The 51713-nt window shown below is 40.5% G+C and overlaps 4 protein-coding genes across 5 annotated transcripts; 2 read left to right on the top strand and 2 right to left on the bottom strand.

The window, feature by feature from the left end:
- The first annotated feature begins 6269 nt into the window (after positions 1-6269).
- On the top strand, positions 6270-14042 carry LOC141652919 (uncharacterized). The gene is made up of 23 exons (XM_074460536.1): positions 6270-6754; positions 7638-7717; positions 8010-8096; positions 8176-8226; positions 8320-8437; positions 8627-8683; positions 8819-8883; positions 9192-9275; positions 9536-9586; positions 9690-9752; positions 9844-9890; positions 10193-10262; positions 10581-10643; positions 10781-10870; positions 10995-11033; positions 11438-11587; positions 11674-11751; positions 12065-12150; positions 12862-12910; positions 12994-13074; positions 13225-13318; positions 13530-13689; positions 13728-14042. The coding sequence occupies exons 1-22, from the start codon at positions 6637-6639 to the stop codon at positions 13592-13594; spliced, it is 1686 nt and encodes a 561-aa protein (XP_074316637.1). The 5' UTR covers positions 6270-6636; the 3' UTR covers positions 13595-13689; positions 13728-14042.
- Positions 14043-17001: 2959 nt separating this feature from the next.
- On the top strand, positions 17002-20369 carry LOC141652057 (putative E3 ubiquitin-protein ligase XBAT35). The gene is made up of 9 exons (XM_074459712.1): positions 17002-17157; positions 17386-17500; positions 17978-18058; positions 18149-18237; positions 18407-18498; positions 18759-18840; positions 18931-19033; positions 19174-19259; positions 19856-20369. Exons 1-9 carry the CDS (start codon positions 17056-17058, stop codon positions 20354-20356), a joined length of 1251 nt encoding a protein of 416 aa, XP_074315813.1. The 5' UTR covers positions 17002-17055; the 3' UTR covers positions 20357-20369.
- Positions 20370-21123: 754 nt separating this feature from the next.
- On the bottom strand, positions 21124-27975 carry LOC141652920 (putative lysine-specific demethylase JMJ16). Its single transcript, XM_074460537.1, has 9 exons — positions 27852-27975; positions 26726-27022; positions 25419-25490; positions 24827-24904; positions 24233-24724; positions 23927-24139; positions 23352-23513; positions 22609-22977; positions 21124-21937 (listed from the first exon to the last, which is right to left on the bottom strand). Exons 2-9 carry the CDS (start codon positions 26996-26998, stop codon positions 21245-21247), a joined length of 2352 nt encoding a protein of 783 aa, XP_074316638.1. The 5' UTR covers positions 26999-27022; positions 27852-27975; the 3' UTR covers positions 21124-21244.
- Positions 27976-31848: 3873 nt separating this feature from the next.
- Positions 31849-37449, bottom strand: LOC141652921 (uncharacterized). Of its 2 annotated transcripts, XR_012547273.1 has the most exons (8): positions 37159-37449; positions 35702-35782; positions 34870-34962; positions 34527-34646; positions 33566-33637; positions 32674-32751; positions 32282-32571; positions 31849-32235 (listed from the first exon to the last, which is right to left on the bottom strand). XR_012547273.1 is itself a non-coding variant. In XM_074460538.1 (7 exons), the coding sequence occupies exons 1-7, from the start codon at positions 37399-37401 to the stop codon at positions 32380-32382; spliced, it is 879 nt and encodes a 292-aa protein (XP_074316639.1). In that variant the 5' UTR covers positions 37402-37449; the 3' UTR covers positions 31849-32379. The 2 variants fall into 2 exon arrangements, 1 of the variants encoding a protein (XP_074316639.1); XM_074460538.1 differs by having other exon boundaries at positions 31849-32571.
- Between the last annotated feature and the right edge of the window lie 14264 nt (positions 37450-51713).

Below are 51713 nucleotides of genomic sequence, written 5' to 3' on the forward strand. Positions count from 1 at the left end.
TCACCTTCTCGGCCTCGAACAACGAATCCGAATACGAGGCGGTGATAACCGGAGTCGAGCTAGCTAGGGCTGCCGGAGCAGAACACATTGTGTTGAAGACAGACTCACTGTTGGTTACTAACCAAATCAGAGGGGAGTTTGAGGCTCGGGACGACGGAATGGTAAGGTACCTAGAGAGGGTAAAGGCCGACATAGCAAAATTAAAATCTTTCCAAATCCAATGCGTTCCCAGATCCGAGAACAACCGAGCCGACGCTCTCTCCAAACTTGCCAGCTCAACCATCAAGAATGTCAGCCGAACCGTGCTGGTAGATATCAGGAATGCGAAGAGCATCACTGAGACCGTCGGCATGATCGGCAACATAGAGACCGAGACAACGTGGATGACTCCGATAATGAAGTACAAACTTACAGGTGAATTACCGGAGGACCGCAATCCCTCGGCCAAAATAAAAAGGATCGCCGCCAGGTACTCAGTGTTCGAAGAGGAACTGTACAGAAGATCCGTAATAAGACCACTCTTGAAGTGTGTCGGTCCGCCCCGACGCAGAATCGCGCATCGACAGAGATTCACGAAGGCATCTGTGGACACCACGGGGGCAAGAACACTAGCCCACAAAGCTCTCCGAGCCTGGCTACTCGGCCCACCATGCTTCAAGATTCCAGAACAAAGACCAAGAAGTGCACGAACTGTCAGATGCATGCCCCGGTAATACACGCTCCCTCCAGGGACTTACAACCGGTGCTTAGTCCCCTTCCTTTCGCACAGTGGGGGATGGACATGCTAGGGCCGTTCCCAACGGCTTCCGGAGGAAGGAAGTTCCTAATCGTCGCCGTTGATTACTTCACCAAATGGGTTGAAGCTGTAGCAGTCCCAGCAAAGACCACAGCGGCCGTCAGAAAGGTGATTTGGGAAAATGTTATAACCCGCTTCGGGTTACCCCAAGTTATAGTATTTGATCACGGCCGAGAGTTTTGGAGCGACCTGATAATGAACTGGCTAGAAGAGCTTGGCATCAAGTTTGCATACTCCTCCGTCTGCCATCCACAGAGCAACGGGCAGGCGGAAGCAGCCAACAAAACAATCCTCAACGGTTTGAAGAAGACGGTCGAAGACCTAAAGGGAAGGTGGGCTGACGAACTACCCGGCGTCCTGTGGTCCCTTCGGACCACGGAGAAAGAAGCAACGGGGTACACCCCCTTTCACCTAGTCTACGGCTCCGAAGCAGTTCTACCAATTGAAGCAACGGTGCCAACATTCAGAACGGCTACCTTTAACCCGGTTGACAACGAGGAAGGCTTGAAAGCCTCCCTAGACCTGGTCGAAGAAAGCCGAGACACAGCACGCCTCAACTTGGCCGTATACCAAAACCGGATGAGGAGAGCCTACAACCGAAGAGTCCACAAAAGGGACTTGAAAGTGGGAGACCTAGTCCTAAGAAAGTCGGCCGCCACCAACAAAGGAAATATTCACGGAAAACTGACGGCCAACTGGGAGGGTCCCTACAAAGTGGTCGAAGAGATGAGGCCGGGTACATACCGGCTGACAGACATGGAAGGCGTGCCTTTGATGAGCCATTGGAACACCGATAACTTAAGGAAGTACTTTGTGTAGCGGCGGAGGTGTCCAAACCCATTGTGGACACCCCAGCGCACGATCATAGCAAACAAATGAAACACCCAAGTTTTCCATCAAAGTGCTTGTCCCCTCCATAATTGCCACCAGGCAATCACCCAAAGAGAAGAAACGTATACTCAGTGCAGTTGAGACGCAAATCTAGCGGTCAATATGCCTACAGTTACGAATGCTATCGAGCCATAACCCCGATTACCTCGGCCTTAGCCGAGAGCGACGGGGACACAATGACCGGTACGCTAGAAGAATTGCTATCGAGCCATAACCCCGATTACCTCGGTCTTAGCCGAGAGCGACGGGGACACAATGACCGATACGCTAGAAGAATTGCTATCGAGCCATAACCCCGATTACCTCGGCCTTAGCCGAGAGCGACGGGGACACAATGACCGATACGCTAGAAGAATTGCTATCGAGCCATAACCCCGATTACCTCGGCCTTAGCCGAGAGCGACGGGGACACAATGACCGATACGCTAGAAGAAATGCTAAAGACGTTACGCAGTTGAGATGTGCATTCTAACTGACTCGGCCATGCCGACGGCAAAAACGAAGACACTCAATTGATAACGCAAGAGGATAAGTAAAGGTTCGTGATCAAAGTCCCGGCCAAGCCAAGGACCAAAAAGATAAAACTTTATTGAACGACGGCCGTCCCCTTAAGGATAGCCTAAACTCTACCTACCAAAGCTTTACAAAAAGCTATAAAACAAAAAAGCAAAAGGTTACAGACTTGGGATTTGAAGCGCCAAAAGATGGCAGGGAGAGAAGGCTCAATAGTTGGCCCCCGAACAGCTAAAGCTATCCGAGATGCCGGGTGAGTCTGGTGACGACCGCCCGTCTCCCTATGCCTGTTGCTGCCCTTCACCGGTAGCAGCAGCGTTTCCGGTGACCGGCTCTGAAGAAGGCTTGACATTTCCAAGCGCCTTTAGCCTCTCATCCTCCTTCACCTTTGCATCATAGGCCGCCTTGGCCTCAGCTATCTGAACCGCCTTCGTCGCCTCCGCCTTCTCTGCAGCCGCTACTTCCGCAGCATCAGCCATCTCATCCAGGAGCTGCTCAAATCGATCCCAAGGGAAGGTGCCATCGGGGACAAGCTTCCTGATTGCCTCCCTGGTCGCCTCCTCAGCCTGGTCCCGGAATTGGACGCACATTTTAGGGAGGAGTTCATCTTGAAGCATTTCAATATCCTTCTCTTTTTGAGCAAGGATAGCCTGTGTGTCCCTGAGCGCCTCCGCCTGCTTCTGGAACCGACCCTCCCACTCGTCCCTCTTGGCAACCACAGCGTCGTAGGCACCCTTATACCTGTCCCGCTCCTCCATCATCTTGGCCGTGGCGCCATCAGCTTCCTCAACTTTGGCCCTCTCGGCCCCTAGCAGCTTCTCAACTTCCTCCACGCGCTTCTTGGCAGTAAAGAGATCCAGTTTAGCCTTCGCGGCTTCCCCCTTTGCGGCAGAGAGATCCAGTTTAAGCTTTGCGATCAGCGGCGCAGCTTGGGCCATGGTTTTCTCCTGCTCCGTGATGTAGGAGCCGGCCTGTTGAGTCCACCTCCCCAGCCTCTTATACAATTTCACACCCTCTGCCACAAGCTCGGAGGCAGGAATCCGCTGAGCCGAGGAGTCAACGATGACATTTCTGTCACCCACCTTCTCAACAACCTTCTCAGGCTGCTTCTCTGGTTGCCGTTCAGTGATAGCGGCGGCAGCCGAAGGAGGATCTACAAAAAATTTACACAGAGCATCCATGTCACCATGCATTGACACATCAGAAAGCCTATCATCAGGAATGTCCAACGAACCGGCTAAATCCGAACCACAAGTTAAATCCGTACCAGTTCGGACCCTCTTAGTTGAAGGGCTGGCTGGGGCAGGCTTCTCCCCGGCAACGGTGGAAGTAGGCGGCGACCCTTTTCTTTTCTTTTGAGGAGAAAGATCCTTAGCAACAGTCACCTCCCCCTCAATGATGTCGATAACCTCCACATGAGCCTTCTGCACCACTGGAGTCGAAGAGGGAGAAGACACTGACGCCGTCGTCAACTTGGACGCTGCCTTCTTTGACCTCTTCGGCACACCTCCGAGAACCCGTGCTTGGGCCGTCTCCTGATCCAACGCCCTCGTCTGCTTTTCCATAAGCTCGTTGGGAGAAACTCTACGATCGCGAAAGTCAGCCGTAGGACGCCGCTGGACAACTTTCCCGTCCTTATCAAGCCCTAACCTCCCCAAGTCCTTCTCAGACAGCTCCTGACCAAACCGATCTGCAAGGCATCAAGCAAGAGTTACATAAAAGAAGTAAAACAAAGCTCTAAAACGGAACATAACAAGCAAGGTTGGGCCTCACACCGACCCCACTCACCCCAGTTGAGGGCCGGTATGAGGCCGACGCGGCATAGCGGACTCATCTCGAAGAATAACCGAGTCGGGGGAGCCATCCTTCTCAAAGCATCAAACAATTTGCATTGCCCGCTCCTCATCCGCGGTAAGAGGGACCGACGAAGCATCCATCTTGACCTTACCCCGGGAGATACATTTCTCATACTCTTCCCGGGTCTCACACCGCAAGTGAACGGGGCTCTGGAAAGACCGAGGCAATGGATAGTCCGCCGGCACTCGGACGTACACCCATCGCTGTTGTCAGTCTTTGCAAGAGGTAAGCTTGTTCACGGAGACATACCCTGGCTCCATCTGCACGCTGTACCACCCCACCTTACCGGCGATTGACGGCCGAAGACTATGAAGTCGGCGGAATAAGTTAACCGTAGGGGTCTCCCCTTTATAGAGACAGAGCCACACAAAGCCGACTATCGTCCTCATGGCCAACGGATGCAGCTGGGCCACGGCGAGGTTCATAGCTTTGATAATGGCCATGACGTGTTCATTCAAGGGAAACCGGAGCCCGAACTCCAAATGCCTGAGGTACACGCCGATATGACCCGGGGGAGGACAACAAACTGCCTGACCCTCCTCAGGGGTAACAATTTCATACCCCTCACCAAAGGCGAAATGACCTCCGAAAAGGGTCCCGCCGGAGCAGCTTGCAAATTTATTGGTCGGACCGGTCAAGGCGGTCGTGCGAGCCTCACCGTGATCCGGGATAGTCGTCCTCTCGCCATCAACGGGAGTCCTCTCATCATCATCATTAGCATCATTAGCATCATCAGCATCATCCTCATCCTCCAACTCCTCCAAGAGGGGCAGGTCAACTACGGGAGAAGAAGACCTAGGACCCCCAAACCTTAGCGGGATGGCATCTAGTATCCCCTCCTCGTCAAGACGCGACGGGGAACCCCTCGGCGCAGAAGTACTACACCCGGCGTCAGCAGAAGACATGTTCGCAACAATTACTAACAAAATAAGAGATGAAGAAGTTTGTTTGTTTACCTCGAAGAAAAACACTCGCCGGATCAAAGACTCCGAGGATTAGAAGAAAAGGAAGCCCTCGAAAAATTAGAAAGATGAAGATTTTAGAGAAAAATTTGAGAAAATGAAATTAATGGCCAAAAACACGGAATTATGCCCTATTTATAGGGAAAAGCCCATGAAGAGGAACCAATCAGGACACAGCCCATGAAACGTCAGCCAATCAGCGAACAGACACGTGTCGGACATGCGACCACGGGATGTCTATCGTTGCAACAGTTGAACGTCAATCAATGCAACAGTGACCAAGCGTCTTCAGCACGCCCATTCGTATCTCTCCGCCCATTCACCTTCCTCAACAAATTCCCAAGCATCTGTTCTCCCGGCCACTCACAACCAAGCTAAGTAGCGGCCGGGGCAATCAAACACAACGGCACTCTCAACCATGGTCACGGCCAGCGTCACTTTCTTTCCACACCGGATGCCCTTTACACATCCATGTGGAGGGGGATATGGTGCTGACCTAAGAAAGACCAGGCCGAGGTAAAAGAAGCCGCCGAGAAGAAGCCGTCTGTAAAATTTTTCACATTACTTACGCTTGAGAATATACGCTCAACATACATCAGAGCTCATACCACAAGATAGACTACGCTGGGGCAAATTGATGGGGCATATCTCGCATCCGACCAAGTCAACATATTGAGCAAGGTCAAGGATACCCACAAAGAAAGTCAACGACTTAGATAGTCTAGCCGATGCAACCCATCGGCCACACATCGGGGTCTCGGCGACAACCACCAGGGACACATATCCGCGTACTCATATCCAAGACCCTACGGGCCCGCCATAGGTCCATCGGCCGAGGGTACAACGGTCTTTCCACCTGATAGCCACTTGGCCACTCGCCACCACGCGACAAAAAAGCCTATAAATACTCCTCAACCTTCATCGGAGGAAATGATCCAACTAATCCACAACTAAACCTAAATACACTATTCATCTCAGAATATCTTCCCTCTCTCTACAATATACATTTAGCCAAGAACACAACTTAATCCTTTGAGTTTCTCGACGAGCGTCGGAGTTTGAATAAAGACGCTTTGGCAAAAAGCCAAGCCTCGCCTGCTTCATTGTTGAGAGGCCGAGAGGAGCGATTAAGACCAAAGGAGAACCTGCCAAGACATCATTCAAATTCTACGCCAGAATTATAATCGCTTTAATTACACCCTTAATGAGCCAGGTTTATACAACTACCCAAAATAACCAAACCCAAACCCAACCATCCGCCCATTTGTCACCTCTATTTACGAGTTACGCCCGTATTAGCGACTTTCCACTCTTCTTCCCTCAGGTACAACAAACTCTAATCTTCTGTGTTGCGGCAGAATCAACAAATTTTTACCAGAAATTGAAGAGAAAACGGTGACTTTGACTTTTAACAGTTTTCACCTTTTCACAAATACACACGAACTCATTTCATTTCTTATGTTATTTTGTTAACTTCCCTCTTCAACACAAAAAACCTGCTTCTTTCTCCCCCTTTTTTACATTAAAAAACCTCCCAACATTTCTTAGCCGCCATTGTTATACTTCTTCAAAAGCTCAAATAAATTACCAAAAAAATAGTTAATTTAAATTTAAAAAATGAAGTATGTGTTAGTAACAGGAGGAGTTGTGAGTGGATTAGGAAAGGGAGTTACTGCAAGTAGTATTGGTGTTGTTCTTAAAGCTTGTGGTCTTCGTGTTACTTCTATTAAGATTGGTGAGCATCTTTATTATTTACATTTCTTCTTCTTCATTATTATTATTAATTTTTTTTAATGTTATTATTGTTAAATTTTTCTGGGTTTTGCTTAATGTTTAATGGGTATTGCTCAAGTTTTAATCTTTTTGATTGTTTAGTTTGTTTTGTAGGGTTTTTTTGAGTGTTTTTGAATAGTGTTGATTGTATTTTTTATTTATTTATTTGTAATTAGAGGGGTTTTGGTATTTGTTGGTACAAATTCTCGTGTGAGACGGTCTTAAAGTTTGCTAGATTTATCAATGATGAGTATCTCAATTGGTTGCCATGTTGTTGCAAATGCATGTGTGGTTGATGTAGTGCGAGGTTATTTGGTTGAAAACCCGATTCTTCATTGGTGGATAATCCCATGGGTCATTTGTTTACCTTTGTTTTTGGCAAAAAGACTAAGAAGGAAGAGGGGACCAATTGTGGTTGCTGATATTGTCATCAAGTGGATAATAATGGATGTGGAAGATTAAATTACCCATTAAAAACAGTTCTAATATAGAAAGGTAAACAAATGAAAGAGAAACCCAAAAATGGAATAGGTAAACAAATGACCGGGATAGAGGGAGTGGTTTTTGTATTAATAAGGTTTCAATTAAGTCTCATTAGAGTATGTAATATGTGAAAAATGGGTTGGTTTTCTTCAGGATGTAATCTTGTTTCATTATCCTAGTTATTGCATGTGGATGGATTGCAGTCAGAAGTATGTTGATTTTTCTGCCTTTTGTGATTAGTTAAGGTTGACGAAATGCGCCTTTTTGTGGAAAAGAATACTTGTTGAGTTTTCTTGCATTTGTTGTATGTTGGAAGCTATTGGATATATTTGTTTATTTCAAAAGTTAATTGTGTATTGCAGATCCTTACTTAAACACTGATGCCGGCACTATGTCTCCTTTTGAGCATGGAGAAGTTTTTGTACTAGATGATGGTGGAGAGGTTTACTTCCGTCTCTATCTACTTCTTGTCTTGTTTTGGGATTGTACACTAGAACACTACAAAACATGATAGTAGTGACCATATATGATAGTCACATTTAGTTAGTATACCCGGTCTTTGGCTTCCGTGTGTTTTTTAAGCAAGTAGCAGACATCTGATGATACCTTTCCGCTTTATTGTAGTTTTTTCATCATTTATATCTGCCTTGATATTGATAGGTTATACTGGTATAAATCAATATTAGTCCTTTAGCATTTTGATTTGATGCTATTCTGTTTTTGGTTACATGAAGGTGGACTTAGATTTGGGTAATTATGAGCGCTTCATAGACGTGAAACTTACAAGAGACAACAACATTACTACTGGGAAGATATATCAGGTGAATTATAAGTAAACCTTAAATTTAAGTTTCGTGGCTACAATTTTTGTTCTTTACTAACTCATTTACTTTATTTCAGTCTGTTCTTAATAGGGAGCGTAAAGGTGATTATCTCGGGAAAACAGTACAGGTGATTCTATATTCCATAGCTCTAGCTCTAGTGCCTTGATGTGATGAATTTTATTTTGGACTCGGCCTCTTCCTCATCCATTTACATTTGCAGGTTGTTCCACACATAACTGATGCCATTAAAGAGTGGATTCAGTCAGTTGCAGCAATCGCTGTTGATGGAAAAGAGGGGCCTGCTGATGTTTGTGTTATAGAATTGGGAGGGACTGTTGGTAAAGGAGCTGCAGTTTTAGATATCTGTGTGCTTTTCTCTTACTTCGTCGATCCTACTTTTATTGTCCACATTTGACTTTGGTGATCAAACAAAGTTGACTTAACCACTACCAAAGTCACGAGTACAATAAATTTAGGATAGAGGTAGTATGTTACATGAACTAAATGTGACGTTTTCAAATGTGAAGGTGACATTGAGTCTATGCCGTTCATTGAGGCTCTACGTCAATTATCTTTCACAGTTGGTATGTTTAAACTTCTGCAATGCTTCTTAATCAGAAAGTGTTGAGTTCTTTCAACTTGTCTTTGGTTTCCACTCTCCCCAGAAAAGATATAGACCATCCAAAAGACAGTTGACTGTTTTGTGCATCTTTATACAGGGAAAGAGAACTTCTGTCTTATCCACGTGAGCCTCATACCTGTTCTGGGAGTCGTGGGAGAGCAGGTACAAAAAACATTCTCCTTTCAACTCTATCAATTTATTTTCTTTCTTAATGGATTTGTTGGGGACTTGGGGATCAATTTTATATGCTGCCCAGTTTCTCCCTTTTTCATTGTCTTCGCACCTTAGACTAATATTTCCATATGACGATTCATGTTAGCCGAACTCAAATAATTTTTAACTATTGTTGTTTTTGTTGCTTTTTTTTTTTTTTTTTGCAAGTGTACTTGTACAATTACCCATTTTTCTTTTTTAGACGTAATGTTGATTTCTCATCCTTCATGATTTTGCATCATGTAATTTACATGCAGAAAACGAAGCCTACTCAACATAGTGTTCGAGAACTCAGAGCCTTAGGCTTAACTCCTCATTTGCTTGCATGTCGATCTGCACAGGTTAGTAATTTTTGATAATCACCCAATCAACCCTAAGTAACTTTGCAGCTGTGATTTTGATGGATGTCAATTGTCAAGCTGTAATAACTAATAAGTGAATACTTAAGTACTAGAGAGGTCATCTTTTTTTTAAAAAAAGTATTAGAGAGGTCACACCCTTACATGGAGTAAAATACACAGCAAGTAACGGAGTCCATGTACTGCTGATCTATATTTGTGTTTGGGACTGTTGAATGACCAATGCCATTTGCTGAATGCAGCCTTTACTAGACAACACTAAGGAGAAGCTTTCACAGTTTTGTCATGTTCCGGTAAATGGCTGCAAGATTCTTCAATGCTTTGTTTTTTTAGGAAATTTTCACCACAGTTATTGTTATGGCTTCTTGCCTGACAATCCCTTATGACTATCTGCAGGCAGAAAATATTCTTAACATCCATGATGTTCCCAACATATGGCATGTTCCACTTCTTTTGCGGGTGGGTCAATTGCTCATAGAAAATATTCGACAATGTTGGTCATATTGCGGTTGTTCTCATACTATATACCGTCATTTTTTGCTCATTGCAGAACCAAAATGCTCATCATGCTATATTGAGACAGCTAGATTTATTGAAGTAAGTATTACTTTCTGACATGTAGTTTGTATCAGCTCCAATGCAAATGTGTCTGTTGTTCTAAAGGATGATTTATGTCAGCCGACCCCAAGTCATTTTGGGATTAAGGCTCTGATGTTGTTGTTGTTGTTGTTGTTGTTGTTGTTGCTTTGTCCTTGTGAAAGCTCTGTTTAGAATAATATTATACGTCTTTTGTCTCCTATTCTAAACCTTTATTCTACTGGGGAAGTTAGATTTGTTTTGGAGTTCCAAGATTGGCTTCTGATCATCTCTTACTATCCTGTTTGACCATGGTATTTCAGTGTTGCTGCATCTCCTGATTTGCAAGAGTGGACCAACCGTGCAACGACTTACGATAATCTTACCAACTCTGTTAGTATTTAAGTGCCTTAATCTTGTCTAATTCTTCCACCATTTCAAATTTATTGTCCACATTCGACTATTGTGATTCACCTATTTAAACATTAACCCTTTATTTATTGTTTCAAATATATGGAAAGATACATTGTGAAATTTACCAAAACAACTAGTTTTCGTATTGAAAAGTTATACATTGTATATTCTGAGAAAATACCGTTAAAAACTAACATCCTTGACCACAAACATCAAATGTTGACAATACAAGTGGGATGGAGGAAATATGTCTGACGCCCCTCGCTTAAGTAATTGACAAAAGTCTTATGCTGGCAGGTTAGGATTGCTATGGTTGGGAAGTATGTTGGTTTCCAAGACTCCTACTTGTCTGTGGTAAAGGTGAGTCTTTTCTTGCTGCTAGTTCCGTTGGAGCTTCTACTATCTTTGACTTGCCGAACATTTTGTTCCTCGTTTATTGTCGTCATTAATATTCTTTATTTGAAGAAACATTGATACAGTGATGAACCTTTTTGCAGGCCCTTTTGCATGCTTGCATAGCATGTTCCCTAAAGCCTTCAATTGATTGGATTGCAGCTTCTGACCTAGAAGAGGAAAGTGCTAAATTGGTATCAACCATCTCTTTCTAGATCATGTTTTATCTTTTGGTTTTTTTTAAGGAATTCGTGGACTGTATTGCTGTTAGATTACGCACGTCCATAAATTTTTCTAATTATTGTTTTTCTTTTGCAGACACCAGAAGCCCATGCATCTGCTTGGCAGACTTTGAAGGTGAGCCATACTTATTGACTTTGACTTATTGTTGACTTTTTTGCATCTGCCCGCTTTCCCTCTACCATAAACATTGCCATCTTTTGTGCACGATGCCGTAGTAAAACTTGCCATGGCTGCCACTCTAATTTTTGTATGTACCGATTGGTTTCTGATTGTTCTTGGGAAAGTCTTCCTATTTGAAGATTATCCCTCATATACAATCTTTATCATGACATTTTTCCGCTGCTTTTGCGTCTTTCCATTCATTTTCAGCTTCCTTGTGTTATTGGCCCCAAATTGTAATATCTTACATTTTCTACTTGTGCTTTCCTTGGCGATAAAGACCATTGGGCTGCTCCTTGTGTTATTTATATATTTTACTTTCACATGTCAAGAACGCTTAAAAATCTGTATGTGTGCAGAACGCTTCATGTGTACTGGTTCCTGGTGGATTCGGTGATCGTGGAATAGGAGGAATGATATTAGCCGCAAAATATGCCAGAGAGAATAATGTACCATACTTGGGTATCTGCTTAGGAATGCAGATATCCGTGATTGAATTTGCCAGATCTGTAAGAACCTGTAGAATACCTAATTTCTTGCCTTTTCGTTACCATTATTGTTGTATACGAGTTTCACTGACCGACTATATGTGTAGATTCTGGGTTGGCAAAATGCTAATAGCGAAGAGTTTGATGATAAGGCTGCGAATCCCGTGATCATATTTATGCCTGAGGTATGTTTTATTGCTTATTAGAAAATGAGTGAATGTGTGGTATTTTCTTTACTTTTCTTTGGTTCAGGATTTTGAAGCAATAAAGCAAAATGAATCACTAAACTAGTTGTGTTTTATTAATCGCGAAATACGTCACTGAATGTAATTTTTGATGCAATTTTCATAATGTGTCATCCGAAAAAAACCTCTTTATGTTAACAGCGCAGGGTTATGCCTGCGTACATCCCCCGTCATTTCGGGGAGTCCTTAAGCCTTTACAGAATGTGTGATTATTAATATATTCCTCTAAACTATCAGTTATTTGTGCCTTCAGGGATCCCGAACGCACATGGGAAACACAATGAGATTAGGCTCACGAAGAACGTTATTCCAGACACCAGATTGTGTAATTTCTAAGTTGTAAGCTAGACACGTCTTTCCTTCTTACACGTCTTGATACACATTCACTCTTCTTGATACATAAATTTGATACAGCAATGAGTGACAATGTCATGTCACATGGATGCCATACTCTGTATTTCATTTGGTCCTGCACTGCATATTCATTTTTGTTCCGACTATAACAAAATTATCTAAAACATGGCCATGCTGCTCAGCATAGCAAATGAAGTCCCTGCAATTTTGGGGTTCCTAATGTTCTTAAGGAAATATTTGCTGATGCCTGGGCTGCGGTACGACCTATGTGAGGCCGTATAGTATAAAACTTGTATGAGACGGTCTTAAATATGACGTATAGTATAAAACTTAATGTGTTAGTCTTAAATGTTAGACCAACCCATTAATCTTATTACTGAGTGAGGAATACTTGATGATATGGGTTGGTCTCGTATACAAAGCTGTTTCATAGAAGACTCACGACTAACTACTTTGTTTAATTCATGCCGTTTGAAGTATCAAAATTTGCTTAAAATGCTGAAGATCTTTGAATCCGTGGTTTTATGAAATAGCATCTTATCTATCGATTGTTTAGAAGTTAGTGATTCCCTCTCGTCCTATTTAGCATTTTAACGTATTGAAGAACGAGCCACTTGTACTTTATCTTAGCTGTTTTTAAAGTAGCATTTTTGGATTTATTTATGTATTTTTCTTTTATTTTTTGGGGATGTATAGGTATCACAACTCGAAGTTTGTTGATGAACGTCACCGCCACAGATACGAGGTTCATTGTTCGGATCCATGCTTTATTATACGAGTATCTTATTATCATATTATTTCTACAAAATAATCTATAATCTAATGCAGGTGAATCCAAATATGATTTCTCCTTTAGAAGAAGGTGGCCTAAAATTTGTGGGAAGAGATGAAACTGGAGAAAGAATGGAGGTATATTTACTACATGTTCGACAATCAACTTCTTTTGGTGTCGGGTTCTTCTGAGAATCTCTCAAATCGTAGCCATCCATGTAAAACTTTTCCGTCATTTGCGTTGCATAATATTTCACATCATCGTAAGCACTAGTTCATTTGGTACAGATCTTGGAACTGCCTGGTCATCCATACTATGTGGGTGTCCAATTCCATCCAGAATTCAAATCAAGACCAGGGAAACCTTCAGCTCCGTTTTTAGGTAAATTCCTATACACTGTATTCTAAAAGTCGGTCTCGTGATAATAGTGTAAGACCAACACATTTACTAAAACTATACTCATCTTTTATTAATTTGTCGATACTTATTTTCTTCAGTTAGAATCAAGGAATTCTCTGGCGCTTACATTTTATCGTTCTTCTTTCATTTGGAAACTCTTCCTTCCGGTCCTTGACGTTTACTGCTATTACAGGTCTTATATTGGCAGCAACTAAACAGTTAGAAGGTTATCTAAAGACTTGTCAGAATGGGAGCTAGCTTGCTTGCCTGGACAAATCTGTCATTCTTTCATATTAGTTCTCGAAATGGTAAGCATCGGTCTCACACAAAATTAAAATGGGAATTGTTTCATGGTTATCATCTACAATTAAAAATTTATCTATTCATGCAGGCAGAGTGTTTGTGAGATAACCGACTGATAAACGTTTTGATAGCGAGATTCCTTTGTGGTTTTGATGTTGAGACACTTAGACAGTTCTTGCTGAAATCGGCTCAATTTGGGCAATTTCCTTTTTGTTGAATTCGTTCTATAGGAAGCATTAGATAGTCGGGCCAGGTTAAAGCAGATCTGGAATAACCACTGAAACGGGTTCCAAAGAGCCTATGATTTGGCCAGGATGTTACTTTGTTTTTCAACTGTAATATTTCAACTAAAATTTCATTTTCGTAGCATGTTCTTTCAGCTATATTTAGAGGGTTAAAACAATGATTTCGGTTGCATAGCTCATGTACCGAGTAACCTTCTTTCATATCATAACCGAGTTCCGATTCTGACTTTTATATCAAAGTTTCTGGCTTAATAGGGGGACTCCTGTATTAATTTCTTATGTACGTGGTGCTAATTTTGTCGAATTATTAGATAGATAAAAAGTTGGGTTCCTTGAGGTAATAGAATGAGATCCCCCAACGAGAAAAAGGATTACGCATCTGAGGTAGTACCTCAGACTTTGTAGTTTTTGAGTTTATACACATTTTTTCTGAGCATATTACCATTTATAAATATAGTTTTTGAGCAATATTATATTTTTTTAGTTTCCAACCAATATTTTGTTGCTGCCGAGGTTTAAACTTATATTCCGAGCCTTATTATTCCTTATTATTCCGTTGTTTTTATTCTCCTATAAATCGAATTTTACGCAAATGTGTAGAATTGTTTAATCAACGTGTTGAAATGTGATGAACTTTGTCGGAGAAGAGTATTGATTTTTCAAACGAAACTTCCTCCAACTTTACTACTTTAGGTACATGTCGCTTAGTGTAATATGCATGTACATGTCGCCATTAGTTCAACTTGAGGGTTTCAATTGCCACTTTTGCGAATAAAAAAGAAAAAATGTGTATATGTTGGCATGTTTGATATAGCGTAAATGAATCCAGAATCTCACGTGTGAACCTCAATTACAAACCTTAGGCTTTTCAAACTAATATCAACAAAAATGTCTAGAGAAACTCAATCCCCATCTATTATTTTCACATTATAGATTGATAGAATAGAGATTATCATTTCCTATTTTATATTTTCCTTAGTAGACGGGTCAACGGGTTGAAGTCATTTCAGGTCGGTTAGATGCGTTTTAAAATATATTCTCTTTGTCCCCGTCATTTGTTTACCTTTACTTCTGGCATAAAGATCAAGGAGAGGAGAGAAGTCATTTGAGGGTAGTATTATTAGATGGCAAGTGCACAATAATGAAATTGGATAATCAAATAACCCATTAGAAGCATGCTTAATTTAGAAAGGTAAAACAAATGAATGAAAACACCCAAAAATGAACCCAAAAATGAAAATGGTAAAAAAATGACTGGGACGGAGGGAGTACATCACTCGGTCATATATGGATTCGAGTTAATTACAAAATTTTGATCATGTACTACATACCCTCTATTAAAAAGTGTGTTCTGTGTAGAGTTATCGGGTTTACTTAGGCCTTGTTTGGTTGCCCCCATAAAAATGGGTGAATTGGAAAATTCCATGATTTTGAAAATTGGGGGATGTTTGGTTACCCCAAATCATGGGATTTTCTTTTTCCCATGAATTTCCAACTCCTCCATAATGGGGGAGTTTAATTACCTAGCCCCTCCTAAGTAATTGGAAACTCCAGTGTCAATTAAACTCCAGAATGTCAGCCAAACGAGTTTTGGGCATATGTTTTGTAAAATCATAGGAAATTAATTCCCGTATAGCAACCAAATGAGATCTTAAAATGGCGAATTATTCGATCGGGCTCACAGATGATCACAAGTCATAACAATAATTTTGTGACATGTTCCATTTGAATGAATCAACTTGAGATCAAATTACCATTTAACATAATATAAAGTAGAAGGTCCATTCCACATATGAGTATTACACGGTTCAAAAGGACGAATTACTAGAAGCAATGCTACTTGTCAACGTTTGAGTTTTGACTACCCAAACCTGCTTCATTTTTTATATTTTTGTTTAATTATTACTCCGTAACTAATTAATCTCCTTTAAAACGGTTATATCCATCATAACTCATAAGTATAAAAGAGTCAAAAACTACCAAATATAGATAGATGGAACGAGAGTTTGTCTTTCCCTAAACATTCAGCTTCTTATCTCATCCATCTATTTGAGCCGTTTTATTGTTTAAGCTGGATATGGCGTATTAAACAAGAATCTATTAATATGGGTATATAAATGCTTAAAAGTCAAACATTTCTCAATCTTATTCACCATCATAATTCATATACAGGGGCGAAGCTAGGCAGTGGCAAAGGGTGGCCGCCGCTACCCCAAGCAAAAAAATAATAATTGAGAAATCGATTGCTGCTACCCCAACTGTCATAATAATAGAATAATTACAAAGAATAGCACTATAATGACAATGAAGGGTGTGTGTTCTAGTGGTAAGGTTTAGAAATCTCATGCAGCAAGTCCAGTGTTCGAAACCCACACGCATCTTTTTTTTTTTGAATTGTTTTCGACTTTTTCTCATCACTCTCATTAAATGTTTCTTAATTATTGATGGAGAATCTCAAACAAATTCATTAAAACCCCTCTTTAAGATAATTATTTTATACTTGATTTATAATTATTTTATACTTGCCTTTTTTTTTTTCTCTAATTGATTATTATTTTTATAAAATTTTCTAATTATTGATGTTTAGTTCTAGAATCTTCTTTTTTTCTCTTTAATTGAATCAATTGAATTTTTTTTTGCCTTAGTAGTTTTCTAAGATGATAAAAATTTTTTATGATTGATCTTAGCAATAAAAACGAGGTCACGAATTATAGATAAGATTGTATTATACCGTGATAAGACGGTGTATTTTATAAACAAAAAAAAATCATTTAATGTTAATAATTGAATTGTATTTTATATAATGGGACCCTTTCATTCAGTTACAACTGAAACGAGATAAAAAATATGGGAAAATTGGATATCAGGTTTTTGTCGCGGTTTATTGTTTGTTTCTTTCGTGTTAGGTTGTCATAATTAGAAATCATGACTTAAATTTATTCGCTCGCGCCATGAATTTTACTTTATTTTACGATTATAATATATATTTTTTCGCTACCCCATATTTGGAATTCTGGCTTCGCCCCTGTTCATATACAGACACTTGTATTATATATAAGGGTCTTTCTCCAAAGTTTAATCTTTCTTGCTCCTTACTTTCTCGATTCTAAAATAATTGTTTAAATATAACTCGAATCTTTTTTAGTTCGAGTTATAACTAAGAAGAGATAAATGGGGCAGAAACAATCCAAAGATCGTCTGTTGTATCAATACGTTGTTAATGGTGATATTGGAGGCATACAATTTCTTTCCAAACAAGGTGCTAGCCTTGAGGTACTCTATTTCCTTATTCTAACTCGAATAATATTAAATCTCGGTTTTAGTCTTAAATACTCCGTACATGATTAACGTCTATCTTGCTGTTGTCATAAAATCGTAAATGCATGATTAAACTCTTTGTAAACCAAAGGCATGGTCGAATTTGAATAGTCCTACCGAACTGAACTAACAGCGCTTTTTTATGGAGACGGTATTACGTACTAATTATAATCTTGTAATTAGTGGAAAGATAAACAAGGGAAAACACCACTTATCGTCGCAGCAAAAGATCCAGGACTGTATGATGTTGCGAAAACTTTAATTGAGTTAGGTGCTAATGTCAATGCATTTTGTAAAGGTACGTACTTGATTAAACTTTCCATTTTTGCAACTTTAAAATTTAAATGCATGTAGTCAAATCGGATTTTGGGTTGGTTTAATATTTACTAGTTCTTTTTCCCATAAATGAAATACGGAGTAGTTTTAAAAGAAGAGAAGTACTCAGTTCCTAGACAGTGGCGGAGTCAGGATTTGAAGTCAGCGAGGACGAAAGGGTAATTTTATAAAGGGACCTTGAATTTTTTTTTAAAGTTTTAACTAAAAATTTTGAAAATTTCAAACGCCAAGGCGAGCGCCCCTGCTAGCCCCCTCGCTCCACCATTGTTCGTAGATATGTAATACTATTATAATCATGTAAAACATTCTTTGGTTCCGGATTATGGTGATATATATACAAGGAAATGACTCACGACATTCACTGTTTTTTTTTTTTTTTTTTTGTGTGTGAAATTAATCATCCAACATAGTTTTCGACACAATTTTCGTAACATTGTAGGTAGTCATGGAGGAACGCCTCTTCATTATGCAGCAAAAGAAGGGATTGAACGTACTGTTGCATTACTTCTATTACACGGTGGTATGTGTAACTTCTACAGAGTCTTGTAATCTGCAATGCTAACTCTCTTTGTCTCAGTCATTTATTTACCTTTATATATTCATTATGCAGCAAATGCGTTTGTCAAAAATCACGAAAACCGAACACCACTTGATGTTGCCAGGAAAAATGGGCGTAATCTTGTTGTCCGTGAGATTGAGGTTTGCTACTCTATTCCAGTAGTCTAGTATTCCCTCCGTCCCAATCATTTATTTACCTTTTTTTTTTTTTATTAAATGGGAGTATTCTTAAATAAATGATTAAGACAGGGGAGTATGCTATTCTATAGCACGAAACAATCAGGACTCTGAATAATGTTTATATCTTCAGGGACGCATTTGTTATTTTTCCGGGTACATTCGTGAAACATTTGGACCAGGCTTTTCTGATGCAACATCTCTTCAGATGTCCTCAAGAGTAATGTCAGTAAAAATCATCCTCTCATCTTTAACTGTAGATGTTAATTTTTTTTTCTTTTTTTTTGTCAGCCGTAAAAAAAGGTTGTTATACAGATGACAAGTGACTCATTTGGTCAAATGCACTTCTTTTAGTACATGTTTTCTTTTTTTGACAATTTTTTTTAGTAGATGTTAATGTGCATACTAAATGCATTTTTTTTTCGTATATTATGTTTTCGGTTAGTTGGTTGTTTTGACTGATTTAATTATCGGTCTTTGTGCAGTTGGGTTGTGGTGGTGCCTCGCAGTCTCCACAAACCACCCAAGCGTCCTGAATTGGAGTTGGTTATCTACTCAACTCCTCAGGTTTGCAATCAGCCTAGCTGCACGCCTGCACTACTCTTTATCGTAAAGTAGCAGTCAGTCGATGTAATTTGGGTTATATTTGTTGTGAAGGATGCTGAGCCGCGCAGGATTGTGCTTCTGAGAAAATCTAAGATCAAGGAGCCGAGATTTGATCAACCTAGCCCTGCCATGAACATTTTAGACAAACGGACTGGTGAGTTCGTCTGCACTTTTCATTTTCTACTCTCAATTCCTTTCACTGTAATATACTACTCCGTATTACAGTAAAATTTTCTCGAGTTTTTCAGATCCTCGTTAGAGGCATGCTTTCATTCATATTTGTTTCGTTTTCAGGTATTCGATATAAGTTTTCGCCTGTGAGCTACAGTGATAAGCAGCAACTTCGAAGGCTGTACAATGCTTGCAAAGGCATCTCTCAGGTATTTCTTGATTTCGATTATTGCATTAATCGAAATGCACTCCCTGGAAATCCAACTAAATCATTTTTGGGATATTCTCTCGTGTACCCCTCAACTTTTTCATTTTCTAAGATGTACCCCTCTTTTCTTGCAAAAAAACATTGACCATCAATCACTCTTAGTCACAAGTTCAGAATACGATAAATTTTTTTTTCAAATTGACCGTCTTTAAGAGGTCTTCAGTTTGAAAAAGAATTCACCGACGTCTCAAGTCGTAGCCGGGAATTATGGTCGGTCAAAGTTTATTCGTTAAAAAAGCTTTGACCAACCATAACTACCGGCTACAGTTCAAAAAGCGGTGATTTTTTTTTTCAAATTCAAGGCCTTGACAGATAATTGTTTTGAAAAAAAAATCCGTTTTCTGAACTCGTAACGGAGAATTATTGTCTGTCAAAGTTTTTTTGTGAAAAATAAGGGGTACACCTTAGAAAACGAAAAATTTGAAGGGTACACGAGAGAATATCCCATCATTTTTTCAAAAAGTACAAGTTAAGTAGTTACATACATGAACTGATTAAAATATCTGATTAAAATTTCTGAATTAAATGATGATGCAGGTAAAACCAGCATCAGCACAAATGGGTGTTGAACCATGGGATTCATCAGTACAAAATTCAGAACCACCTCGAAACAGTTGGGATCATACAATCAGCAGTCCTACTACCTGGAGGACACCAACTAGACCATCACCTCCTATGACACCCATCAACAATCCATGGGCCCAGGAATCGCCTCGGATAATGAAAAACATTCCTGGATCTTGGTCTGCTCCACATTTATCTCCACTGCACACTGATATCAGACATTCTGAAACCATTGTTCCATCAGCTCCTCCTTTAGTTCCTGATACAGAAACAGTTCAGATTTCTGGTAAAGATGTAGCGGGATCGTCGTCATCATGTGTAGTATGTTGGGAAGCTCCAGTTGAAGCAGCATGTGTTCCATGTGGGCATGTTTCTAGTTGCTTGTCTTGCTTACAGGAGATTAAGAGCAAGAATGGGGTTTGCCCTGTTTGTCGGGCGCATATTGATCAAGTTATGAAACTGTATGGTATCTGAAACCCGCTTGAAAATAACCACGAAGTTGTCTCTAAGGCGGTTTTACACTAAAATACAGTAAAATCACATGCTATGCAAATACCCTTATGAAGAAACTGAGTATATTTTAGGTAAAATCGTCTTACGCAAGTACTTGTGCTGAAGCCGAACATATTAGCTGTTCCAACTGTTGAGAGAGAGAGGCGAGTTTTTAAGGTTTTAGGACGATTTTACAAGGTCACCTTGAATCCTAGTGGCTCTAGCAGAACATCCTTTCAGCATGTACTCCGTATATGAGTAACAACAATGCCTTTATCTGTAAATTATTTTTTTTTTAATTATTTTTTTTATCTGTAAATTATTGTTGCACCCATCACCTTGTCAATATTTTGAGATTTTTTTTTCATCTCATTTTTAGTATGTTTCAACTCGTCACCACCGTCCACCACCCTCCCCTGCCCCCTTCGGGCCCTTCCTCAAGTCCAATAGATTGTTTTGTAACTTTTGGGGTGCTATAATCACCCTTTTTCCTTCTGACAAAAAAAAAAAAAAAAAAAAAAAAAAATCGCAAGTTGTGAAATACACCACAGGCAAAACCGGATTCTCAGTAACTTAGCATAAGCATAAAAATTTGCTCGGGGTGGTCTTTCAAGTTAGCACGGGTTATAGTGCATGTTAACTTGTTAACGATGGTTCATGAGGACGATGCCTGACATATTCGCGTTAGCTCTGATAAATGCGATTACCAGTACTTTGAACTTGAGGAGCCTGACTAGATATTAGGCATCTGAAATCCAAGATTAGCATTGTATTCCTAAAGTTTACATAATTCATTTCTTCATCACCAGGAAGAATAATTTAGTACATTTTATGATGCATATTATCACACGAACTGTGAAGGCATCGCGACTAAGATAAATAATGATTCAGTGATATGCTTTTTCCTGATGGCAGAGCTTCTTGGCTAGAGGCTGAAGACGCCAACTCCATTTTCCGAGATTCTAGATCAGCAATACATGCGTCAATATCCCAATCAGAGGACGATGATGAATTCCTATCATCACCAGAATTTTTCAAAATGAACTTCATTGCTTTAGCCTCGAAATCCTCTGAAAACAACTCTTCAGGAGCCGGTTTCTTGTCCTCCCATTGAATATTTGATCCAAAATCTTGATTTTTTTCAAGAGAGACGGCTCTTATATTAGATGCCTCACAAGCAGAAGAGGGGTTCTCAAATAACCCGTTTTCAACTTGATTTGGGTTATCCCATTCTAGGGGCGACCTTAGATTTTCCCTACGCCAATATCGCATAGCAGTTATCTTACCTTCTACAGCTTCCAGAAGGAGACTCAACTCGTCGATCTGATATCGAAATAGAAAAAGTTTTTCAATCCAGGGGCAAGAACAGAGAAGCTTTGCATGAAGAAGGCATGAATACTTGTTCGGGTTGCATGAACAGATTGCAGCTGACAAATATAAATCATAATAGCAGAAACTGCACTCCTTTTTATGCCCACTGGCATCAAAGGATTTGTCCATCTTCTTCGATTGTGAAGCGGGTGAAACATATTCCCTGCACCTTGCTTCAGAACTAACTCTTGCCTGCCAAGGAAAAATGAACCACCTTATTAACCAAGATTTAACATTATATGCTGTTACTCGTGATTCATGCCAGTTTCTGTAATGTCTATAAAAGCTTAATACCGCTTAAAGCTAAATGCATTGGTCTCACATTATATTGATATGAGACCGTCTTTCAAGAGATTACAACAACAACAACATCAGAGCCGTAATCCCAAAATGATTTGGGGTCGGCTGACATGAATCATCCTTTAGAACTGTGCATGGGTGAACGCACACCTCAAAATGCGAACAAAATAGAAAAGGAAAAATGAAAAACAAAAGGGAGAGTGAAACATAATACACAAAAGTCAAGGTAAACTTATAGGTTTCAAAAATCGAAGTCCGTACTTCTTTTATAAAAACTTAAAATTTAAATCGAGAATAAAGATTTGAAAACCGAAGTAAAATTTAAGGGTCCGGCATACCTTAAAAGTGAACCAAGTAAAAATATATAAGAAGTTGTTGATAAAAAAGTGTAATAAAGGCGAGAAGAACAAATAATTTTTTTTAAAAAATTAAATAAAAACCCTAAATAATTACTTCAGAGATTAATGGTACATAATTACTTAAGGTTTAGAAAAGCATTAATCTTTTAACAAAAGAGTAGAACTTCTCTTGACAGCAAGGTGTAATGTATCTTGGGGGCTTACCCTCAGAGCTTTTGTTATGACGCCGTCCTTCCCGGATGCTTTTATCCAAGTCGTAACAATTGATGATTTCGGACCTTTCACTATATGTTCCCATCTGGCTTTGACAACTTCATTAGCTGCTCTCAATAGCAATTTATCATAAGAGATTGATGTCTTCCTTTTACTCTCACGATAAAGCTCAGTGGAAGCCAGCCCATAGGGAAGCCAGACTAAGGGGGCAAAAACTGTTGATGTGGAACAATTGAATCCACAATCAAAACCTGAGTGATATGCCCTTGGAAGAAATAGCATGAAGTCCCCAGGACGCTGGATGCAACGATAAACTGGAATGCCCTCAGATTCCAAAGTTCCAGGAGATAGGTGAGATCCCTGCAGTTGGATAGAGTTGTAAATATTCAAACATATTGCAAAATTGAATTTATCTATTTTTATTTTTGTATACTGATTTTTGCGTTGGGACCCTTCCCCGGACCCTCGCCTAGCGGGGACACCATCGTGCACCGGGCTGCCCTTTTATTCTGAGTTTTGTGTTGATTCCACTTTGGTGTTCTGAGATTTGGCTACTTTAATTTTAGTGACATGAGATTTGAGCTATTTCCCACTTTAAATGAAAAATTTTCCAAACAAATTTCCAATTAGCACCTTATTTGTGCCTTCAACTCTTCAACAGTTTAATCCGTAAACAAATAAATAATTTCTCAGCAAACGAATAAACTTGATGGCTAAAGTAGAGGAATACTAACCGGCTTATGAAATAACTTCAAATGTTTTTCCAATGATTTAGGAGTGTGCTTCCTTGTAGCGGCTTCAAATTCATGTGCATCATCTCCAGATATGCCATACCATATTCTGGGAGCACCTAGGTGCAAATAGTGCAACTTGTACAAGCAATGCTCCTGAACATCCTGAAGGTTGAACATATAAGAAGACGATCACATAAAAGGAAGACCGAGTTCAAACAGTACTGTTCCAAAAGGACACTTAGGACAAGGAGCAATATTAACACTACCCCGGTGCCTCAATGGGTCCTGTCTGTAACTCTGTATCAGGGTAAGAGGGTCGAATATATAGCCATTCCCCTATGTTCAAAACACAGAATGGCCCATAATGAAAATTGTGCAGTAAAAATGCATCGATGTTATGTTGCTTCTCAACACAAGAAGTATAGAGTTTAGTGAGCCATTTCACTTTTATTCCATCATATTCTAGAGCAAACGAATAGACTATATGCGTACAAAATATGAAAAGGTTAGGAGCCAAAGAATGTCAAGCTTAGGCACATTAAGCTGAAGTTAGGAAGCAGAGTTTAACTTCTTACCCAAGGAGAAGACGAAAAGCACATTCCAATATGTAGCTGAGGTCCAAGACTACCAGACAAATCTGATTTCTCAAACAAGAGCAAGGAACCGGGCAAACTGGAGATGCAATTTAGGTTCCAACCTGAAGCAGGTCTATTCAGAGATTCAAATCCCAGCTCAGTGTTATTTGGGTCTGAAGATCCATGTCCAAAATTTCCAGTCGCATAAAGCACCTTCAACAACAAGACAGACAACAGTTTAAGTTGCTGAAAAACATATTGAATGATCCACATATATAATGGCTTGATATAAATATTCTCACATACTTCTATATTTTCAGTAGGCTTTTCAACAATACGCCAATATTCACCTTCAATATCCTCCTCAGACGGATCCTGTTTTAGATTCGTTGTTAGAACCTCAGGGAGTCTGGAAAAATAGCATTGTTTAAAATAATCGGCTTGTCTCTTGAAACCTATGAGTGTAAACTTAGGGCACGGTTCCAATTTCAAGCTCTCAGCCTCATGGCATTCACCAGAGCTAAAATTTGCTGCACAACCGTCGCTAGACTCACGGTCCAACTTTCTTCTTTTGATTTCTTTTATGTCATTGTCAGCAGGTGTTTTTGTATGGGAAAGGTGATTATGTAGTTCAGTAACTCTTTGCATTTGTGGAGTAAATCTAAAGTTTTGCCAAATGTCGTCTTCCTCAAGGAAGCAAGGGAATTTCCACGAAGGCGGAGGTACAATACGGCAAAACCCATAAGGCTCCACTTGTTTACGTATGCTGTCTACGTACTTCGCCGTGTCATTTAATTCCTGCAATTAAATAGGATATGCTCAAGCATTTACATACAGAAGGCTTAACTAACCAAAAATAATTCGAGTATGATGAAAAGCAAGAGAGTTAAACTGACATGCCTCGTAGCTAGGATGAAATACAGGTGCTTCTTTGAGATCATAGGTGCATGCTGCAGCTGGATCCCACTTGGCCGTAACCTATTTAGAAATAGTAAAAGGAAAGTAACCTGAGCAACATGATTAACAATGTAGCCAAACATCTCAAGTGAGAAGAACGGGCCAGCCTACAAATGAGGCAAGCTAATGACGCAAATACACCACCCAATTGTCAAACAAAATGGCTCGCTAAACTAGATGCACTTCTTTCCTTTTTAATGTGAAGTTGTCATTCAATACAATTCTCAACCCAATTTTCGTTACAGGTTATCTGAAAACAATCTCTCTTACTCTTATCCCAAGTAAGGCTACGTACATGCAATCCCCCTCCCGCATCCCCCCACCCTGCCTATTGAGAGAGCCCATTAAGGCACTGGGCCAAAGTAGTTGTTGTCAAAACATGTCTACAAAAACACTTTCTTGAGGATCAATCAATCTATGGACTAGGAACAAATAATGATCACGACAGCTTAGGGCCTGAAGGTATCATGACATTAGCAAACAAAACAAAAATTAAGAAAAAAGATGACTATGGACTGAACTGAAATAAGATTACCTTTTGACAATCACTGCATTCTGAGCATCCCCTAATCACACCCTTTGGAAGGCAAACATCAGAAGGCAAGCTCTGAAGAAAGAATGAAACAAGTTGAGTCAACATGAGCACAAACCTATGAAGGGAAAAATAATTCTATATCCTGAATCCAGTCAAGTTCAGAAAGATGGATGCGAAATCAAGCAGTAATCTAAACATACATACAAATCGTCATGAAATCATGAAATTATTTAAACATAACAAGAAAGAAATGTTAATAGGAACATCAATACATGTATTAATGTGTACAAGCTAACATTCAAACATGCCACTTCATGCCAAGAAGTATAGATGAGGCAGCGAAAAGGGAAGAGATCTTTGGAAGAACAACTTCAAAGTATACCGATTTCTACGTTTTGAATATTAAAAAGCACCAAATCTATGTATTGATCAGAATAAAAAGAAGTGCACAAAATTGCCATCATATGACTGTAAAGGTTCCGCGCTAATGGAAAGGTGTCATCAGATGCAAACAATCTCCTGAATCTCACTCAACAACTTAAGAGAAGCTTCTAGCCTTCTACAACCTTAGCCTTACTCATATTATTGTAAAGAGGTCATTTCCCTTTGCCTTTGCTCCAAAAGACAACTAACAAAACAATTGCCAATGCCTCATATAATTTACCAACAGTTCATTGGGACAATGGTTCTTTAATTCTAACTGAATATTTAACTTTGTCGAATAATGAAAAGCAGATAAAAATGAATCCAACCCTACAAAGACCTAATATCACTAATGCAACCTCGTGTTTTTCAGGCAATGTCAACAAGGTAATTCATAAAAGGTAACAAAGGCTTAGTCAAGCACTCAAGCAGTTTGACAATCTGAACAATTCACACAATCTTCCTACATTTGTCTTTATAAACATGTTATCGGTCTTTAAAAGGGTCTTGCTATAGCAATAATAACAAGTTATTTAATACTGTAAGAAGAAACAAAATGACCATATTAGGCAGTTTAGCGTTCGATTTCCCTAAGCTATAAATGCCTACAATAGCACCTCTGCAATAGCATCCTTGCCAATCAATACAGACAAGGAAATGATAGTATGATGGTAAAGGCAGCTCACGGCACAGTACAACCTAAAATGGAACTAAAATCACACTCTTATCTTATTACGTGGTCTCTTAAATCTTAACCATTTTGTGCGGCTCTAACAACAATTTTCGTCACCATTACCATAACAAGAGCAACCGAATTAATAACCATGATACGATTTACGTCAGCTGAACCAGCTGAAAAATAATATGCATTCAAAACACACGACCTTGTTAAAATGGTCATCCTCTGATTTCCCTTCCCTTTGTAAGTTGTCGTAAACTATCCAAGGTCTAGATTGGAGCTTCAAGTTCCTCCTCATGCCTTCAATGTCATCAGCAGACGGGTTTAGCAGAGAAGATATATCCAAATTACGGTGCCTTTTGTGGATCATTGCATCTTTAATAACGTCCACTCTCTTCAAAGCAAAACTCGAAAGGTCAGGAAGCTTCTCCTCTTCTCGACACCTCTTGGTACCAAGATTGATGCTTTCCGTCACCATTAATGCATTAACACCTCACAAATCCTATTAACACAGCACAACCACCTATTATTCCCAAAAATATTGAAATTCCAATTTTCTACACAAGCTAAACCCTACTTCTCAGTAAACCTCACAGCATCTCTACATTTACACCTTTAACGAACCATATAACCAAGCAGAAAATTTAAACAGTTCTTATTTATTCCTTTGTGACCGTGAAGTCACGGGTTCAAGTCCTTGCCTCTTGCAAAAATGGCAAGGGAAGGCTTGCCCCTATTACACCCTTGTGGTGGGACCCTCGCCTAACGAGGACGCCATCGTGCACCGGGTTGCCCTTTATCACCATCATACTCAGTGACGGAAGACGGAACCAGAAGTAGCATCCCCAGAACAATGAAAAAATCGACATTTTTAGTTCAAAATTTCGAATTTTTTTTTTTTTATAAATGTACTCCCCGTCCCAATCATTTGTTTACCTGTGATTAAAATACCCCTGACATTGAATATAAAATGTAAACAAATTACTGAGACGGAAAGAGTACAAAAGTGAAAATTTTCACTCCCTCTCTCAACGTCAAATCCTGGTTCCGCCACTTATTATACTAGTAGAACAATTTCAGGTCCAAAAAACGCACAAAAAATGAGCATTCTTAATTAAATCACACTACTTATTTCACAATGTTTAATTTCGGAATTGAACAGTATTAGCTGAATATCAACTAGTAACACGGTATCGTCTCAATCATTTATTTAACTTTGATTAAAATACGAATAAATAAATGAATGAGACGGAAGGAGTATTATATCGACTACTTTTAGACAAAGGAAAGAAAGTTGTGAGACATGAGAATTGAGATGCGTAATTGCGTACCTTTTGAAAATCTTGGAGAAAGGGAAACAGGAAATGGTAGAAGTGGAGCAAAGGATGTAGTTCAAATTAGGGAGGAGAAAGACAGCAGTTAAAGTGGAGTACTGAAAAGTTTCGGAAAATAGTCAAAATATATGCACTTAAATTTCCATCATGTTGTAAAATATTACTGAAACCATATGTTTGACAAGGCATTTCAGGTACCTGATTTGACCAAACAACCTGATTTGACTAATATTTCAGGTAGTTGTTTTAACTAGTGCTGTTTGTTAAAGCCATTTCATCTACCTGAAATGAAAAGCTACCCCAGGTAGCTTTTTAAAGTTTCAGGTAGTTGAAATGTTCTACTTTACATATTTACCTTTTATTTAAATTAATTTATTATAATTATTAATGTCCTTTTATGTCATTTTACAAAAAATCAGTTACCTTTTCAGTTAGTTTTACCAAACACTCTACAACTAATCAGCTACCTTATCAGACCATCTACAACAACAAAAAATCTATGTCTAAACATGATATTTTTACGCTCATCACCATACAGCAACAAAAAGTATTAATCTAAAAATGACTTTTTGTCACTCTCATCCAAATGTGATGAGTTTGACGATGAGAATTGTAGGTGTTGGTAAGTATTTTTTTTAATTTTTTAAATGTGATCTTGTTGTTGAGTGGAGGTAAAGACCAATTTAACATTAATTGTTGTTGTGTAAAGTTTTCGCAAAAAAATCATCTTATGATAAGATGAGATGGATGGGTTGAGGACCCACAAAAAACAACAAAAAGTTTTTGTTGTTGTGGATCTTCTCGATTTCAATTTTTTCAATTAATTTTTTTAGTCTTTTTAATTTGATCACCTTATCGGGTTTAGTACCTTTTTCGGGTTCAGACCTTTTCGATTAGTTTTACCAAACAGAGCCAAATTCCTAAATAATTGACAGATCTCAACTAGTTTATTTGATAAAGAAGTGTACTTAATACCCTAAATTTTGTATCGGAAAAACTTTAAGAGACCATAACTCGTGTTTACGAGATCGGAATGTGACGATTTTTTTTTTCAAATTGATCGTCTTTTCAAGAACTACGATTTGGAAAAAAAAATTGTGGAGTTTTTGTATATCAAAGTTTTTTTTACTGAACAAACTTTGAGTGACCATATCTCTTGGTCACTAGTTCCAAACTCGATTTTTTTTTTCCAAATCGTTGTTCTCAAAAAGACGATTTATTTGAAAAAAAATTGTCACACTTCGATCTCGTAAGCACGAGTTATGACCTTTTAAAGTTTTCCGAAACAAAAATTTGGGTATTTCATTGTAAAATGGCAAACCTCAAAAACACTGTGTGCATTTTCCCTAATACTTATGGTCTGGGTTTAAATTCCACAATTACGAATTATGCCTTACCTTGATTGATGTTTTACCCTTTGTTGGGTGAGAGTAAGGATCCTCTCCATTTCCTCGAAAATGGAGGTTTATTATTTTGTAAATACACTTGAGCAGAAAAAGGTGAATAAATAAAAACGAGATATAATATAGTTAGAGAAAGGTGAATAAATTGAGCAAGGTTTATTAGAGAAAGGTGTATATAATATAGTAATATAGATGTATTAGAGAAAGGTTTATTAGGATTGTAGACCACTCTCTCTCTCTAACATTTCTCTCTAAAAAACCCTAAAAAAACATCCTATTGCTCCGCCGCCATCACCTTCCCCACATCGCCAACCCTTCTTCCTCTTCCTAATCGCCGGAGATGGGTCTTTCCCATGGCCTATTTCCGGCGATTCTCTTCTTGTCCCTCGGTTAATGCTCCTCCGGTAAGATCTCACTCCCTCGTCGGCGGTTTAGTGAGCGGATCAGCCCGTGGCTCTTGCTGTGGGTTCCATCGACAATCTGATGGATCTTTCCGGGCAGGCTCGCATCAGTTTTTGTAAGTTTTTGGGACCCGTGTTCATGTTCGGGTTGAGACTGTCGACAGACGACCTGTCCCTCCGGATCCTTGTCCTGTCACCGTTTTTGTTGCATGCAACCCAGGTGTGATCCCCCATTCCCCCCACACCTGGTTCGTGTCTTTTAGTTTTTGTTGTCGGTTTGTTTTAACCCAGGGGTGATCCACCCATTCCCCCCATCCCTGGGTTGGGTCTTTTCATTTGTTGTTGTCGGTCGGTTTGGTTTTGATGGGGTTTGTTTTCGTTCCATTTTCTGTCTGTTATGTTGGTCATGGTAGGCTTTGTTTTGGTCCTGTTGCATGTAAGGCGGTGGTCCTGGGAGGTTTCGTTAGGTGAAATGGGTGTCTTTGGTTTGGGCTGCTGCGTTTTTGTGAAGTCACGGATGTCTCCGCCACCGTTTTCGTTTGGAGTGAGGTCTGATTGTGAGGGTTACACTTTCTTTGTTGGGACTGGTTGGGGAAGCTAGGGTCTGGTGGTGATGGTGGTTGTGTCGATTGCGGTGGTCCCCCTTTTTTCTAATGTTTAATCAATGTCTGTGTCTTTTATTTATTCAAATAATAACCTTCTGTTGGCTGAGGGTGTCTTGTCCCTTAGCCATTCAGGGGATAGTTTGTCACCTTATTCGGGAGTCAATAACAACAAATGTAATTTTGCATCCGGCTGGTGTTGTGTCCATCTCTTTCCGGCTTTTTGAGATGGTTTTGGTTAGGGGTCTGTGCAAGTTGCTTACTTTATCGCTGGTTACATACTTTCTCGCTTTTCTAGGCTACGAGTTTCTTGTCTATAGGGATTGTCCTCTAAAGTGCAGAAGTTTTTGCTCCTTTGGAGACAGATTTTGGCCTGCTTTCCGCCTCTTCCTTCTACATCCTAGTGGCGTAAGTGCACTTTGTGCTTTCTTGATGGTTCAAGCTTCTCGTTGGTCTTCAGATGCCCTTTATCATAGCCAAGGGGATGAATCTCCGAGGCACATTTTTGTGTCTTGTTGCAGGTATTTCTCCGAAGCTTTGTCTGTTAAGATGAGAAAAGGTATGATCGACCATTTGGCCAGCTCTAGCTGCCCCTTCATGAATGATGGGGATGTTGAAGATAATCTTTGTGTGCAGTCAGCCGTACGCCATCAACATTCTTATGTTAGCGGGTGTAGCTACTTTGTTGTCTTAGCTTATGGTGGTATTACTAAAATAAGTGCAATTGACGAAATGAGTCAAATGCCATCTGTATAAATCCTAGTTGGGTATATCTTTATTTACAGCTGCCAAAAAAAAAAAAAAAAAAAGGTTTATTATCTTGTAAATACACTTGAGTGAAAAAGGTGAATAAATGAAAACGAGATATATAATATAATATAGATGTATTAGAGACAAAATGGAGATGATCCAAATTTGTAGGTTTTCTAACCGGGATTAGTTTGAGTCATTTTTAGGTTTGAGTTTCGTGTAGTTATACACGAGACACGACCCATTCCTATTCTTAACAAATTAGGTTTGCGATACAAATTCTTGAACGAAACTAGTTAATTATGATACAAAGCTTATGAATTATTCTCGCTGTTTAATTGGATTAACTATATATTTACTTGTTTCCTTTTAAATTCGAAAATTTTATAAAAACAGTTAAATCTAAATAAATTGAGCAAACGTATAATGTTGTTAAGTCAGTAGGTTTCAAAAATCATAATTATATCATAGGCATGCAAAAGAGAGATTAGATTTCATATTTCATCTAGTGAATAGCACGGTTATGCTTAGTGTGTTCTACGATATTTTTTTGTGACAGTTAAGTTGCACAACTAAATTCCACTAGATATTGTTAAAAGCATGTCGTCTTGAACGTTGAAGGGTAATAGTTACTATGATTTAGAGTTCTGAACATCATGATGATGTTCAGAACTCTGAATCATAGTAACCATTGCACCTAAACGTTATGGCCACCACCAACACACACACACGGCCACAACAGATCATTGTTGCCTCGTCTCCAAGTTCTTAATATAACATAATCTCGGAGGAATTAAATCTAAAAATGCGTTTCTCCCTGAATACAGATCTCCTTTCAAGAAATTAGTCCATAAGAACATCTGCAGCTCTTCCATTTATTAAAGACAATGCCAAATTACAACAATTCCTTGTGGTTTCAAATTAGAACTACAAAAATACTCCTAGATGTTCCGATTACAATTACATCATCAAGAATAAGCGTAACTAAGATAAGTTCACCTTTGTTTAAGAAAGAATTAATGTTTAGTCTACCTGAACTGTCAAAGCACGAATCGATCAGCAGGCAGAAGTATAATTGCTTTGAAAGAATGCAAGAATGGGCACCACAATAGATTTGGAAGTTACAAACTGCGCAGCAGAACTCAAAAGGTAATTAGAAGCATTGCCTATTATGCTTGGAACTATCGGTTGTCAGGGAAGATTGTGAAGAGCTTAACAGTGCCACCTGAAAGCCGAGACGTGTTCAATAAGCTTAATAAGGCAAGTATCACAAGCATCACGGCCATTCATAGGTTTGGAGCGGTAGACTCAGTCTTTGGCACTTGTCCAAAAAAGTTCAACTTCTAGGTGACTATAAACTCCATCGATTCTAGTCCTTTACTGCTCGTACAAGTAAGCCAGAAGGTGTATGAACAGTTCGGAGGTGACCAGAGCCTATTAAATCACGAAGATGAAATCGCACATCAAGTGGGGAGAAACGAAGACGCTTCTTTTCTAGTGGAGCCAACATCATCTCCTTGTACTTTCTACGGTTCAAAAATGATAGCAATTCCTTTCTTCCCTGAACATGTAGCCAAAAGGAACATACTAGCACATTAGTTAAGTTCAAAGGCTTTGGTTTCCAGAAGTACATTCTACATAGTGAAGTAAAAAACGCACATACCTGAGAGAGACCCTTAAGGATCGAACCGATATTTGGAATTGCAAACCAGTACATGCTTTGATCAATAAGTTGTCGAATCTACAATGCAAATGGAGCATTATAGAAAGGGTGGGTCACTCAAATGCCAAATCAAGAGGAAACAATAGTCAGAAAATTATTGTTGTGTGAAGAGAGGAAAACTTCATAAGCAGGCCCTCCCTCAACCAACAACAACGTCAGTGCCTTAATCCCAAAATGATTTGGAGTCGGCTGACATGAATCATCCTATAGAATCGTCACTGAGTGGTCGCACGCCTCAAATGCAAAGATATAGAAAAGAAGTGTAAAAGGCGAATGAGAGGTGAAATATAAAACAAAAGTCGAGCTAAGCCTATAACAAAAAAATCAGTTTTCTTTTAAAAAATCTTCGGTATATTGAAAATATTAAGTAAAAATAATGTCTGAAAAAAATGCAAAGAAAAAAAAAAGCATGTAGCTGCAAAGTGGCAGCTCATATAGAGAGATGACATCAAAAGCATCATCTTTAATCCACAAAATGCTACGCTTTAATATGATTCAAGCCAAAAGCCATACAAATGCGCATGCCTGCAATTTTTAATAATTGTTTGAAATTGTAAAGGCGGCTTACAACAAGAAAAACACAGAACTTTAAGAGCGACATCAACATGCAGAATTACATACTAGAGATACAACAAATAAAGACATCACATGTAGCAAAAGTTGTCGAACCTACCAAATATTGGTCAGAGCTCAAATTTCATATGCTAGGGGACAGATCCAAGACTTCAAACAGTTTTTTGTGTTTTCTAGTTTGTACGATAAGTCGATAACAGACAACAGCAAGAAAGCATAATAGACTTAAAAGATTGTATAAAGGCATAGTCTCACTTACAAGAACTCCTGCATTAATCAAGAGAGAGATGTGATTATCTTTGACTCTCCCTCCCACTGATAGTAGTGACCACTGCAACAGAAAAGAGAGAAGGGCACATAGCTAACATCAAATAAAGAAGTGAAAGAGAAACAAGGTTCATATCACATTGAACAGCTACTAGACTTGTAAGTCACAGGAGCAAGATGATACGATAAAATTTTACAGAATTTATACACTAGGCGCCAACTAGACTGTATTGTGGTTCAGTGAGGAGAATTACTTTAGTGGGAGCCCGTGCGCATTAATTTGAGATACATGACGAATAACAATATCACAGATCTCAGATGTATCATGTATAAGGGTTGTATTAGCAAAGTTTGGAAGATAGTTCATTTGGCTCTTTGATGTTTTACTTGGATCAAAGGAAACCATCAAATTTTTTACGACTTGCTTTTAGGCGTCAAGAGTTCCAGTTCTGCTTTTTACAGATATTATATAGTCAGAGTCTAACACTACATTCTAGTCAAAACTCTTCTCTTTATAAAGAAGAATACTGGTGATAGCTTGAGAGCTTAATTTTCTTGCTCTATTTCTGCTTATAGAGTGGACGTCACCCTCTTGGTGTATTTTCGTACAAGGGCGTCCTTCCCTTGGTATCCTTTGTTTGAGATTCTATCCAATATTTACTTCTTAAATAAAAAAGTTTTCCATACAAAGAAATCCTTTAAACACAAGGCCCGCCCCAAATGAAGGAAAATCCTACAATAATGAAGGATAAAAAATTGTGCCTAGGTATCACTAGAGGGGAGCCAACAAACGGTCAATCAACTCAAGACCCTGCACCAAAAATCCCAAGCTCCTACAAGGCTACAAGTGATAACTAAGACATTCACATAAGCTGCTGTAATTTTACCTGACGATAATAAAGTAGGCTACAACAGAATATTAAAAACAAAGAAAAGGGGGAAAAGTGGCTTACAAGTTCTTGATGTGAAATGCTCGGCTCCAGCTTGGACATAATTACATGTTTCTTGAACCAACCGAAAACAGCAAAATCACCTTCCTTATTAGACTCCATTTTCTTCAGAACACAATCTATCTAGAAACAAGTATACAATGAGTATACAAATGACATACTAGAGCCACATCTTACAACTTTTAATCATTTGATAAAATACTTGTTAGGAAATTGAGTTATATGAGAAATTTTTATAAGCACATTGATTCACAGAAAACAAAATTGATCTTTTTTTCTTACTTTTAGTGACACATAAATCACAAACAAAAACAAACAACACAAGAGTAGATAATAGGAGTATAACCTGTTGTATATAGTCATCAAGAAACATAATTGCATGATCATCTTGCCCAGTATTGAGTTTGAAAACCCTCAGGACTCCATCTCTCTTCAATGTCTGCAGATAAAAGTGGCAATGGCTTTTATGATATCAATAATGAAGCGGACTTTACTGTCCAACAGTAATTCCAAAAACACCATCCCTCCTAGATATTGTGGGGCATGAATGTATATTGATTCTAAACGCGTGCATCGGATAAGTTCCAATAGTGAGATACATCTTTTTACTCATTGTGACTTTGTGCATTTTTTGGGCTTAGGGCAATCCAAATGGGAAAGAGCAGCAGGCGCACCCAAGTTCACCATTGGATATTTTTTCACGAGAGGTGTATGAGAGTAAGGAGCAGCAAAGAAGGAACTTTTTTATGATGAGGTGTAAGACATCATTGCGGAGGCCTCTTTAAAACATTAGCACTTTCACGTTGATGCACGTAAGGCGGGTAAGGTAGAGAGTCTGAACACTGGCACAGATTATTCTATAATGTTCAGCATTCAAGGACGGAAGTCGGAAGGTTCAGGTTCATACCCCTACGGAGTATAATGTTAGAGAATAGCATTTTTAACTTGCAGCCATCGACTTCTGCTCATTTTGGTTCGCAAGGCAAATTAACTGAACAGATGGCTAAAAGGCCTACATCACAGCTGCTCTATATGAAGATCTTCTACGACGCAAAAACGAGGCATACCAGGATTCGTGGCGAATAATTTAATACAGAGAAACATTAAACATGAGAGAATTGAAAATAAATGGTTATACAGAAAAAATAAAATACAAAGTAGTTGTCACGAAACCAAACCTCAAGATCTCGGTCAACCTGTGTCCGATCCTTTACACTGCTATACAACTGGGAACGTAAAATAAAGGGCAACACTGAAACCTAACCATAAGAAAGCAATATGACAACTAGTTAGAGAAAGAGCAACCATAAGGCCATGGGAAATTTTCTAAACATTCCAATGGTAAAAAAATTCATAAACTTGGTAAGCAAATTCTCTATCGTAATTCGTAAGTTGTAAAACGGAGGTAAGGCTGCATAAATCGGACCTCCTCTCCTTATCTGCAATGGCATAGCCACTACATGGGTGAGTTATTTCTACACCGAGACAATATTTACATCTAATGAGTATGATAAGCTTTAACTAAAACCGATTTGTGAGCTCTACATGGGTGAGTTATTTCTACACCGAGACAATATTTACATCTAATGAGTATGATAAGCTTTAACTAAAACCGATTTGTGAGCTCACATAGAAAACACTCTCTCCCTCCATCCGGGTCATTTGTTTACCTTTGGTTTCGATCAATTATTAGATGACAAGTGGAACAAATTGAGTGCGGATGATCAAATTGCCCATCAAAGGTATTCCTAAAATAGAAAGGTAAACATTGACTGAGACACCCCAAATGGAATGGATAAACAAATGACCGGGCGGAGGGGAGTATCTAGCAAAATCCTGTAGATAAGGTCGTAACCATGAATTAAGACTTTTAGGGTGTGTTTGGATAGCGAAAGTGGAGAGAAAGGAAGGGGAGGGGGAAGTAGGGAAGAGAAAGGGAGGTAAGGGAAGGGGGTGTTTGGATACAATTTCCTTCCAAATCTTGCTTGTAGAGAGATTTTGATTTGCCTTGAATGAGGGAAAATGGATCCCTCCAAATCTCTCCCCCTCCATTTCCCTTCACCCTTATTTGCTATCTAAACAAGGGATTTTAAATCTACTCCTCTCGCTCCCTTTCTTTTCCCTCCAAATCACTCAATCCAAACACACCTTAAGGGTGTAAAATTGTAGGGAAAGGGAGGGAGGGGGATGGAGGGAAGGGAAAGAGAGGGGAGGGAAGGGGAGGGGGAGTGGGAAGTGGGTGTTTGAATACAATTTCCCTTCAAATCTTGCCTATTATGGAGAGATTTTGATTTGCCGAGGGAAAATGGATCCCTCCAAATCCCTCCCCCTCCATTTCCCTCCACCCTTATTTCCTATTCAAACAAGGGATTTTGAATCTCCTACTCTCCCTCCCTTTCTTTTCCCTCCAAATATCTCAATCCAAACATACCTAAGAGGTCCAATTAAACCAACAGAACAGCAACTAGAGTCTGCATAACAACTACTCCCTCCGTCCCAATCATTTATTCTTCATGAGGACTATCTTAATCAAAGGTAAACAAATGATCGGGACGAAACAATACACTTACGGCATATAACAATGTGCATTGAAAATACGAGAAAATAAAAGGACACTTTAAATTAACAAGAAAACCTTATCAAGCTTGGGGAATTGAGCGCGCATCATTCGAAGCGCGACCAAAGTGTCGCTAAAAGTGAGACTCTTCTCCAGAGATAGAACATCGTCGTCATCGTCCACGTCCTCGTCGATGTCGGCGGTGGCGACGTCGTCGACGGCGGCAGCAACGGTAGCGGCGACGGCGAGTGAGTCGTGCAGAGTTTCAGTGACGCGTTTACGTTTCCTCTCGGCGGAGGATGGGCCTGGTTTGTCGTCCATGTTAACTTAATGAATCTACTTAAATTGTCGCCTCAGAAAATTAAGGGTATTCCGGGGATATCTAAAGATGGTCGAGACATTACTTTGAGTCGCTTAGGGCATTAGCAATAGACAAACCTTCAATAGGGAGTCGTTTGGTTGATCAAAGAACTTCAACTTCCTAAGAACTTGCAATTCATAGGAATTAAGTTCCATTATCTAATTCGGGTGAATTTGGCAAAATTGTTTGGTTGCCCATGTAAAAATTAAATTCCACAGGCATTTCCAATGACCAAGAGGGGGTAGGTAAGCCACTTCCACATCATGTAGGCATTGGAAATTCCTGGGAAGTTCCAATTCCTACCTTCTCCTCAAAAAATGGCAACCAAACAACCTCCTTGTTTTTTTAAAATCATTGGATTTTCTAATACCTGTGTTTTTCAAGTGGTAACCAAACGACTCCTAGGTTTGTTCTCATGCCACATAAGATAATTGCAAACTCGCATTTACTCACAAATCTCATACCAACAATAGATAAACATCTTCAAGGTTCATAACATGGCTCACTATACTATTTATTTTCTCACATTCTTTCTCCACAAACCTGCATACTAATTTGTAACCCCTTTCATCCATGAACCTCAACCCTCATCACCAACAATAGAAGATTTGTAGACAAACCTCTAGAAATATGAACATGTCATCCTACAAACCTCTTGATGAACCTCTATTGCTAATGCCCTTAGACAGTGAAAGGCGGGTCCATTTAGATATACAGAAAATTGGAACTTCTATATTATTGCTCGGTAAGTTGGTTACATGTAGAGTTGTAGGCCTTGCAAACGGCTCAATTGGACGGTGAGGGATAGGTCAATATAGAGAGTCATTCGGTTTTGTAGATATGTATGAGTTAAACTGAGTTGGATTAGGTCATTTTGAATATGTTAGGGAGCTGATTTTCATTGACGACGTTTTCATTACAAAAGACAATAATGTCTTTTGTAATTTAAGAGAATTATTGCGTCTTCCCGGAGGACGTCCTCCCTACACACAAAAGAGGATCATCAAAATGAGAATTAAATATTATAAAATCCTCCTTTAAGTGTAGAGAAAACCTCCTCCGAGTACGAACCACTAACTGTGAATTGTGATCACGCACAACATCAATTAGTTAAAATGGCCATTTCATATCAAAAGAATACGTAATTTTGACAATATTGAACGTGTATTTTTAATAGTAATCCGTATTTAGATATCGTTTTACAATTGACTGATATAAAACTATTTATCCAAGATTTTATATGTAATCTCTTTAACAGTATTACTGATATCTGGCTTACAACAATGTCTTACAAATACAACGCAATTGAACGCTAATATGATAAAGGAAGGGTGTATCACCCTATCAGGCTATCACCCCGAAAAAAGGTGTTGGTTGGGTTGGATTTATACCTTCGTTGTAAATAATAATGGAAGTAAACAAGAATTTGTGATTAAGTAAAGTAATTGACGATTTCTCAAAACTTTTACGTGCAACCGATGTATAGTTGTATACCTTAATATGATAAAGAGTTTTAATGTTTTATCAACTAAAACTCATTGCCAAATTTAGACTTATAGCCATCACATAAAGTCATCACAAATTGTGCACCTTAATAACCACAAATTCACAATATGCATATTAGCCAGATTTAACGATCTCACCACGTCAAACATGAGTTTAGTACACTTAAGAATTGCAATCGAACATCACAATTGATATAATGAAGGACGGGCACAGTTTAATCTTAAGTCAAGTCAATCTAACAAGGTTAGCTTACAAGTTCACCTATGTGAATCGTATGACTATATGAGTATATAAATATGAACTCAAAACACAATATAATGCTGTCAACGATTAAAATTTATGGTTTGAACAAACAATATTATCTGTACAATTAGCAAAGATTTACTTCAAATCGACATTTGAAAAGTAACATAACTTTAACAAAAAAAACTAGTTTTATACCCGTACAAAAAATGTACGGGGCGTAATAGCAGGCGCTATCATTAGATACATGAGCATATAATTGAGCGTGATTTAAGCGTTCAATACCGTGACAATATAAATAGTCAAATTTGGAGATTCGAATATTTGATAAATATTAGATTTGAATATCAGATAATATACAACCATATTTTATTAGAATTATATTTTAGGTATTTGACATGTTAGGCCCGTTGAATGTATGTAAATTATAACATTTTATGTAAATTGTGACATTTTAACTTATGTTTTTAACATAAGTAGTTAAAATATGAATAAAAGATAGAAATGAGAGGAATTGGGTTTAGGAGAGAAGATAATTAAATAGAGTAGAAAATATGGGGGAACCCACATGTTGAAACTCAACAACTAATGTGAATTCTTTAAAGAAACTCAGCTTTTATACTATGTAGATTGTTAACGGGCATATTTAAAATAGGAGGAATATGAGAAGGAAGTAGGTAACATGCAAAAACGGTTACAAAACATGTTAACTCCAAATCTCCATTTTAAGAAAAGACGACTAAAAAATAATTACAAAATCATTGACTAAAATAAAATTAGAAGTTGTGGCCATGTTCCCTAGCACTTTTTGTATAAATAAAAATAAAATAAAATAAAGCCAGTAGTTACTTAAAACAGTCATTTCTTGTACTCTGAAGTAGCTGATAACTTGGTAGTTGATTGTTCTTTCTACATTATTACATTACGGAGTATTAGTTAACTAAAGGGCAAATGAAAAATTAAAGTTCATGTTTCAAGGGTTTCAATGAGTTTTAACAAAACTATGACAAACGAAAAATTAAAGTCCATGTTTTGAGAATACGGGATGGATGTTCGGAACTTCAAATATCATCACAACTTGATATGTAGTATGAATGTGGTTTTAATTGTCAAGAGATATGAACAAATTGTTTATTATTCTTTTATTTATAAATATAATTATATGAATGTGAATGCAAGTATTGTGATTTCCAGAAGTTTATTTGATGATTTCAATGTTGTTATTACTTTTTACTCAATTATTTATTTACCTTTTATATTATAAGTTACGAATTTCATAGAACGATTAATGACTTTAATTTAAAAAATATGACGTTGGCATACAGGGGTGTATATTCCTATTACTCTCACATCACATGATAGTTGAGTACCATTATAATAACATAGAAATTTGAGTTACTACTTAATAAAAAGTAATAAAACAGAAAATAAGTTAAATAAATTATTATTTTAACAAGTGGTAACAAGTGTAGATAATTTTACAGAGCAGATCCTCTGTCCCATTTTATGTCCCATCTTGTGTCCCATCACCTCTCCTAATGACACATTAGCACTTTGATATATAATATTACCATTTTTATTATTTCGAGTGTGATGTGTCAAAATCTTAACGGAATGGGACACAAGATGGGACATAAAAGTGGGACAGGTGATCTCTACTGATAATTTTATACTACAATCGTGATATAAATGGTAAGCCTACATGTTGCAAATAATAACTACAAAATAGGGGAAAAAAATCTATTAAATTTAAGATGAGCTGAATTATAATAACAATAACGAGGATGATTAATTAACAATAAATCAACAACACACTAATAATAATAATAATAATAATAATAATAATAATAATAATAATAATAATAATAATAATAATAATAATATTTGATGGAGCATATTCTGCACCGCTGACCAAGTCAACATATTGAGCAAGGTCAAGGGTATCCACAGCAAAGTCAACGACTTAGACAGTCTAGCCGATGGAGCCCATCGGCTGTCCTGGGTCTCGGTCTCGGACAACTAGCCAGCCGGGACACAAATCCGCGTACTCATATCCAAGACCCTCGGCGAGCCTGCCACAGGTCCATCGGCCGAGGGTACAACGGTCTTTTCACCTAATAGCCACTTGGTCACTTGGCCACTACGTGACAAAAGGTGAATGCCTATAAATACTCCTCAATCTTCATTGAGGAAAGGATCCATAAATTGACCTAATAACCACTATTCATCTGGTAATATCTTATCTCTCTACAATATACTCTTAGCCAAGTAATAACAACTTACCTCTCTAAGTTAACTGACTTGAGCGTCGGAGTGAGTACGCTCGGCCAAAGCCGAGCCCTCAGTTTGTTCATCGTTTCAGGAAAGATCAAAGGAGAATTCAAGCAAGGACATCATTCTACTAGCTACGAGTGGTAACAAATATCTGCTCTGGAATTACACCCGGAACAATTGGCGCCGTCTGTGGGGAGTAGACACTAGAAGCTAGTCACATTCATTCCCAAACAACAAAAACAAAAACACAAGAAAAAACCCACCCCAAGAGCTAAGAAGATGTCGAAACAACAAGAGATAGTCGCAACCGACGAAGCCACATTCTACCAAGATGATACATTTCACCATTCTGGAGTAGTACAACCCTCCACCGGTGGAATAGTCCAACCGGAATTCGGAATGCCGATAATACCGGACACACCGCCGCCCGCCAACCAGGTCACCATCATGGGACAGGTGGTTGACGTAGCAAAAGCGAAGACACTCCTGGACCTGGTGGGAGTACACCGGCTCACACAGGCACGCCGACACGAGCGGCGGAAGCCGTCCAGGAGACCAGGGCCCAGGGCGTGACTCCAAGAAACTTGAACGGAGCACTGGGAGAAGCAGACCCTATCAAGACGCCGGAGGAGCCCAAAGTGGTCGTGGTAAACGTAAGTCCATCTCGCACTCGGGAGGGGACGGCGTCGCCGCAACACCGACGAGGCACACCCCGGGGGAACCAGCGAAGCCCGACTCAGGAGAGTCGGAGAAGAAGCCCAAGTCGGAGAAGGAGTCCTTCCCGCTACGAGGAGAGAAGCCGGACTAGGAATGCGAGGAGTCGGTCGCCGCGTGTCATTCGACACGTGGTCAAACAGCCCCTCAGTGACTATGTCCTAGCCACCGCCGTGCCACCCAAGCTGAAGTTGCCGTCGCTCACATACAAAGGAGATAGTGACCCAACCGACCACGCCGAGGCCTTTGAGTCTCACATGTCGGTATGGGAGCAGCCCGATGAGGTCTGGTGCCGGGTATTCCCAACGACTCTGCATGGGATGGCTCAGAGTTGGTACAAGGGGCTTCCCGACGGCTCGGTATATTGTTTCGCCGACCTAAAGGACGCCTTCTTAGCCCAGTACTCTTGCAACAAAAGGACGGTCGTGGAGACGTCGGACCTCCTAACTATCAAACAGGAGGAGGGCGAGTCTCTACGAAGCTATGTGAAGAGGTTCGACGGCAAGGTTCGCAGATTCGGAGATCAACCCCGAAGGGCGGCTTTCGCGATCGATGAAGGGCCTCCCAAAGGGAAGCTTAAAAGACGAACTCATCAAGCACGGGGGCCTGGGCCTGGACGCCGCAAGGAAGATGGCCGACCAGGCCATCAAGGTGGAAGATTACCACAAGACCTGGGTAGGCCCCAGCGAGGCCGAGCCCTCAGAGAAGAAAAGCGCCGGGATGACGGCCGGATGAGACGCCGCGACACTAACGTGTCGCGGTCGATGAGAAACGCCGTGACAATAACAGGTCACGGTCGATAGATCGCCGGGAAGCGGGGACAAGACGGGCGCCGGGGAGTTCGGGAATGTTTTACCAAAGGCATTACCATGATAAAACCCCTCGTCGGTCGCATCGCCGCCGAGGTCTTCACCCGAGCAGAACGAGGGCAAAAGTGGGAGCGGCCTCCCAAGCCCAAGGGAGACGGTGGACGCAAACCGATCTGCGAGTACCATGGTTGCGCCGGCCACCTCATCGACAATCGCGCACACGAAGAACGCCATTGAAGAGCTAATCCGAAAGGGTGCCTCGACAAGTATGTGGCCAAAGGCCGAGGAAGCGACGCCGGCGGCTCGGATAAGAAATCCGTTTTTCAACGGATAGGAGTTATCCATGTAGTCATCGGAGGTAACGAGAACGGTGGGTCGGCTCATGGGCACAAACGGCACCTGAACGAGCTGTATCAGGCCATCAACTTTGTGCCCAATACAGCGACCCCCGCCTCCAACATTCCCGATATGACTATCGGAGGGAAGGACTACGAGGGAGTCATCGCCCCTCACAGCGACCCACTCGTAGTCAACTTGGACATATCCAACCACCTAGTGAAGAGATGTCTGATAGACACAGGCGCCTACACGAACATCATGTTCGGGAGTGCTTCCACGACCTCTACCGAGAATCAAGGACTTGAGCCCCGCACCCATCCACTATACGACTTCTCCGGTGGCCGGTACCCCGGGTTCAATCAGACTCCCGGTGATGTTCGGCGAGGGGAATGCGGCCAAGAATGTCCTAGCCGAGTTCGTCGTCATCAACGGCTCATCCGCCTACAACGCCCTGATAGGCCGAGTTACTCTGAGCGATGCCGACGCAGTGATGTCCATCCGGGCCCTGACACTAATGTATGTCTCGGACCGGGGGGAAGCGCATAAGCTCGTCTCCAAAGACGAGAAGGACGAGATGGTCAACATCCAGATATCTGCCAGGGTATGCAACATGCAATCCCTCAAAGTGGCGAAGCAGTCGGAGAAGGGGAAAAGCTCATCCTCACAACCAAAGGGCGACCTTATGGATGCAACCGACGGCCTGACGGGGGAAGGGCGCCTCTAATGAGGCATTAGGAAACTGATAGACCTTGTATAGCGCCGGAGGTGCCCAAAACAGCTGTGGGCACCCCGACGCATGTTAATATCGAATGTAAAATCGACCAAGTCTCTCATGAAGATGTCCATTTCCCCCATAAATCACCAGCAGGAAGAAAGAAGCCGACGCCGTCTCATACTGTCGATTCGACAAGAGCGGTAGTCGTTGAAAGAAGCCGACGCCGTCTCATACTGTCGATTCGACAAGAGCGGCAGTCGTTGAAAGAAGCCGACGCCGTCTCATACTGTCGATTCGACAAGAGCGGCAGTCGTTGAAAGAAGCCGACGCCGTCTCATACTGTCGATTCGACAAGAGCGGCAGTCGTTGAAAGAAGCCGACGCCGTCTCATACTGTCGATTCGACAAGAGCGGATCGTTAAGAAAAGAAGCCGAATCGTCTCATCCGTCGATTCGACAAGAGCGGCGATCGTTGAAAGAAGCCGACGCCGTCTCATCTGTCGATTCGACAAGAGCGGCGATCGTTGAAAGAAGCCGACGCCGTCTCATCTGTCGATTCGACAAGAGAGCGATCGTTGAAAGAAGCCGACGCCGTCTCATCTTTGTCGATTCGACAAGAGCGGCGATCGTTGAAAGAAGCCGACGCCGTCTCATACTGTCGATTCGACAAGAGCGGCGATCGTTGAAAGAGGCCGACGCGTCTCATCTTGTCGATTCGACAAGAGCGCAGTCGTTATGAAGAAATGTAGCGCTGTGGCGATCACCCCAAATAGTAGACGCTTGGCGATCACTTAAAGTGGTAGACGCCGCGTAACACGCTATCCAGGACGCTGACTCACACTGTCATAGACAAGAGCGGTGGTCCCCATGAAGAAATGTAGTCTTTGGGGGTCACCCCAAATAGTAGACGCTTCGGCAGTCACTTAAAGTGGTAGACGCCGCGTAACACGCTATCCGGACGCCGACTCTTACTGTCGTACCGACAAGAGCGGCCGTCTCCATCAGAAAGCAGACACCGCGACAGTCGCGGCCAGCGCAGTTGATAAACAAATCAAAATGCCTTAAAAGCGTTAAAAACAGTTGAGATGCACACTCTAAACTGCCTCGGCCAAATCAAGGCTCAAACCAAAAGAGACGCTCAATTAGTAACGTAAGAGGGCAACTCGGACAAAAACGAGAAAAGACCTCGGCCAAGCCAGAGGCAAAAGTGGAAACACTAAATACCGTTGAGACGCTCAAAAGAAATAAGAAAAAGACCTCGGCCATGCCGAAGGCAAAGGAAGCAAACTCTTATTAATAATAACGGGTTACAGGTGGAAAGAATGCAGACGACGGCCGTCCCCATCGGGGTAAGCCGAAACACAACCTACCAAAGTTGTACAAAATGCAAGGAAAGAAAGGCAAAAAATACAAATATGTCATTTGAAGCGCCAAAAGATAGCAGGGAGGAAGGCCTAAATAATTGGCTCCCAAACAGCCAAAACAGATCTGCTGTAAACTTGTTCTCATCAAGCAGCACATAGTAGTGTATGAGGAGCTGAAGCAGATCTGCTGTAAACTTGTTCTCATCAAGCAGCACATAGTAGTGTATGAGGAGCTGAAGCAGATCTGCTGTAAACTTGTTCTCATCAAGCAGCCCATGGTATTAGTGAGGAGCTGAAGCTATCTGAGACGCTGGCAGAAACCGCCCGCCTTCCTATGCCTGTCGCTGCTCACCATCGACAGCGGCAGCCACATCTTCTTCAACAGGCAACCCAGCAGCTTCTCTAGCAGCCTCCTCTTTGGCCTCAGCGTCATCAGCCGCCCTCATTCTCTCAGCTTCCTCCTTGGCCGCCTTAGCCTTCTCAGCAAGAGCAGCTTTCTCCGCGGCCGCCTCCTTCTCAATCTTCGCCCTCACCGCCTCCTTGGCCCTCTCCGCCACGGCATTCTCCTTAGCCTCGAGCTTATCCTCAAGCAGCTCGTCATATTTGCCCCACGGAAAGGAACCATCAAGAGGGTAAAGCTCCCCGATCACTTCCCTAGCAGCTCCTTCGGCCAAGTCCCGAAATTCAGCGCACAGGTTGGGGAGCATGACGGTTTGGAGCATCTCAATGTCCTCCTCCTTTTGCTTGATGATGGCCTCTTTGCTCCGGATCACCTCCGCCTGGGCCTCAAACAAGTCCCTAAACTCGTTCCTCTGCCGAAGAAAGAGGTCGGCGCGCCCCTGAACAAAGCTAAACTTCTCCGACAGCTTCACAGCTTCGGCTGCCGCAGCCTCGGCCTTCGCTCTCTCAGCGAGGACCTCCTTTTCAGCGTCCTCCCTGAGTTTTCTCTCAGCCAAGAGCGCCTTCTCAGCATCTCCCCTAAGCGTCCGCTCATTGAGAAGATCCAGCTTTGCCGACGCAGCCACCCGCTTAATGGCATTACGCTCGTAAACAGCTCGAGCCACGGCCTTCTCCCCGCTCCACGAGACGAGCACCGGTAACCACGTTCCACCTCGCCAGCTCCCTAATTAGCTTCGTGCCTTCCTCTATAAGCTGGGAGACGGAAGCCTTCTGGGATGAAGGGACGGTGGTGACATTTGACCACCGACTGCGGCGGGAGTGGGAAGCCCTCTGGGATGAAGGGTTGACGGAGGCGCCTTGATCACCAACCTGCGCAGAGGTCCCCTCCACCTGATGCCCAACGAGAGCAGAAGCCGGCTGCGGCTGATCTACAAAAATTTAATAAAGGCATCAGTATCAACATGTATCGACGTATCGGAAAACAAGTCATCAGGGGCACCTAATGACCTGGCTAGATTTGAGCCACGAGATAGATAGGTACCTTGCCTGGCCTTCTTGGCCGGAGGAGGCACTTCCTTGCCAGCGGTAGGGGCTGTCCTTTTCCTCTTACAGACAAGGGGAGATTCCTCCGCATCGGAGTCCCCTTCAGAAGGAATATCAACAATCTCCACCGTCTCCTTCTTGGGGGGAGGGATGGGAGGTGGAGCCGGCGTTGACGTCTTCGCCGCCGAAGACGTTGTTTTCCGCGTCCGACGCACTACACCGCTAACGACCCTCGCCTGAGCCTCCTCCACGCTCAAGCCCTTCAGCCGTTGTTCCATAAGATCACTCGGCGACTTCCTGCGGTCGTGGGCTGAAGCCTTGGATGTAAGTTAGCAACGGTTCCATCTTTGTGCAGCCCCATTCTCCGAAGAATATCCTCAGACAAGTCCTTTCCAAAGTGGTCTGCGAAAGAAACAAAGCAAGAGTTAGAGCAGAGGAAATAAACCGAAATTCGAGGAGCAAGAGCATTAAGAGCGGCGATGGGCCTCACACCGACCCCACTCACCCAGTGCTAGGGCCGGTATGAAGCCGACATGGCAGAGCGGCTCATCCTGAAGGATGATCTGCGTCGGGGGAATCCATTTTTTCGGCACCCCACTCTTGTCCACCTCAAAGAGCCTCATTGCCAGCCTCTCATCCTCCTGGAGATAGACACTGCTGGCATCCATTTTGAGCTTCTTCCGGGAAACCCATCTATCGTGCTCCGCCTGAGTCTCACACCGCAAGTTAACTTGGTGCTGAAAAGAGCAGGGCAACGGATAGTCACCCGGCACCTTAACGTACACCCACTGGCCTTGCCAGTCCTTGCAAGAAGAAAGTTTGTTGACAGAGACATAACCCGGCTCCATCTCCACACTGTACCATCCGACACGGCCAGAAAATGGTTTAAGATGGTGTAGCCGGCGGAATAAATTCACCGTTGGAGCCTCTCCCTTGAAGAGACAGAGCCAGACAAAGCCGATTATGGTCCTAATAGCCAACGGGTGCAGTTGTGCAACGGCAACGTTCATGGCTCTAATAATGGCCATGACGTACACATTCAGCGGAAACCGGAGCCCGAACTCCAAATGCCGCATATACACGCCAATGTGGCCCGGTGGGGGGCAACAGACGGCCTGACCCTCCTCAGGGATAACAATTTCGTATCCCCTACCGAAGAAAAAATGGCCCTCGAAAAATTTCTCGCCTGAACAACTGGCGAGCTTATGAGTCCAAGCACGGTCAGAACGGACCTTACAGGCGTCGCCATGATCCATAACATACTGCCTCCCTTCATTAGGACGAGGCCTTTCCACTTCATCACCGAAATCATCACCAAAATCACCATAGGAGTCATCATCCTCCCATTCCTCCAAAATTTGAGGATCAACTTCAGGAGAAGGAGACCTAGGGCCCCCCGACGCAGGTTTACTAGGTCCAGCATCAGCAGAAGACATGTTCACAACAAATTACTAGCAAGATAAAAAAGAATTTGTTTGATTACCTTGAAGAAATACACTCGCCGGATCGAAGACCGAAGATTTGAAGAAAAGAAAGCCCTTGAAAGTTTAGAGAGATGAAGATTTTGGGAGAAAATTTTCGAAAATTTGAGGAAATGAAAGTAATGGCCAAAATCACGGAATAACTGCCCTATTTATAGGGAAAAGCCCACAAAGAAGGACCAATCAGGGCACAGCCCATGAAGCGTCAACCAATCAGCGAACAGACACGTGTCGGACATGCAACCACGGAATGTCAATTGTTGCAACAGTTAAATGTCAATCAACGCTACAGTAACCAAGCGTATTCAACACGCCCATTCACATCTCTTCGCCTGTTCATCTCCCTCAACAAATTCCTAGGTACCTGCTCTCTGCCGGCCACATGATCGACCAAGCCAGCAAGCACCGGCAGGGGGCAATCAAAAATAACCGGCACTCTCAGCCCTGGTCTCGGCCAGCGTCACATTCTTTCCCACATCGGATACCCTTTACGCATCCATGTGGAGGGGGGATATGGTACGGCGGCCTAACAAGAACCACGCCGATGCATCAGAAGAAGCCGATACCAGAAATTTTTCCAAAAATACTTACGCAGAATATACGCTCAACATACATCGGAGCCCATACCACGGCATAGACTACGCTGGGGGAAAATTGATGGGGCATATTCTGCACCGCTGACCAAGTCAACATATTGAGCAAGGTCAAGGGTATCCACAGCAAAGTCAACGACTTAGACAGTCTAGCCGATGGAGCCCATCGGCCTGTCACCTGGGTCTCGGCCAGACAACTAGCCAGCCGGGACACAAATCCGCGTACTCATATCCAAGACCCTCGGCGAGCCTGCCACAGGTCCATCGGCCGAGGGTACAACGGTCTTTTCACCTAATAGCCACTTGGCCACTTGGCCACTACGTGACAAAAGGTGAATGCCTATAAATACTCCTCAATCTTCATTGAGGAAAGGATCCATAAATTGACCTAATAACCACTATTCATCTGGTAATATCTTATCTCTCTACAATATACTCTTAGCCAAGTAATAACAACTTACCTCTCTAAGTTAACTGACTTAAGCGTCGGAGTGAGTACGCTCGGCCAAAGCCGAGCCCTCAGTTTGTTCATCGTTTCAGGAAAGATCAAAGGAGAATTCAAGCAAGGACATCATTCTACTAGCTACGAGTGGTAACAAATATCTGCTCTGGAATTACACCCGGAACAATATTAAATAAATATTAATAAAAACTATTAAGTTTAAGATGAGCAGATGAGATGAGCTGAATTTAGTGGAGTTGAGCTGAACTAAACTTAGCTGAGCTGGGCTGAACTAAATGGAGTTGAACTGAGCTTAACTGAGCTGAACTGAATGGAGCTGAACTAAACTGAACTGAATGGAGCTGAGCTGAACTGAATGGAGCTGAATAGAGCTTAGGTGAGCTGAAAATAAGTCAGAACGAATAGGACCTTAGTTTTTTTTTGTTAAGAAAAAAATATATGCACATAATAAGTCACATAACTTACACACAGGTAGACAGGCAAAAGCAACTCGATGCGATTGACTCGATCGGAAAAGGCTGACCCGAGGCTCGAAATTGACCTGAATTACATCACCCAAATGTGACCCAAAACTCAAATTAACCTGACCGGCCCAAATTCGAGTCATGTAGGACAAGATCATTTTTCAAACAACAGTTAATTTATGATGAAGAAGATTTTTTTTTGAAACATTCCCACATTTAACAAAGGGTTAGACATGCCCATTTATCTTAGTAAAACTAATATTAAAAATTATACATGTCATAAATTGTTACAAGTAATTTTTATCATGTCAATTTTGGACGGATAAATTTCATATGAAAATGATTTTACCCTGCTCCTTATACTTTTTTAATATTAATCACACAAAGCGCCTAAAACACAAATAAATAATCGCTATAAAAATACCCTTCTATCATCATAAATTCCCGAAAGCTAATATAACGATATTACCCGGGCAACGCCCGGACTTGAAACCTAGTATATACAAATACGATGGCACAATTTTCCTATTAAAATTAGGAAATAATTAAATATTATTTACAATTTTTCTATTAAAATTAGGAAATAATTAAATATTTAAAAAAATTCCTATTACAACTTAGAAAATTATACACTTATTATTATTATTATTAAAATAAATTATTTATTTACAATTTTTTAATTAAAACTCATTTTATTAAAATACTAGTTTGAATGCCCGTGCGTTGCAACGGGGTAATTAGCTTATTTATAATGTAAAAAAAAAACGTTATAAGTGTTTAATATTTACATTATATGTCTAATAATTTGTTTACATATTATTAAAATATCTCTTTCAAAAAAATAAAAGATTAATATATACGTGGGTTAACTCTTGTTTATAATTATATAATCACCCCACCTTATATTAATCGTTCGATGTGGGACAATTCTACTATTTATAAGTAATATATTCACAAAAATTGAATTTTTTTTTATGTGGGACAATTCTAATATTTATACGTAATATATATTTATCAAACCTGCATTATTTTTCAATGTGGGACAAATAACATACTCAGAATTACACCATCTTTTTTGCACTTAGTTCGACATCCAACCAGATCTCGAATACCGAATACAGACAATTGTTACTCATTATATCTAATAGTTATATTTAAATTTAATAATATGATCAAGTACTTTCCATTAATATTTGTACATTGTTTTTCTTCAAAAAAATTTAAAATAATTGAGATACGGAAATTTTCCGTATTACCCCTTAGTTTTGTTAGATTTTTCAGGTACCCCTACTTTTAAAAATCTGCCTATCGTAGTTTTGAGGTTCCATTTTTTTGCCCATGGTACCCCCTAATGTAAAGGCTGTTAAATGGACGTTAAGTTTGATGGCGTGACAATAAAATAACAATTAAAAAATAATACCCCCTTTATTGTTTTATTGGTACGGATATCTCTCTTTTAAATGCAAATTTAATTAACTATATCATTATAATATTCACTACTACAAATCCAGGCAACTACAACGCCCCTTTAACAACGATTATTCACGAAAATCACAATAGACGTTGTAGAATGTATGACGCGAATTTTACTAAAATAAATTACAACGGGTATGGTTATAAAAACCGTTGTTATTAGTTTTAACAACGGGTCACACATGCACAACCGTTGTTAATAATTTGGCGCAAAATTGGCGCAAAGTTAGTGAAAAGTAATCACAACGGTTATTTTTGAAACCCGTTGTTAAAACTTATTTAACAACGGGTGTTTTTTACAACCGTTGTTAAAACATATTTCACAACGGTTGTTGTTTAATAACCGTTGTCAATACCTTCCATACTATAAACCACACAAACAAGTCATCTGC

This window comes from Silene latifolia, chromosome 4 (genome assembly GCF_048544455.1).
Source record: "Silene latifolia isolate original U9 population chromosome 4, ASM4854445v1, whole genome shotgun sequence".
Lineage (NCBI taxonomy): Eukaryota > Viridiplantae > Streptophyta > Magnoliopsida > Caryophyllales > Caryophyllaceae > Silene > Silene latifolia.

What these genes read in the sequence shown, in the direction of transcription:
- LOC141652919 (XM_074460536.1), top strand. Translation starts at nt 6,637, where the DNA reads ATGAAGTATGTGTTAGTAACAGGAGGAGTTGTGAGTGGATTAGGAAAG. An exon ending in TACTAGATGATGGTGGAGAG is followed by an intron (nt 7,718 to 8,009) that starts GTTTACTTCCGT and finishes GGTTACATGAAG; the next exon opens with GTGGACTTAGATTTGGGTAA. An exon ending in ATCTCGGGAAAACAGTACAG is followed by an intron (nt 8,227 to 8,319) that starts GTGATTCTATAT and finishes TTACATTTGCAG; the next exon opens with GTTGTTCCACACATAACTGA.
- LOC141652057 (XM_074459712.1), top strand. Translation starts at nt 17,056, where the DNA reads ATGGGGCAGAAACAATCCAAAGATCGTCTGTTGTATCAATACGTTGTT. An exon ending in ATTACTTCTATTACACGGTG is followed by an intron (nt 18,059 to 18,148) that starts GTATGTGTAACT and finishes TTCATTATGCAG; the next exon opens with CAAATGCGTTTGTCAAAAAT. An exon ending in TTGTTGTCCGTGAGATTGAG is followed by an intron (nt 18,238 to 18,406) that starts GTTTGCTACTCT and finishes TTATATCTTCAG; the next exon opens with GGACGCATTTGTTATTTTTC.
- LOC141652920 (XM_074460537.1), bottom strand. Translation starts at nt 26,998, where the DNA reads ATGGTGACGGAAAGCATCAATCTTGGTACCAAGAGGTGTCGAGAAGAG. An exon ending in AGCCTACTGAAAATATAGAA is followed by an intron (nt 24,140 to 24,232) that starts GTATGTGAGAAT and finishes TTGTTGTTGAAG; the next exon opens with GTGCTTTATGCGACTGGAAA. An exon ending in TGAAGTTATTTCATAAGCCG is followed by an intron (nt 22,978 to 23,351) that starts GTTAGTATTCCT and finishes ATCCAACTGCAG; the next exon opens with GGATCTCACCTATCTCCTGG.
- LOC141652921 (XM_074460538.1), bottom strand. Translation starts at nt 37,401, where the DNA reads ATGGACGACAAACCAGGCCCATCCTCCGCCGAGAGGAAACGTAAACGC. An exon ending in AGGTTGACCGAGATCTTGAG is followed by an intron (nt 34,963 to 35,701) that starts GTTTGGTTTCGT and finishes TTTTATCTGCAG; the next exon opens with ACATTGAAGAGAGATGGAGT. An exon ending in TGATTAATGCAGGAGTTCTT is followed by an intron (nt 32,752 to 33,565) that starts GTAAGTGAGACT and finishes TTTGCATTGTAG; the next exon opens with ATTCGACAACTTATTGATCA.